The sequence below is a fragment of the Pogona vitticeps genome, chromosome 4 (genome assembly GCF_051106095.1).
Source record: "Pogona vitticeps strain Pit_001003342236 chromosome 4, PviZW2.1, whole genome shotgun sequence".
NCBI lineage: Eukaryota > Metazoa > Chordata > Lepidosauria > Squamata > Agamidae > Pogona > Pogona vitticeps.
This window is the reverse complement of record NC_135786.1, coordinates 163191933-163246649: the sequence shown is the minus strand read 5'-3', so window position 1 is coordinate 163246649 and position 54717 is coordinate 163191933. Positions and strand designations below refer to the sequence as shown.

General features: G+C 39.3%; 1 protein-coding gene and 1 long non-coding RNA gene across 2 annotated transcripts; one reads left to right on the top strand and one right to left on the bottom strand.

Moving 5' to 3' along the window:
- Nucleotides 1-14987: 14987 nt before the first annotated feature.
- On the bottom strand, nt 14988-18224 carry LOC140706868 (uncharacterized). Its single transcript, XR_013545210.1, has 3 exons — nt 18109-18224; nt 15130-15236; nt 14988-15033 (listed from the first exon to the last, which is right to left on the bottom strand). It is a non-coding gene; the product is annotated as an uncharacterized LOC140706868 (long non-coding RNA).
- A 269-nt stretch (nt 18225-18493) lies between these two features.
- Nucleotides 18494-39795, top strand: RBM24 (RNA binding motif protein 24). The gene is made up of 4 exons (XM_020812215.3): nt 18494-19063; nt 20254-20377; nt 26636-26690; nt 37123-39795. Exons 1-4 carry the CDS (start codon nt 18896-18898, stop codon nt 37463-37465), a joined length of 690 nt encoding a protein of 229 aa, XP_020667874.3. The 5' UTR covers nt 18494-18895; the 3' UTR covers nt 37466-39795.
- The last annotated feature ends 14922 nt before the right edge of the window (nt 39796-54717 follow it).

Below are 54717 nucleotides of genomic sequence, written 5' to 3'. Positions count from 1 at the left end.
CTTTTACATTGTGCTTATGGCCAGGGCTGAAAAAAAGGTTGAGAACGACTGCTTTAGGGTAAGCGGGACACTGCCAAACATCAGGCTACCCCAGCTAGGCCACTTCTCAGGCACAGATTGTGTTCTGGAACCACCTTAAGGGCAAAATGTAAGTACTTTTTATTGCATTCAAATATATTTGTCTTTCTCTGCCTGTAGATGGTTCCCAGCCCCACAAATCTCACTGGGGAACACTGAAGGTTTCCTTTCAGGCACCATCCAAAAGTTATTCTATCAGGACTGTGCCACCCACAATGCTGGTATTGACAATTAGTCATGACAATCATATGTTGTCTCCAGATCAACTATAATGCAAGGCACTGGGCATTAATCACATCACCCTAAGGATACAGGAAACAGGCCTTGAACGTTTCCTATATGCCTCTTCCTGCCTGCAGCTCTGATCAGGACAAAACAAGGGGCATCGCAAAACAAGGACTGTTAAATTTTCTCTAGCTGCACTTTGCAGTGTGTCTGTATAAAGGAGGTGGTTGCTTTTGCAGATGGGTTTGAAAAGATCTGGACAGATAGGAGTGGGGGAGTTATATACAATATTTAAAAAGAAACTCATTCTTGTACCATCTTATTCCTGTCAGAAGCAAGCCCCACTCCCTGGTGTTTGCTCTTAGGAAACCAAGAGTGATTATACCTTTCCAGAGAAATGTATTTTTGTTTTCCTTGCATTTCCTCCCACATTTTCTCTCCCTCCCATTTTGGCTCTGGCTCACAATCTTCTTTGGTTTCTTTCTAAGGTTCATTGCATGCATTACACAAGAGTTTGCAAGCCTATAATGCTTGCTTTTCCTGTTCACATTTTCCCCTGGCTGTTCTTCAGCAAGCTAGAGAACACCTCTTTTAATGGTCTATATCATGGACCGCAAAAATTGGTCCACTAGAGAAGACTTGTATTCTTTCTGAGTTAACACATGTGTGGATGCAGTTATGGAAGTAGAGGGGGGGCGATTATATTAATTTGAGTTAATAAACCAACTGCCAAATCTGAAACCCAGGCACAGAGGGAAGTAGCAGCAAGTAGGAATGTTTCTAATTTTGTGACAAGATTGTTGAGTGATTGTATGCAGTGGGTTGGATGAGTCTGTGTATGAATGTGTGTGTTTGTGCATGTCTCAATAGGGTCTCTGTGGACATGTGTGAATGCTTATTTGTTTATATGAATAACCACATTTGTCCTGTCACACCTGGCTCCACCACCATTTGCTGTATGGCAAATGAGGGTTTTGCCCATTCCAAACCAACTATAGCTTGTGCACCTTTAAATTATAATTGCAATGTAATAGAGATATGGAGAATAATCAGCCGCTAGAGTGGTCGTATTGACCAGATAGGCGGGGTATAAATAGAATAAATAAATAAAATAAATAAATAATTCCTAAAATTTCCTGTTGTTAGCAATTTCCCAGTCCCCTTGTACCTGAGATAGTTCTTGAGGCACGGTGGAGGGCTTGCCTGGAAAAATCTCACTGTGAGGAGAAAAGATGGACACATTTGTTGATTCTTCACTGAAAGTGTGAGGCTGCAAAATCCACACACATCCTTGCACTGAAACATGGCTAGTATTCTAGAAATGCCCAGAGTAGGTTCGATGATGGGCAGTATACTAATATTATAGGTAAATAAAGGAGTAAGTAAACCACAAAACCATGAAACAGAAGCAAGAAGTATTTGTTATATTCTACCTTAAGAAACAAATAACTTTTGGGAGAATAGCTAACTTCAGCTAAGAAGTCTTCTTTGGTAAAAGAACTTGAAACTAAAATGAATAAGGTGCTCCTTCTATGTGAATCTCTACTGCAGCAACTCAGCAAATTCCTTTTAATCTGCTTGCAGTTCAATGCAGCTAATATAAGCCAAAGTTATATTAGCCACACAAAGCACATTTTAAAAAAGCACCTAACAATATCTAATCCAGAAAAGAAAGAGGGCACTTTGACATTTTCCAACAGCTGCCGTAACAACTTGTCCACTGCCAGACAACTGCAGAGCGCTGGAGCCAGCACTGCACATTTCCAAGTCTAGTGACTGAGTATGAATCAAAGCATATGCCTTGGCTGTTCCTTCTCCCTCTCTCTCTCTCTCTGCACCAGCATGTCAGTCCAGACTACCACATGTCTCTTTCTGGCTCTCTCCAAGTACAGGAATCTTTCAGACTGCTATTCGGACTATTCTGTTAAAGGGGGAATGCCTCCACACATCTGACAGCTTTGTGATAGGAAAAGGCAGGCAGCTTTGCCCATGATAGCATCATACTGAAGGAAGAAGCAGAAGTGAATTTCTTGCTCTGAACGTAATCCCATTTGCTGAGCAAGCTGTTGTTCAGTCTAAAGTGTGGAGAAGTTACCTTTTTGAGTAAAACCCCCAGAATCACCAGAATGGATAAATTTTCAAGCTCTGTTTCAACCTGTCCTGGATAGGGTTAGGATTCCCCTAAAAGGATCACATTTGCTGTCTTGGCTGCAAAGGAACACAACTCAGTTCCAAGTGGCATCAGTGGCTCAGAGTGCCCTCAGATGACTGAAGCTGGTGTGACAGAACAGATACAACCCCTGGAAAGAGATAGCCCAGCCACAGTTATTCATGACCTATTAAACCAGGTTAGACACTGTAAAATGTTCTTTATGGGATTGTTTTTGAAGATTTCTCATAAATAATAAAAAAAATTAAATGCAGGTACTATATGGTTGATGAACTGGAAACACCTCTTACAGATTCCTGAACAATTGGAAACAATGTTTTCTCGAAGGCTTTCACGGCCAGGATCTGATGGTTGTTGTGGGTTTTTTGGGCTCTTTGGCCATGTTCTGAAGGTTGTTCTTCCTGAAATTTCACCAGTCTCTGTGGCCGGCATCTTTAGAGGACTGGAGTCGGAACTCTGTCCATGCTCTGTTGCTGTTTGTTGCATAGTTGAGCATTTATAGCTGTGGGAACAGCTTTTCAGGAGATAGGGTGATCAGCGTGTTTTTGTTGTGGATGTATTGTTGTGATAAGTGGGAGAGATTATCTGTCACTGTGGTTGATGGGTGTCTTTAGCTGGTCTTTTTTGTGCAATGATCCCTGGTCCTTGTGGCTGGTTAGAGTTCGTTGACCTTCTGCAGGCTGTATTTTCCAGTGCTGGGGGCCAGGCCTTGTTAAGTTTCAGACTTTCTTCTTTTTTGTTGAAGCTATGCTGATGTTTATGGATTTCAATGGCTTCCCTGTGCAGTCTAACATAATGATTGCTGGTGTTGTCCAGTATTTCAGTATTTTGAAATAGAATTTCATGTCCAGCTTGTTTTCGGACATGTTCACCTACTGCTGATTTTTCTGGTTGTTTGTCTGCAGTGTCTCTCATGTTCTTTGATTCTGGTGTGAATGCTGCGTTTTGTGGTTCCAATATATATCTGTCCACAACTGCAAGGTATACTCCTGCAGTGGTGAGGGGGTCCCTTTTGTCCTTTGCTGACTGTAACATTTGTTGTATTTTTGTGGTGGGTCTGAATACTGTTTGTAGGTTGTGTTTTCCCATGTGGAAAAGGGGTCACGGACTGCATGGGAAAATTTTTGAGAATACATCAACATAGCTTCAACAACAACAAAAAAGAAAGTCTGAAACTGAACAAGGCCTGGCTTCCAGCACTGGAAAATACAGCCCTTCTACATTTGGCCAAAAGAATGCTGGCCATAATCACAAACAAATTATTATAATGACACAGTAGGTCAGTATCAGGACTTGCCCTATTGTTACAAAGTGCTAAGACCTCAGAAGACACATATAGGGGAGTGACAGCAATGAAAGTCTTCTGATTATTCCTCTTGGACCTTCCCTAAATTTCCCCCTCTGCTGGAGGACAGAGTTCTGTAGGCCACACAACTGCTTCTAGATCCTCTAAATAAGACTGTACCTCTGGAGTGGTGAAAGATCATATTATTTTGTTGGTGTTGAAATTAAATTAAATACCAGCTCCTGTATGTTGAATATTTTACTACCAAAAACTCCAGTTTTGTATGTGTGCATTTTTGCTGTTGTATTACCTGTTTGCATAGATTAATAGCTTATAAAAGGGCTCCATCTCTTTCTTTACCTCAGGCAGGGGCTCCATCTCTTTCTTTACCTCAGGCAGCAAAATGTCATGAGATGCTTTTGGTTACTCTTCTAAAATCCCTATATTATAGAGCAGAACCTGGGGCTAGGAAAGAATAGCATTGTTTACACACTATCCCAATGATACATAGAGCAGGAAACGGGACTGGCAATGCTGCACCACGTAAGATTTGGGAGTGTCTACACACATACAAACAGTACACATGGAAATTCTGTCTAAGCATTCAGAGATCCTGCCAGTTCAGCATTTTCCCCAACTGTGCTGACAGAGCCAATGCATACTTTGTTCAAATAGTGCTAACAGCTTGCCTGACATCACCCACTGGGTTCATAGCCGAACTGAAGCTGAAGTAGGCACTTCCTGGCATGTTTGCGTTGCTATTTCAATTGAAAAAGAGACACTTTAAGCCTTATGTGTAAGAGCCCTACTAGCTAAAATGCCCAGCCTTGTCCTATAGCTAAGAATTCTTGTGTTCCTTATTTCCTCTACAGTATATCCAATCTTAATTTGTTCCTTTTAAATATATAATCTTGAACTGTTATTTTAATAAAACATGGAAGTGTTGCAAGTCCCTAATAAAAAGAAAGAAAGTGGAAAGATAACAATAGTTTTAAGTCTAAATGGTGTGCTTGAGACCTTAGCAGACTCTAGTTTGTTTCTAAAATCTAGTGTTCAGAAAGATGCCATTAATAAATAAACACCATCTAGTATACAGTTGCTTTTGTTCAGTTGATTCCTGTTATTTATTAATGGGTGTATCTTATTTCCAGATTCAGTTTCACAAGTGAAATGGTAGAATAAAAGGGTATAAAGCAACAGGAAAAGAAGACTTTTCTTACAATCCTGATAAGTCTTTTCTTGGAAGTTAGGTCCCATCGCAGTCAGTAGAACTTACCTCCTTGTGAAAGTGTTCACAGCAAAAACCTTTAGTCCGAAGCATAACCTATCTGTGAGTAGGACCCATTGAATTTGGTGGAACTTACTTCCTAGCAAACATGTCCCAGATCAGGCTGCATGTTCAGAAAAACACATAATTCGATGCCTAGATTAGTTTACCATGCTTCTTTTTATATAAAAATGTCAGGTTCGCACCTGTTAAGAACTCCATGTGTGCCCAAGCTACGAATAGCATTCAAATCAAATTTACCTTTGTATATCGGTATTAAAAGTTGTCCACTTATTAACAGGTGCTCATTAGCTTATGTTTACAACCTTGATAGCCTATCCTCTGGGATGACTTTCAAGTCCGCATATAAACATTGTATTTATTTTTGTCATGTAAAATGGCAAGCAGAACATCTGTGCATTATCATATTACACTTCCTATCTCAATCTTGGCTGTGTTTGACAGAGAGAATCTGTTTTCCTTATACCCAAAGGAATCTTAGAATAAAACCAATCTTGTTGATACTGTGGCTTACTCATGGAACAGGCAACATTACTTTCTCAAGCACTTCACTTATACCGTACTCAAGACTCAGGAAAGGTCACCGAAAAGTGAGACAGGCACATTACACAATCAGCAAAGTGTGATAAGGAGTGTCTCTAAACATCAGAAGTGGTACCCTTCTTGAAAATGTAGTGACATGAAACAGAAAACCAAATGCAACTGCTACATTATAGGACTCCAAACGTCCTTCAAAGATTTCCAGAGAGGTAGCCTTGTTAGTCTGTCATTTGTTGTAGTACCAACAGCCAAGTCTTTTGCCAGTTGCCACTTTCTGTAAACTGCAGCCTACTTCTTCAGATGCAACCAAAGCATCTGAAGAAGAGGGCAACAAACCATGAACATATATGCTAAATTAATCTTGTTAAGCCTTCGTTCGTTTTAGTGCAAATGTCTTTCCAGTTTTTCTGCGAGGTCAGCTTAAACAATACAGTATATGTTTTCTATGGGCAACAACCCTTAAACTAAAACAACTAATTATGTCCATGGTCAATTAAAATATTTACTCAATTACTCTAATCAACAAACGCCATTTGGACCTGGTTTACTGAAGGACTGAGGAATGTAATGTGTGAAATGTAGAAAACAAACTACTATATTTACTACCAAAAACTCCAGTTTTGTATGTGTGCATTTTTGCTGTTGTATTACCTATTTTCATAGATTAATAGTTTATAAATCAATTCTAGATATGTCAGCTCAGAACAAAGTTTAATTAGGTTCAGTGGGATTTAATCCTAAGGAAGTGGGTATAAAATTAGAGCCTTCATGAAGAAAATAACTCGGTTTTCCTCAGGAACCCAAGCAGGTTTTAGAGCTGGTTCTCAATAGTATTAATCTTGGCATGTTGTTGTGGGTATATGTTGTCAAGTTGCTTCTGACATATTGTGAACCAAACTCTCAATAAGAGTTTCCACTTATTGCCATTCCACAGTGGAATCTTTCTCTGACACTCTGTCCACTACACCACATTAGCTCTTGCTGTTGTCACAGGGATGGTATGAACCATTCATATGACAACACATACACTGAGCTGAAACCTAATTTTGTCTGGGAGGTGACACTACTCCATCAAATCTTCAATATTCTAAGTAATCAGATATGTCAGTAGGTAAGAATGAGCAGCCAAGCCAAGAGCCAATTCATGGCACCTCATTATTTTGCAGTACACAGGAAAATTCCCAGAAATAAGAATGCAAGTATGTTGTGAAACCTCATATTCTCCCATACTTTCAAGGGCAAAAAGAATAAAAATAAATAGTGTGTAATTCAATATTTAGACAGACTGACAGGTTTATTTGTTGTGCAATGTGGAAATCATTTGGTTCAAAATGTGTGACTGGAAGATCAGGAACTCATATTGTATTTGCACTGACTTTTCTCTTGACTTCTTATGTGTATTACCTTGCTTAATTATTTCAGCAAATGTAAAGAAGTCTTCATTCACTACTTAGGTGCATAGCTCAAACTCTAGACCACAGTCCATTTTCCCCTCTGTGGCCTTCTTGTATCTCCCTGTGAAAAGGGTCACTTACAGACCTACTGTGGGTTTATATCTCAAGTCCCTGGGATGTGTCAGGCTGCTGCTCACTGTGCCAGAATGGTACATAGTGGGTTCTCCTGCTACATTTTGTATGCAAATTGGGTAGGAGAATATTGTTCGAAGTTCAAAAGTTGGTATGGCTGACTTTGTGGAGTCCAGTTCATGTTCATCATTCTTGATTCTAAGTAAAAATGGCTTGAAATCTGCTAAGTAAGACTCACCCAGATGCATTCTATTGTTATATCTTAAAGTTAGGTTAGCTCAGAGCTCAGAAATGTTGCTTTTTAAACTACAATGCCTAGAATCTCCCAGCCAGAAGCCATGCTGGCTAGGGGACTGGGGAGTTGTAGTTTTTTGTTTTTTTTTTAAACCTTTTAAGTTCTGAGTAAACTGATAAGAGATTGTCATAGGGACTAGCTATTAGGTCACTTTCCTTTGAATGAGGAAGAAATTATCAGGGGCACCTTCTAGAGCTACTGTCTTCCTTCAGCTAGGGAGGATGTCATTCAAGGTGTTTGTGAGGAAGGAATAGTCTGGGATGGAGGCAAAGAATCAAGCACTTCAATAATTTTAACCTGCTGGTCCTCTCTGCATCCCCAACATCTGATGAAGAAGCAGAAAAAAATAGTGTTGTGAGTTTCCACTTACGCTCAACCTGTATGTCTGGAAATATATGCAGGCATCTATTTACAGAATGTAAATAAGCTTCATTCTTGGTCTGTGTCATTATGTTGTCAAATTTTGGTGGGTAAGTTTTGCTGTTTACTCTGCTGCTGATTACAGTGGACCCTCGACTTACAGACGGCTCGACTTACAGACTTTTCGAGTTACAGACTTCTCTGGCTCCAAAATTTAGATTCGACTTGCAGCCAGAGAATCGACTTACAGACCAGAAAAAAACCAAAATGGAATAAAAATAGAATAAAAACCACTGGTTATGGGATTTCAGTGCATTGTACGTCAATGGAGATTCGACTTACAGACTTTTCAACTTGCAGCCACCATTCCAATACAGATTAATTCCTTAAGTAGAGGGTCCACTGTATAAGTTTATAGAGGTATAACATCACACCTCTATCATGCTGGTATAAGAAGTCACTTGACACAATAGGACCACAGGCTTAGACTATCAGATTTCTTTAATCAGGTAAAGTTATCAAGAATAATAGTGAATATATATCTTCATCCTTGGAGAATCATCTCAACTGAGCTCCACGGTAAATTCTTTACTGAAAATCAGATTTTATTTCTAATAGGTAGTCTTCCTTGTCAAGAACACCCCCCCCCCAATAAACATCTGAGTTTGTCTGTATGTAGATCCATAAACTTTGACACAACTACGGGAGGCAGTGGAAGATAGGAGGGCCTGGCGTGCTCTAGTCCATGGGGTCACGAAGAGTCGGATACGACTAAACGAGTAGACGACGACGAGATCCATAAACGCTCCAGCCCATATGCATCACACACAATGATTAAGAGTAGCTTTTTGCATTTGTAGACTATCTCATTTCTTTAATAGATAAACACTCTTTTATTATATAAAGCATGGGGAGGCATTTACTGTATATTAATGTAGACTTTGAATCACAAGTAGCCCCAATAGCATTTTTGCATCTGTAGGATTCCTGGAGTCTGATGACTCTCATTGATAAATGATGGGCAGAGGCCTTCAGGAGAAGTAGGCAAATTTGTAACAACACAGGGCACAATCCCCAAACCTTCCAAAACCAAGCAATGCAGACTTATGACTGCTTTCTGTTTTGATTTTTTAAAAGTATTTTTGCCTGTTTCCACATATGTTCTTTTTCTGATTAAAAGGCTGCTTTAGTGGCTAGATTCCTGCTTCTGGTTTTACCAGTTATGATACTTACCAACATGCTTCTCTGTTCTTTACAGGGTTTTTTAACTATCTAATTAATATGGCAGTTTTATTTTTCAGCTTTTGTAATTTGCTCAAGACTTTTGCACACTTAATAATATTTCTGGACTGGGTTAAAAACCATTTGACCAGGCTGTTATAACACCATTTTGAAAGTTGTTCAATATTTACAGGAATGTAATCACGAAAGAAATCAATGTAAATACCACAAGGATTTCTCACCTAAAATAGGCATGATTTATTCTTCGGATCCCTTGCTCGTACCTACTTATCCCACTGGATCAAATTGAGATGTCCAATGCACCATCTAGTCAGGTTTTATTGGATCATTTCAGTTATAGACATTGAGGTTATAGACATGGTACTTGCACACTGTAAAGCTACTACTGTACCTCGTTTAGATCCTTGCCCATCTTGGCTATTAAAATCTGCCAAGAATACAGCAACCAAATTGGCCAATCATATCATCAGTTCTTCTCTTCGAGGCCTTGTGCCCTCTTGTTTAAAATAAACAATAAAGCCAATTCTTAAGAAAAGTAATTTGACAATGGATGACTTTAACAACTACAGACCTATCTCAAATACTGTATTCCTTTCTGTAGCCTTTGGTATCTTTCTGAGACAGCTTTAGTGGTTCTTTTCCTTTCTTGATTATCTGTTCCCAGATTATACAGCTTGGGGATGCCATCTCCATTCCTTGGGACTTCTCCTATGAGGTTCCACAGGGATTGATCATTTCCCCAATGCTTTTTAACATCTAAATGAACTGCTGGGAAAAGTGATACAGAGATCTGGAATTCACTGTCACTAGTATGCTAATGACACATAGTGCTATCTCTTCTTCATCTGCAGGTGAGGCTGTATAGGTTTCTTGTGCGCTGCCTAACTTTAATAATGGACTGAATTAGGGCCAATAAACTGATACTGAATCCAAACTAGATGGAGACCCTATTGTTAGGAGGATTCTTGTAATGGTTAGAGGAAAATTTACCTGACCTTGATGGGCTTAAATTCCCCCTGGCCAAGAGTGCCTACTATAAATTTTGGTTAATTGGTATATTATTTTTGAATATACTTTTGTTATTGTGAGTTTTTTAGAGTTTTAAATTTAATCTTGTAATTTAAATTTAATCAGAGTAGTGCTTGCACTAATAGGGCAGTATGTAAACCAAATATAAATAAATTAGTATCTAAGACTTTCTAGCACAGTCAGATACGTAATGAGCTAAATTCATTACGATGCATTATATACATTTCACTGATGAGATTATGTACAGTAAAATAACTAGCTAACAAAACATTTTCTAATATTGCAAGATCATAGCTTCATAAATAAATCCCCTTTACAAATTTAGAGCTTATGAATCAAAAGTATGTTTTACTAAGCAAACAGAAAAAAAGACTTCATCGTATGTTTGTTTTTTGTTCTTGCATGTAACAACAAAACAAAACCACCTCTGCTTAGGCTACTGCATCTTACACAGATGCACCCAGGAATAAGTCTGATGGAATACTCATGAGTCTTATTACAGGTTTGTACTGTTAAGTCATATTGCCCTGTTCCAACTGTCCTTCTAGGTCATTATCATATACTAATATAAACCATTGGTAGGAATAAATAGAGTGGAATATAATCAGAGGGTCCTTTGTTGTCTTCAGCAGCCTACTGAATGACTGCATGACATCCACTGCTTTCTGACATGACAAGCATCTGGTGTGCATAAATAAATAAAAGAGCTGACAATACAGTTCAAGTTAATACCATTGAATTCACTAGCGACTGGTAAGCTGGCAAGCTGTTTGCTCATAGCTCCACTGAGAGGAAGACCATAATAAAATATATCAGTAAACTATTCAGTGAAAGTGATCATATTTGGATCTGACTCAGTGAAGCCATATGACTGTACAGTATTCCCAAAAGGAACACTAGATGTTAGACAATCTAATGCATACCCTGGATGGATACTGATAATTTATTTAAATTGCAAGGGGGGGCTGCCTTCACACTAGAACATTTGAATTAAAGTCCTCACCATCACTGTCAGAACTGACTTGGATTACTTGTATGTCCCAGATATTTTTCTGAATGACATTTCAAGAGGTCATTGTTAGAAAATGCAAAATCCTGACCTGTCACAATTCTATTTTTAATTCTACTCATGGCCATCAGTAGCTGATACTCTCCCCTAATGATTATATATCAGTAGCTGTACAACATCTAATAAGGAAAGGGTGCAGTTACTGCTTTATACTACATTTTTTAAAACATAATTATTCTCTCTTGGAATACAGAAACCTACATCTTAATGTCATATGTTATTAATCCCCTTTTAAATAGTCCCAAGAATAATACAAATTAATTGACGCCAGGGACACGTGTGGTTTCTTCAGAGAGAACTTTTTAAATTGCTTGGCTTCATTTACCACACACAATTGAAATAGTTAATGTTCGTCCACCAGAGATAGAAAGCTGAAATGTGGTAAACATATAGTCTAAAACATCCTGGTTTCTACAAAATAATCTGAAAATAGTACCACTTTAAGTAGCTGGCACTCTAGCACAGAATAAGCTGTGTTACAGATAAGCCACAAACTGTGGGAATCCGAGGGTTGAAAAAAGTCCTCAGACTTGAGAAGGCAGGATTTTCACTGACAACCAACAGTGCACTCCTACACTGCTTGCTCAGAGGTGAGCCTCACTCAGCTTGACCAGGTTTTAGTACCAGGAATTCATGTCCAGAATTGCAATTTAAGCAATGTACACTTGAAAGTGAGAAGACCTAGTGTAGTGTAGTAGATGCAGTGATAGATTAGGATTGAGGGGACCGGGATTTGAATGTTTGTTTACCATTCCTTTAAAATCTTTTTTACCAGGAAAGCCCTATTAGGGCTTGATGGCACATAAAAGTTATATTGAATAGTGGGACAAGTTGTACGTATAAAGAGTATCTTGAATTGGGTACCAGGCTGCAGAATCTGAGGTTTCGAATTCTAATCCCCATTGGGCCTCTCAAAAGAACAGCCAGCCTGTGTAGTCTTGGGCAAGCTGCACTGTCCTACAGTGCCCACAGAAGGGAATAGTCATAACCCTAGAAGGGAGCTCTGTCAGTCAGAACTGACTTGAATGGCATATAGTTATCTTTATTATCCCTTTGTCAGAATCTTTTTAAAAATTTGAGATTTGAAAAAGCAGCTTTTAAAATGGCATTAAGGAAAAGAGCCATGTTTTCTGAATACATTTTATATTTACAAGTATAATACAAGACAACAATATGTTTCTTCTTCATTAGGATTCAAAGTTAGCTTCTTTTAGGCCAGTTACGGTCTTTGGCACCCATTTCCTTAATTTGTACCTTCTCATTAAAGACCTTTTTCTTGTAGAGATATGTGAAATGGTCAGGCAATGTTCTACCTAACTGTTCACTATGAAGCATTTGCTTCTTCTTTCCGGTCAATGAGTGACAACGTTAGGATAAATAAAAAGTATAATGACCCTATCTTTTAATTGTATGAAATAAAATTACATTAAACATTTAATAAAATTAAATCATTTAAATTTTTTTAGGCTTTCTACATTTATGTTCTAACTATTCTGCAACAATTCCAGAGCCCACAGGGCCTTCTCACCAGAAAGATTTTAAACAGAAAACAACTAGATCAGTCTTACAAAAGTCAAGATAAAATGTTTGCAACAGTTATTGACTAAGGGAAGAAAACAACACAAAACATTTTTAATGGTACGAAGCAAGTGGCAAAACCTCATTGTTAGTCCCAGTTAGTGTATGCCCAATAAATGTATGGGACATCTCAAATCAATATTTAGTAAGTCCATTGATTCAGTGGGTCTACTCAATTGGCAGTAACAATGTGATTTAGCCCAAATGTGTAAAATTATAAATAAAGTAACTAGAATGTGAGAAACTTGATTATAGTAAATGTCTTAACTATCACAATATGTTTGGTTTACATGTTTTAGTTTTCTTAGACAGGTACAAATATAGTCCTTCTCTATTTCTTAGAAGTTGTTCTTGCATACAATTCTTACTGACATGACATATTAACAAAATAAAGCCTACAGAAGTATCAAAATAAGGTAAGTTCCACTCAATTTTATGATTAGTTATTATTGTCCATTGTTCTAGTACTGTTTATTGAAGACTAATACATGTATATAGTAAATAAGCAGTGATAGAATTCAGACTTATGACAACACTTTTCAGAGTTTTCTGGAAAAATAATACTCTGAAGTGGTTTATCATTCCCTTTTTCTTAGGGCATACTGGGACTGAACAACCTGCCCAAGGTCACACAGAGTAACTACTCTGGGATACAGAGTGAGGAGCTGAACTAACTCATTGACCTATCTAGCTAGGAGAACAATTGATAACAAGGTAAACAAGGTTATAAAAACACAGTGTAAGAGTTTGACTTCTGGCTCCACATTCAGTTCAAAGAAATCAGTAGATTTTTGTTGCTTCAAAACAGGTGAAAGATTTATTGGTGCATTAAACAATAAACAAGTGTCTGTAACGTGAGTCTTTTCTCCTTCTCCCAACAGTCCGGAAGGGGCTTCCAATAGTCAAACAGGAACGGGTTACCATAACTATTATCCCATGGTCCTGGTAAGTTGGTGGGGACCCAGTCTCTCACGGTCTGCCCCGTTGAACCTTCCAGCAAGGGCATGATCTCGTCATCCTGATCGCCATTCTACAGGGCTCGTCTCTTGAGGCCTCAATCCTCCCAGGGTCCTTTACATCTTAATAAAGTTATATCTGTAACTCTTCTTCCTTATCTCTCCTATTCTCCATTCCAGCCTTTCTCTCCTTTCCACTCTCTCCTTCTCTTCTCTCAATCTCCTCCTCCACTCTCTAGCATCAGCTTCTCCCAATAAGAGGGTCTGGGGGGGTCTCTCTTCTCCTTCTGTAATCTGCCTCCTCCTAGGCACTCTCACTCTCTCCCATAATCCCGTCCAGGATTAGAACACGGCCAAAGAGCCCGAAAAACCCACAACAACCAAAAGTCCAATAAAATACTACAGAACAGAATACTGCAAGACTACTGCTAGCGTAAAAGCTTTTGAAAAAGCATTAAAATATCAACTTTAATAAAGGTAGGCACTCATAGACGTCAGCTTTTTTTTTCCAGCTGGGCCAATGAATGCCCAGAGTTCCTGGATCCACCTAACTCTGCCTGCCGTAATACAGTACATATTTGTTTTGACCACAGTACTTCTTCAGCAGTACTGGTAGACAAGGAAGGTTGGCATTTGTTTCTAATTGATTATGGTAAGAAGAGTAGCACACAAAGTTATATAAAAGTCATAATTAACTGATTTTCAACACCTAATGCCTTGTACTAGTAGTCATGCAGTACATAATGTTAAACTGTTGACTTCACTTTTATGTGAAGTGATTATAAGTATAAACACGATCTTCTCTTCGTATTACATAAACAGAGGCAACGTTGTAGACAAGTGCACCATCAGTTCAATCCTCTTGTAACAAGTCTCATATATGATCAGACTTGTTTCCCATGCTCTTTCTAAAAATGGTTGTGGCTTGACTATCATAATTCTAGTCATGTGCTCCATAATGCACTGAAGATATGACTCCATTAAAACAGATATAATTGTACAGTTGTCTATTTTTTAATTAAAAAATAAAAATTCTGTGCAAGAAAGCAAAAGCCTCAGAATATATGTCCAAACCATATTTTTGAGAAAAGTAGAATGAGCAACTTCATATTCTATTCTCATAACCTGAGCAAAATACTAACACTGTTTGACGTGCTCCATTGCTGAAACAGAATTTTCCTTTTGCAAAGCAGTACAGGTATTACTAACAAACCTGCTTCTAACACAGCTACTGTACTCTCATAGTAGTATGGACTCTACTAAAGCTCCCCTCTACCCAAGTTAGTATCCAAGAAAAGTTAGTTATCCAAGTTTGCCAGACTAGCCTTCATGATATCCTTTTCATCAAACTTCCATTCTTCAGCTCCAACCATTCTCTCCTTTCACTTCCAACTAAAAATAATAAAACACAGTAAGTTTCCCTCACTCTGCCAACCAAAATTAGAACAGTATTTTCAATAAGTATTAGTGTCCTTGTTCTGAACTCACAAAGAACACTTCAGATAACAGTTAGTGTTTTTCCTGGCACAGAGAGGCAGAGATGAAGGGGTAATTCGACTAACATTTGGCTTCTCACACAGAGAATCACAGGAACACTGCGAAGAGAAAACATAGTTAAAAACTACAGAAACAACATTTCTATATATCGGGCAAAATCCACAGGAACGAAACAAAAAATGTCTTCCCAAACTACATTTCCATAAATGATGTTAGTTTAGAAATAAAGTACAGTACTGCATGGAGTGGGGTGGGGTAATCCTGCCATATCTACTGAGTAAATCCTAAGAACTGGAGCTAACAAGCATTAGCATGGTCTATAGCAGCTAGCGTTTTTAATCTGAATCTAGACATCTCATTTGTGTAGCCTTTAGTTAACACTTTTGCCTCAGTTGACTCTCTAGTAAAATGGCAATAACAGGATTCTTGGAAGGAGACACATTAAGACAACCTATGAGCCCTAAAATGTAATCTGCCACTAATTTAAAGGCTTTATAGTTTGCTTGCATTTTGGGAGTTCTGCACCTGTAGAAAAAGGTATTTTTCAGTTGCGTTTGGGGATCAGTTTTTGAACATAACCAGATGCTTTGGTTTGATCTCACCGATCACACATGCTGGAACCGAGCCAAAATGGAGTGACCCTACCCACACCAAATAAATAGTAGCTCCTGAAAGAGATTCAAAAAAGTGTGAGTAGGCATCATCTGGGGCAGGCTAGTTCACAATGGCACATATGCCATGTGGTCACTGGGAAAAGGAGAGAAACAGCCTGCCCCAACTTAAATTGCAGGACAAATACCGGTACTTATCTGATTAAATCGCGAGTTCTCTTCCATTTTTAACAGATCCTAAGGAGGCAGTAGAAGCCTTAAAACACTACTTAATAGATGTAAAGGACTAAATGCATGAAACTTAGTCTAAATATGAGAGAGGTACTAATAGATAAGGTCTGAAAATGGGGAGTTGTTCTCAATGAGACTGTATTTCCTCTGAAGTATTGTGTTAACAGCCTGGGGAAGCTCCTTGACCTAGTAGTATTGCAGAGGCACAGACACAGACTCAGTTAAGTGTCGTCTCCCCTGCCACAGCATCAACCGGGACACGAATTGCATCAGTTTTAGCCAGGTCAGATCTGGATGCATCTTTAATATGGAAGTGCCATCAAAAAGTGTTGAGTTTCAGTGGCTCTAATAAGTTGTTGTTTCAGGCAGATAAACAGCGCTTATCTATAATTTTTCTGTGCTTATTTAAAGGTGCGTGTTCTTCCTGACAAATCTTCAAACAATGTGGGACCAATCCTTGCTAGAGCACTCCTTACAGGAGATTGTTTGCAGCAAGTAGCAAAAACCCTATTGCATGTCTCCTAATCTGGGTGATACGATAGGGAGGACTGGGCAGGCCTATAGTTGTCTACTGATTTTCTGATAGCTTTCTTGTCCTCCTTTTCTTCAGATTTTCCTCTTATTTCTGGGCTGTGGCAACAGAAGATGAAGAGAAGTAATGGAACTGCTCTATTCCACTTTGGCAGATCTCACTTGAACAAGTATGTATAGTTCCAGATATCCCAGTTTAAGGAGGTTATTGCAAATTATAATGTGTCCATGAAGATCAACTAAGATGATCAAGGATCATCTTTATCAAAATCATCATAATCAAGCTCTATGAAGAATGGGTGAGGGAATTCTGTATGTTCAGCCCACAGAATTGAAGAGTAGCCGGCAAAATAAGAGCCATCTTCAAATATCTGAAGAGCTATCATTAGAAGATGGAGCAGGTTTGTTCTCTGCTGCTCCTCAGAACAGGACTCAAATCGATGGATTCAAATTACAGTAGTACCTCGGTTTACAAACACGTAATTTAATGTAAAAATTGGTTAATTAAATGGTTATCCTAATTTTTGGTTTACGAACGGAAATCCATAGAAAATAATGCCTCGATTTACTTTCGTTTTCCGCAATACGAAGTTTCCTCAGGATGCATTGTGCCTGGAGGTTTATAGTGCCGCCCCCATTCCTATGGCAATCTGTGTTTCAGTTTATGATTTTTTTGCATTACATAACGTTCCGGAGAATGCATTAAATTAGTAAAATGAGGTACTACTTGTACATGAGGGAAGATTCCAATTAAACATCAAGAAGAAATTTCTGAAAACATCTGTCCAACAGCAGAACAGACTACTGAAGAAAGGTGGTGGATTGTCTTTCATGGGAGGTTTTGAAACAAGAGGTTGGAGAATCATCACTGAATGACTGTACTGACCAAAGGCTGGCCCAGATAACTCTTGCGATCCTTTTCAAATCTATAAATCTCTGCTCCTTTGCCATCACTGGGGGCAACGTGGTGAACGGATAACAGTCCAGAATCATCCCCCAGAGATAGTGGACAGAAGCTAACTCTGTCTGCTTGCCCTTTCCCTCTTCTGGGACTCCTTCTTGTTCATCCATCCGTCTTGTTTTGGGGCGGCTGGACGAATAAAGTGTTGCAGCCCAGAAAGGCTCGCCAGGGAGCCACCGGAAGCTGCTTGGCTGGCTGTCTTGGAAGTGGCGCAGCAGGGAAGAGAGTACAGTAGAGATCCCTTTTGCCTCAGAAGTTACCACCAGCGATTGAAGGAAGAGTCGCACAAGCACAGAATAAGACAGCGACTCCTTGTACAAAGAACCACCTCTGCCTGCCCGCCTGGGCCCAACTTTCCCTCACTGTACTAACTACTACACGAAAGATGCTCTTTTATTTTCACCAAAGCCTTGTCTCCCTCAAAACAAACAAAGCCCCAAACTTGCGAAGGTCGCCGCGGCCCAAGCGCGCCTGCTTTCTCTCTTAGCAGAAAGGCTACTCAGCCGCCGCCCCCCCTGTCCGACTGAGGCGAAGACGGCCGCCCTAGCGGGGGGAGTGATGAGAGGCGAGTCGGCGGAGCAAAACCGTTTCCGTAGAGCGGCGTCAAAGCGCGGCCCAGAGCGAAGCCCGGCTCACCTGAGCCCAGGGGACGCCTTCGGGGTTGTGGCCGCTCGCCTCCTTCCTCTCGCCACCGAGGAGCAACCAGAGAGGCGAGGGCTGCCCGCGGCGTACACGTGGGGAAGGGTTGCTCGGCTGGCTTGGTCAGGGCCCCGTAGCGCCTCTGCGCCCGCCGCGCCCCCTCCCACTCCGCCCCAACCCAGCCCAGACAGCTTGCCGCTCCTCGGAGCCCCAGCTCGCTTCTCCCGCGGTGGGCGCTGGCGGAGCAGCAGCTGTTCCTCCCTAACGGCGCGGTGTCAGCGCCAGGGCCGAGCGAGCGAGCGGCGGCCGCGGCCAATAGCCCGCCGGGCCCCACCCGGCTTCCCGCCCTCTCTGCTGGAGGGAAGGCGGAGCTGTCGAGGCTGGAGGAGGAGGAGGAGGAGGTCGGGCGGGTGGCTTTTAGACGAAAGCCGGAGACGGGCGAAGGCACTTGCGTTGCCTCAGGCTGGGCCCGGGGGGTTTTCCTGCCGTTACCGCCGCGCCCTCCCTTTTCCCCTGGAGTTAACAACTCATCTACCTCAGGGCAGCCTAAGAGGTTTCCTCTCCGCCTGAAATAAGCAACGCAAGAGCCGGTCGAGGGAAGCGGGGCTTCCCACCTTTCTCTCGCTCTTTATTTGGGAAGAGGCACGCTTGGCGAGGGCAGAAGTTGGCAACCCGCGCTTAACTCGCCGTTGGTGAAGGGAAGGCGTCGTCGTCGTCAGTGCGTTTTTCGTCCGGGGCTCGCCGGGAGGAACACAGCAGGGGAGAAGAAGCATCGTGTGGGAAGATGCACACGACCCAGAAGGATACCACGTACACCAAGATCTTCGTCGGGGGTCTGCCGTACCACACCACCGACTCCAGCCTGCGCAAGTACTTCGAGGTCTTCGGCGAGATCGAGGAAGCCGTGGTCATCACCGACAGGCAGACGGGCAAATCGCGAGGATATGGCTTTGTAAGTCCCGACGAACCGGGAGGTGCCGGTGCGCCACGTCGGGAGACCCGGGTCGCTCCCGCCAAAGCCCTGGACGTCGGCAGTAGGCGAGGAGCGACAGGCAACGGGGTCGGGAAAGGGCCTCCCGTCGCTCTGCCCCAGAAAGAAGGGGGAGGTTGAGTGGGGACGACCAGGCTGCGGGGTCGGGCATGGGATGGTTAATGGCAAAACTTCCTGGAACTGAAGTAAAACGAAATGGGGGTGTTTTCGCTTCCCTCTCAGAGGAACCGTTTGTTTTGAGGGGCTCCTTTCTTCCTTGGAAAGTTACGTGTGTGTGTGTGTGTGTGTGTGTAGAGGAGTTGTGCTGTGTCCCTGAGGAAGAGATTTGCCTCCTAGTTTTGTGTATGAAAAGTTGCCTGTGAAGTCTGGAGTTGGCTGAAGCCAGCTGGTTCCATACTGATATGGCATGTTAGTATTTTTATCTCCTGCCGCACATGCTGTGTCATTGGTGTTCAGTGCTTGCAAAACTTCCAGGACCACGGTTTTGGGGGCAAAGCGAGAATGCTTCATACATAGTCAGAGGATGACTATGATTATTTTGGTTAACCTGACAAAGAAGCAGAAGCAAACATTCTGGCTCAGTCAGAGCTTGCCCTAAGGCTAGGCAGCCTGAGGCAACTACCTCTGGCCGGAGATTTGTGATGCTGTGAAAGCAAAGCAAATTGTCAGTTGTTTAAGTTGTTACTGTATGTCAGCTACCAGGAATGGGAAGAGGCATTTGTGGGATTTTCTGCTTCATGTGCTAAAATAACTGGGGTAGCAGTAGGTACTGTGGGAGCAGAAGCTTCTGTGGAGTGGGGGAGGGAGGCTGGCCTCTTGGCTAGTAGTACAGTGGTGCCTCGCATAACGAGCGCACGATTTAACAACGAATTCGCATAGCGATCCGTTTTTTGGAATCGCTAATGCGATCGCATACAGAAGGTTCCAATGGGCAAAATTCGCTTTGCGACGATCAGTAAGCGTTTCGTTTACCGATCTTCGCATTGTGATGTCGGGGTATTTTCATTTGAGTGAAATGATCCTGAGATGGTATATCAAAAGGTGTTCGGTTTCTGATTGCATTGTTTTATTGTATGTGGAAGCACAACAATGAGTTCTTTGAATTGTATTAAACATGCCACTTCTGATATCTTGCACTGTTCATTGTCAAGGTGACGATGGCTGACCGGGCTGCTGCTGAAAGGGCCTGCAAAGATCCTAATCCAATAATTGATGGCAGAAAGGCCAACGTGAATCTAGCTTATTTAGGAGCAAAACCAAGGATAATGCAGCCAGGTAAGAACAGTTCTTCTCTTTCTTGCCTAATTTTTCATCACTGGACCAGAGAAGTGGAGGCTTTAAACATTATCCAGTGTCAGCAAGGCTGTTTGGAGGATGAGTAGCTGGAGGAACGTGACCCCACATTTTGGAAAAACATAGTTCTGATACAGCTCTTTGTCACCCTGGTCTATTATTTTTCTGCCAACAAATACATGCTCAAAGCAGGTTGTGCCAATGCAATACAAAACTTTATATAGTACCTTTTTAATGTATAAATATGTCTTAATATATTTTACACCACCCAGAGATCTTTGATTATTAAATGGTCTGAAAATATGATACTGAAGAAAGAGGCACTAGATCAAAGATATGCATCTTAAATGTCAGACTGACATTAGTGCTCTTTGAGTCTAAGTTCCAAAGAAGCAGTGGAAGAAATGGAAGGTGATTGTCTTAAGGTTTTATGTTGGGAACTAAAGTTTGATTCACCACTGCCGGAAGATAAGTTGTGTCCATGTATTATTCTTTCTCAAACATATACCTTTCTAAGAAATGGAAGAAGGAGCAAAGATCTTTACATACTCTGTCCCCAAAAAGTTTGTTGGCAGAAGTGCTCTCAGAAGTAGAAGCAGTGAATTAAAGAAAGTGTTGTCACAACATGTAATTTATGTGTACTTTGAAAAAATCACAATATTTTTCATCAAAAGTTTCTAGTCTGATTCTGTGCAACTTTACTAGCACTTGTCCCATTAAATTCAGTGAAAATTGCTCTCATATAAATACAACTACAGTGTTAGTATATCCAAATGGTAAATACACAATGTAGATATACTGTGTAAGTGCTTTTGTGTGTGTATCTTATGTAGCATGTCAATTAAATGAGATATTGTGCTCCTTTAATTACTTCTATAAATTAAATAATGGCGCTAAAACTTAATGAAAATAAATACCTCATATTTCATGAATGTTTAGTTTTGAAATTGCCTTCTTCCAAGAAGGCATGGTGGATGGAGGTTCACATGCAAAATATACTCTTGTAATATTGAATTCATCACTTCTAGTATAACATGTTGACTGCATCAACAGTCAGCGCTCTCATTCACTGCTACTGATAACACATTGCTGCCAACTGTTTTGAAACGGGGACAGGTGTAAGCTGAAGTGATAACTAGAATGGCTTCCAATTTGTTTGGTTTTTGAGACTAAAGGCCAATGTTTGCATTTATATGAATTTTTTTTCTGATTAGCATGCATAGCATCATATATTAATTGCACAAGGACAGTGGTGCCAGCATAAGACATTTCTGTCTATTCAAGCACACTACAGTTGGCAGATCTTTGAGTATGGCTTGAACTGGGAACTAGTAAAACCTTTTTAGTTTGATCTGAAAATAAGTATTGCATAAAGTTCTATTTTATTTTCTCAAAATCTCCTATTTTTCCAGGGGAGAGAGTCTTTCTCCCATAATTTTGTTTCCTTAAAATTTTATACTACCGGTCTTTTTAAATACTGCTCTTGTTAAACATCCATCACTGATCACCTCTGGCTATTCTGGGCTTAAGCTACTAAAAGCTTGTTGTTATGGGCCGACAAGTTGCCTTTGACGTACAACAGCCGTATGAATGAGTGATCTCCAAAATGTTCTGTCTTCAGCAGCCCTAATCAGCTGATAGCGACTAAAAGCTAAGTGCAGCAATTTTGGAAGGGCCAGAATCACCCATCCCTAATTTAAAGGAAACACGAGGAGTAACATAAGGTTTAAAGAAGAACATAGTTGATTTTCCTATAAGAGCCCTAAATAGTATTCCCCAACATCTAAAACCAGAAGCTTTTGGACTAACACTCTTTCTACTAATCCAAGATGGATTTGGAGTAGTAATGGTTACTGGTGAGAGAAAAGCATTCCATATATGTTCAAGCATTCCATATGAGTTCTGGCCACTTTTACACCGTGTTAGCTCAGGAATCCCAAAGCAAAAGTTTTGTGTTGCTGGTATTGTCCTTGAGGTGGTTTATCTCAGATCTGCTGGTACAATTGCTGTGCTGGCTGAGTGCAGCTGGTAGAAGAGAGGTTTGAAGATGCAATTCTAGCTAGCCATGATGACTCAAGTCTGACTGAAGTGACACAAAGTTTTGTGAGGTTGTGCTGAATCCAAAAACCTCACAACCTAGGGAGGTTTTGAAATTAAAGAAGACTACTCTGACCTAAAGGGACGTGGTGGCGCTGTGAGCTAAACCGCAGAAGCCTGTGCTGCAGGGTCAGAAGACCAAGCAGTCGTAAGATTGAATCCACGCGACGGAGTGAGCGCCCGTCGCTTGTCCCAGCTCCCGCCAACCTAGCGGTTCGAAAGCATGCAAATGCAAGTAGATAAATAGGGACCACCTCGGTGGGAAGGTAACAGCGTTCCGTGTCTAAGTCACACTGGCCATGTGACCACGGAAGATTGTCTTCAGACAAAACGCTGGCTCTGTGGCTTGGAAACGGGGATGAGCACCGCCCCCTAGAGTCGAACATGACTGGACAAAAATTGTCAAGGGGAACCTTTACCTTTACTCTGACCTAACTTTGTGCCAGCGGAGCACCTGCAAGTCTGACTCTAGAGCATCTTGGACCTACCATAATTATTCCTCCCTTTCTCTGCCCCTTTTGTGGTTCTTTTGCCAGTTTATTTATTTTTATTTATGTATTTATTTGATTTTTACCCCGCCCCTCTAGACCATGTCTACTCGGGGCGGCTTACAAAATAAAACAAAACAGTATAAAAATATATAAAATCATAAAATTACAAATTTCAATTTAAAACAATTAATTTAAAGAGAGGATTACCAAGATGGAAGAGCCAAAAAAAAAAAGAGAGAGAGAGAGAGTTGATCTCAGCACTCCAGTTGGGCTGGCAGACCCAGTTGTGCCACAGATCAAACATCAGCTGGCACGAGGGCTGTCAGCCATTTCAAACCTACTAGAGCTGGCATATGCTTGCATTTCGGTTGCACTGCTGATTGGCATATAAGATCTGCAAACTGCTGCATTGTATGTTGCATACATGTATTTCAGATCTCCTGTCTGAAACATAAGGAGAAAGTAAAAAAGAGAAACCAGTGTTTAAAATGAAATAAAAAAATGTATTATTCAGAAGTTTTGTTTCTGTGACTGTAATAAACTTCCAAACTAGAACAGACCCATGCCATACTGCTGAAGAGCAGTGAGGGCCCTTATGTATGTTCATCAATATGATGGCAGCTACAAGCTGCAGAAATGCATCTTGTAAATGCCAGCAGTAAACACAGAAATTATGGGGCTCAAATTTTGTAGACTGTCTTCCATATGAACCTTCCTATTACAGCATTTGGAGTGCCTTAAAAACATTTCACTCATTTTGAGAGAAAATGTTTTTGAAGTTGGTATCTGTATCCCCCCCCCCCCAATTTCCAATTGTTCTGTAAAAATTGATTATTTGCTCTAAAGGAGGAACTGTTCTCCCCTGCCTCCACCCCATTTTTTCTGTTCTTTTTCCTGTCATTCACATCTCTAGAAGGGCTTTGTTTATCCTTACTTGTCTTAGATGGTATTATGTGTGGAATGGTATACAAAATATTTTGAAATTACATAACAAGGAGATTGCAAATATGAATGTGATGTTATGGATAGTATCTTATCTTAGGTACTAAGATGTTTAATTGTATATTGTTTATTTTGCCTGTGCATTTTAATTCCTATCTTGGAAGTAGTCTAATCATGTGTGGCACTATATTCATGAGCAAAAATTGGCTTCTAGGCAGTCTGGACAGCATGCCAAATTTAGTTATAGTTTGGGTTGATTTATAAATTGATATAGCATGATTTTCAACTGGTTGCATAAACCAGAACTGGAAATCATGATTTCAGAGTCTGTTTACAAATGACATTGTACTAAATGTGATTGCATGTTGTTTCTGAATGGATTGTTACTGTTGCCATTGCTGTGCCTCTACTAGCCATTCACCTGGCAAGATGAATGAAATTGAGTATTGAAAAGGTGTTTAACTATTATGCTTATACAAATTGGAACAGGTTTTCCCCCCAATTTATATATTTCGTTTGGTCTTTCTTGTATTTATATGTGTTTTTAATGTTTGGAAAGCACCCAGAGAATGTGTGCATTATGGCGTGGCGTACAAACTGAAATAATTAAAGTTTGGGTATAATACCCTGTTTTCCTGAAAATAAGCCTTAGTATGATTTTTCAGGATGCTCGTAATATAAGTCCTAACCCCAAAATAAGCCCCAGTTAAGTGAAACCCTGCTCTCCACTATTGTGCAGGAAACAAGAAGATGACATGAGTGTATTTGAATAAATGTACCGTATTTTTCCTTGTATATGACTCCCCCAAAGTATAAGACAATCCCCTAATTTTGACCCTTGCTGGAAGTGGAGGTGCAGTTAATGGACACCTGCAACTCCACCTCCGTCTCCTGCTGCTGCGGCCTCTGCCACCTGGTCACCTCCTCCATTGCGATTGCCGGGGCTCATGTCCTTGCTGCCTTGTCCCTTGCCCTAAGGAGACAATAGCTGGAGGAAGCGATGTGGCAGCAGTAACAAGTGCCTGAGCGCATGTGAGTGCTCCTTTTCCTCCGCCTCCTCCTCCTGCTGCCTCCACTGCTCAATCAGCTCCTCCATTGCAATTGCCAGGGGTCACCTCCTGCTCACGGCCTCACCGCCTTGTCCCCTGCCCGAAGGGAGTGCTGGAGGAAGGAATGCAGTGGCAGCAAGAGGTGCCCGAGCACGTACGAGTGCTCCTTTGTCTCCACCTCCTGCTGCTGTTGCCTCCGCCACCGGAGGGGACAAGGCAGCCACGTGAGCTGGAGGTGAGCCTGGCAGTCGCACTGGAGGGGGCAATGGGCGGTGGTGGCAGTGGCAGCAAGAGGTGCCCGAGCGCGTACAAGTGCTCCTTTGCCCCTGCTTCCTTCCGTGTATAAAACGACCCTCAATTTCCCCCCTAATTATTTTAGGGAAAGGTGTCATTTTATACATGGAAAAAATACAGTAGATTGTTGTACATGAAAAAAATACACCATCCCCTGAAAATAAACCCTAATGCGGTTTTGAAGCAAAAATTAATATAAGACCCTGTCTTATTTTCGGGGAAACACAGTACTAAACCACAGATTAGTGCTCTATGAAGGAACAGAAACAAGCTACAGGCTTGTGAACTCCCCTCTTCTTTCATCTAGTCCCTAGGTTCCCAACCTTTGTTACTTGGATGTTTTTGAACTGCAACTCCCAGAAACCCCAGCCAGCACAGTTGGTGGTGAAGGCTTCTGGGAGTTGCAGTCCACAACTCCTGAGTAAGCCAAGGTTGAGAACCAGTGATCTAGTCCAACCACAAGAAGATAGAAAATATCTATTCTCTACTTTCTGAATAAACCAGATTACACTGTTACCCCCAAGCTGCTATAAACTTTGGTTTAAACTGTAGTTAGTTGGAATTAGATCTTGAAAATCTTTGGTCAATATGGCCAGTGCCCAGATTGGCTAGGAGATTCGAGGAGCTGTTGCCTAAAGTGATTTTTCTCAATTCTGACTGGAATAAGTCAGAATGAAATTATCTGATGCAGAAAAGGTATACCTGATATTTGAACAAGATTACAGTAGTTGATTGGGCATGCACCACATGCTCTCTTGATCCTTCCTTCTGTTGTTATCAGGCAAGAACTACCCCACTCATGGTTTAACAATGAGGTGGGGAGTTGCCTCTCCATCATCACAAACTAAGTAGCTTAGCACTAACCAGGTAGACTACTTGTAACCAAGAGTTTTCACAACCCAGTCTGAACTCTAAATAAGAACAAAAACGTGATAATTAAGAGTGGCTACTGCCAGTACAGTTTAAACCTTCACCGTTGTTAAAGGAAATCATGAAAAACAGAAAGTGGGGTGGGGAAAGTCACAGAAACCTCAGGGCTACAGTGATTTCTGAGAAGTAGTAGCTCTTTATTCTGTGGTGCAATATTAATGAAAGAAAATATAATTTTAATATATACAGCTAAAATCTTATAAAAATATTCAAGCTGTATTAGATTGTATTACTTTATTTGCATGCCTGAAAATCAACATTGGTTCTTTTATTTACATCTTTATACATTTTAGGTAATTAACCAATGTCCATCAATTTATAGGGAGTATGTTTCTGGAACTTAAGAAGTCTTATTGCTTAGACAGGTATAGGACTGCACTACAAAAAAAAGTACAGCAGACAGAACACTGATATAATGTAATGTTCTTTCTAATTAGGTTTTGCCTTTGGTGTTCAGCAGCTCCATCCAGCATTAATACAGAGGCCTTTTGGGTAAGTCTATTTTAAACTGGTATTTGAGGTGGGAAAAAGATAATATGTACATATCAATGACCTTCACTGTAACCGCTGAGAATAGAATACTGTATTTTTTGCACCATAAGACTCACTTTTTTCCCACAAAACAGGGGGGTGGAAAGTCTGTGCATCTTATGGAGGGAAGAAAACAGATTATATTTTCCTGTTTTCTTCTCCTAAAAAATCGGTGCGTCTTATGGAAAGGTGCGTCTTATAGAGCGAAAAATACGGTATATTTTTCATATTTTTAGATTTAAAATGCCATTGCTTCATTATTAATTATCTTACTAAAGTACTATAACTGAGTCAAGTGGTGTAAGATGCATATTATTGTCCTTACACACAAGCAGATCTGTGTTGTAAAATCATGTGGTAAAACAAAAAGGCGTGCGCTTAATAAACAAGCCCCTGTGTCCCATTCACTCTTTTTCTTCAGCTTGACTCAATGTTATTTATCTCTTTCTAATCTGACAGGGATCGTTTACAGTTAAGATAACTGATGAGAAGGATATGATGATAAGAGGTGGAATAGTTCTGTTTGGAATTAAACTCTGTAACCAGTAGAGTCAAAACACACAAACAAGCTAAAATGGTGATTAACGATGCATGTATGTTTTTTCTATATAGTCAATAGATATCCGTGTGCTTTTTTATTTATTACAGTAATGAAGTGGTGTTGATAGCTAAACTGTGTGCTTTTATTTAATTGAAAGAGCTGTAGTGAAAGTTTTTGGTGGTCTTTTCATTTCGGCTTTATTGAGAAGTGTTGATTTTGCCATGTGGAGCGAAGGGCCTTTTTTCTTTCTTTCTCTCTCTTTTGCTTTCAAGCTGTAGCCTGTGACTTCTTTGGGTTTTTTAACCATATTTTGTAGTGAGTGCTAAATTTTGTGTGACTTCTTTTTGATTTCTTTTTTTAAAAAAAAGAAAAATCAATATTGCTTGCATGTTACAGTTTTGGTTTTCTTCCATAGGAAGGATGTGGAGCTCTCTGTATTAATACCATGCGTCCACTTGCATTTTCCCATTAGAGATCACTATCCCGCTTTTTCAGATCTGCTAAGTAGCAGTCCTTTAAATATATGCTATGCCTAAAGCTGTCCTGCTTTTTATTTGATAACTTAAGCATAAAAATATCAGGTAGAGTTTGCTTACTTGTATTTCCTATTCACTCTCTCTTCTCTAATTCTTGCTGAGTACGATTCATGGCAACATCTATTAATAAAACACTTAACAAGGAAGCAAGGAAGGGATACTTCATAACATTCAGGCTTATTTAAAAATGGTTTTGAAATATTATCATCATCATCACAATATACCAGCAGCTCATGAAACTAAAGTCTCAAATAGGCAGTGTGCTGGGTTCAGTGTTGTCCCTCTGTGGACAAAAGGGTTCCTTCTGTGGAGGGTTCTGGAATCCAGCAAGGCCCCAGTTGGGCAGGAGAAGAGAGTGAGGCAGCAGTTTGTCACGATTCCTTCTTCACCTGAAAGTTGCCAACATCATCTCACATGCTGTTCTGCAGTGACAGAGGACTCTGCCCTCAGAGCAGATTTGGGGATGAGGATGGCAGTCTGCTGAAAGGAGGGAGAAACAGTAAAAATAGCTTCTGTGCTTTCTGAATCATCTGGTTCATGGCATTCCACTCCACTGAACTTTGTATCCAAACCTCTGCAAGCAGTTGCATGTGACTTTCTCTTGCCCCCCCCCCCCCAAATCAAAAGCAGGCCAAAAAGACCCTGTTGGTTTATAGAGGGGATTGGCATCGGAAAGACTCCTTTTTACCCTTTGGTTGTTTTTCTTATCAAATTTCTACTCAGTTTCCCCCCCCCCCCCAAGCAACTTTGTGCAGGGAAAAGAACACTGAAGTTGCCACTCTGGCCACCAGGAAAAGTCCAAAAACAATACTGTGCTGCTGTGTTGGCTAGGCCAGTTGAAAAGCTGCTAGTCATCGAAACACAGAGGAACAAATTGGAAGGAGTGAAAATCACTGAAAAGAAGAACTAGCCATTTCCCTTCTTTCCACAGTTCCTCTGCTTTACATTTGCAGCCTATTTTTTGTCTCTTTGAAATAAAAATTGTCAGCAGTAACACAAAATTGCATATGTAACCGTGAGTTTCAGTCACCCATAAATATTAACTTTTGCTTCCAGAGCTATAATATACTATATTTTATTTATGTATTTATACAAAAAAAAACCCCACCAAAAATACAGTGAGGGAATAGGGATGCAACCTGTGTTGGATGGTTACCAGTTCATTTCTGGGCCCAATTCAAAATGTTTGTTATTACCAATACAATCCTTTATGTTTTGGGTCCACTCTGTATAATCTTAGAACTTCAGAGCTAGAAGGATCCTATGGATCTCTGAGTTCAGTCCTTGTTAGAGGGGCACTGTGTGGAATTGAACTTCCAAACCTTTGGCTCCACAGCCAGATGCCTAAATCACTGAGCTGTCCAGCAGTTCTTTCCCCATATGAGCCTTCCCAGTCTTTAAGATCTTTAGAGGAGACTCTCCTCTCATTCCTGTTGCTCTGCTGGCATATTTGATGGCGATACGAGAGAGGGCCTTCTCTGTCACTGTTCCCAAGTTTTGGAATGCTCTCCGTCAGGAGTTGAAGTGGTCCCCCTCCCCTTTATCCTTCTGCTGACAGTTGAAGACTTACCTCTTCAGGCAGGCTTTTAATAACCATAACTGAGTTCCTGGATGCTGGTTTTTAGCTAAGTAAGATTGTTTTTAAAGTTTTAAATGCTTTTAATAATTTAATGTATTTTAATTACTACTGTAGTATAATTGTTTTTTAATGTGTAATTTATTGCATTTCTAATTTTACTTGTTTTAACAATGTGAGCTGTGGCAAGTCCCCTCATTGGGAGAAAGGTGACCCATACATAAGATAAATAACTAGAGCCTTACTATTTGGGTTGATTTGATTCTTCTCATTTCTACTAATCTATAAATAGCTTAAAAACTATAAAAACTAAAAACATTTTGCAGAGTTAAACAAATTATTTTTTAATATTTTGAATCAAATATTTATACACTATGATTAATATAAAATGACCAAATTTATCTAAATAAAGAGAGGGAGTAAAGTATTATTCCTTATTAGCCTTTAAAGTGCCAGAAAACTCTTTTGTTCTCTTTTAATGGTGGAAAAAGAGAAGACACTCAAGGGTGAATTAAATGTGATGTTGATTGTATTATTACAATTTATGTTTTTGGAATTGAAATTGCAGCCTGGAGGCAGGATATGATTGGAAATGTAACATGCAGAGAAGAAGCTTAATTATCCCTTCTAAATTGCAGTCTGATTGACAGTGCCATCTCCTGAAGTTGCTATTTGGCTCGAGTGAGAAGTTTCTGTTGGCATCAGAGGAAAGCTCCCTCCTAAGACAAATACCAGGGAGTAGTATTTTCCCTGTAATTTCACCAATATCATAATATTTTAATGATGCCAGAGTCAGAATCCTTGAAGTCCCTGTAGCATGAGCAACTTTGATTGACGGAGTAGCTCCATATATGTAACAGTTTGTGCTTATCTGATATTCTGCAGTGAAGTAAATGAATGCCTGTGTGGAGGAGTAGAGAGTTTCTGCATGCACATTCAAGTTCCCATGACAATGAGGAATTGCATGATTGAAGTGAAGTATTCAAGCACCACAGCTTTCAAGTTCATGGAGCACTGCAGTTAAAGTAACACAGTCCAGTGGAATACATAGCCCATATTCAAGTTGGCATCTCTTGCATGATAGTACCAGGGTTCTAGGCATAGTTGAATAGAAGGATTTGAAATCATTAACACACTTTAAATTAAGTCCTTTGCCTCCAATTCTGAGCCAAACGCTAATTTGTCTTGAATTCTAAGACTGCATGTTAATTGGTTTATGGACGTTTCTATTTGACTTCCCATCCTTTATCCTAGACAAGCTTTTATCACACTGTGGGTCAGGAGCCACCAACGAAACTCTGCTCATTCTCAGATAGGATGTAGTGTGGTACAGTCCACCCAGTGTATCAAGCAGGAGAGAGCTATAGGAAACGTAAGGGGACTTGCTAGAGCACAAGTTAGGTCAGAAAGGAAATGATGAGAAGAAATGGCAAATGAGTACTAATACCTTGAGAGGAACTGAGGGCAAAGTCCGAAGAAGAAAACAGTCTAGAATAAAAAGTCCTCCAGTCAAATACCTCTGATCAACCAAATTTGCCTAAAATGAGATGGTTGTTTCTTTATACTTCAAGTGTCTGTACATTATGTGAGGAGAGCTGGATGCTGGAACCTGCTGCTTCAAGGGGGTTATTGTGACAAGAATTAGCAATTTAAAGAGAGGAATTAGAGATCAGTATAAAATTATATCACCAGTTCTCAGCTGATCGTGCCAAACTTTACCTTCCTCTGCCACCATTTTGAGTCTGGCTGTGGCTTTCCAAATGCAGTATCATTTAGTGAGTGGTAGTTCTCAGTCATTCTTAGCTCCTCCACAAAGGGGCTGTGAGAGGACAAACAAAACTCCAACCCAGTCAGTATTTACTGAGAGGAAGCCTGATTGAACTCATTGGGGATTATGACAGCGTGTACGGATAGGATTGTGCTGAATGTGAACCAAAGTACAAACATTTGTCTGTATCTTGTATTGACATGTAGTGAATATGGTTGAGTCTTACATAGTAAGATAGACACTTAAGTAACTTCCAAATATTTCTATTATCATCTGTAATTTGAAAATCTAGAAAAATCTTAAAGCCTCTATTTTCCCCAAAAACATTCTTCAGCTTTTCTTAGAATTAATTGTTTGTGTTAATGCATGTAAGGGAGGTATAAATATTAGCTACTGGCAGTAATGAATAGCAGGGATACTAACTGGACCCTTCAGTCATTATTTCAAAATATTTCAACTGCTGGTGATAGAGAAAAGTAGAGTACAATGGGTCTAGAGACTTCACATCCTCTGGCAAAAAACATACTGTATACTGAAAACAAAATCCTGAGCATAGTTTAAAAAAAAGAATACCTTTTGCTAAAGAGAGTGATTTAAATCTTGTTTCTTGATAATTTTCCATTTGTGGTATATAGGAATTTCTTATTGACAGTGATGTAGAGATAAATTTGGAAGTGCAGGGGCTCATCATTGCAGTCCTCATAGCTTGCCCGTTCCATGATGCAGAGGATCCAAAATACAGCCATCTGGGTTAGTCCATATCAGCAAATAATAAACAGGTCTTCTGTAAAGTGAATGGCTCTGAATTGCTTATCTGAGGTCCAAACACTCTCAAATACAGTACTGTGTATTGGAAAAGTGATAGTTTTCAACAATCTATATTTCTTGTGAAAATATAGTTCTTTTCCAGCTCCTATGAGGACTGCAGCTAAGCTCAGAAGGAACATGAAAAGCCTGAGTGGGATGACAGATGATACTATAGTTCTCGCTGCTCTGAAAGTCCTGGGGATTCAGTCTTATAAACCCTGACGCCATTACACCAATGATTATTGTTAGGAAAGTGAGTGCCAACTATGCTTTGCCTCCAAAGCCATGCTCTTCTAAGGGCCCAAGATTATTTAAAAATATATTATTTCAACTACAGTGAGAGGGTCTTCCTTATACAGTATAACATTTCCTCACTAGCCAGATAGATATTACAGCCTTCTGAATTTTCCTTTTGTTTCCACTTTCTTCTCCCCATTTGATTATATTTAGTTCAACAACAATTTCTTGAACAATCCCTTCAAAATCTTAATATAAACAGAATTTTCTGTTTGTATAATTCTGGGTGGTTTAACAACAACTTTAAAATAAAAGATGGTAAACTGGTGTGACTAGATTTGAAAAGTTTGTTTATACCTACCTTTACACAGTTTTGTTTTGTTTTTTAAGCCACCATAATCAGTTGATGGGGCTAGTCTCTAATGCTGCAATGCTTTTTCACAAGTTCTTAAGAGAAAATAGTGGTCCTCTGGATCACTGTATCTGTTGCAAAATTCATCAACATTTGCACCTTCTATTGCTTCTCTCTTGGGTCCTTATGTGCTTACAAAGTAAACTATTGGCTCCTCACCTGTTCTGTCTTTCTAGTAAATTGACGTTACACACAGAGCTGATGTATTTATCTTGTATATTTTTATTATGGTTTTTTGGAATATCTATGTCTGGATGTATAACAGCAAATATTTGTGTTTTTTGCAGAAACACCGAAATTTTTTAAAAAATCTTCCCCTCAATCAAAGCCCACAGTGATTAGAAATATCAGTTCAGGACATAACTGAGAGTTCTGTGGCATTTTCTAAAGCATTTTCTGTACATATTTGGTGGTACTATCGTGGTCTGGAAAACTATATATTAATTAACCTAATTTTAAACTACCTAAAAATGGTAATGTGTAGTAAAGATAATATTGTCTTTATTAACACCACTAGTGATGAGATCAAGATGAGTGACTTTCAGTCTGTACCCTTTTTTTCCTAATTACCATTCATTCTCAATAAACCTTGACTTTATGTAACAGGCGCAAGGAATTGTGTACTTTTTCTTCCTAGGAACTGCTGTAAGGAGAGTGGAAGCTTTTGCTTCTGTATTTGATTAGCCCCAGTATAGTATGCTCTCCAGATGTTAGACTGTGGTTAATTTTAATTTGGTTTAAAAAACTGAGTTCCATAATTAATGTTTTGACGCTTGTTTTTAAGCAAGCTATTGCTAAGATTAACCACAGTTAATTTGGTTTGGGTTGCACAACAAACCATAGTAAATCAAAACTTGAAGCAAAAGCTTCCAAACTCTTCCTTGCTACTGTATTAGAGAAGAAGGAAAGCAAGCAAGAGGTAGCAAATTCATATGTCAACAACCCATACCTAAAGTGATGCCTGAACCAATATCAAAGGTACTTTTGGTTCTACAGTACTTTTGTGTATGACCATCTTAACTTCCCAGAAATTATCTTCATATATTTTCTATTTTCTGATTCATATTCTATTGGCTATGCTCCTTTGTGATCAATGGAAACAACACTGGGCATAATACAAATGGTTAGCAGCAACGGCGCTCCCACAAAGCTTCCTTCACCATTTGGAGATAATTATTATTGTAATTATGATGGGATATGGCATAGTGTAGAAATGCAAACAGTACATTTGAAATAAGAAGTTAACATTTAGGGTCCATTCCGAGCAATATTTCAAAATTCAAGACTGTTAAAATTTAGCTTTTGTTGCCTAGAAATGCTAGGCTCTCTTTCTGTTTACAGTGTTTTCTGTGCTGTACGGCATACACATTGCAGCTTTTCAATTCTGTGATGGCTCACAACATTAAAAAAAAGTTGCATAGATTAGTTAGTGTGCTTAGATTCATTAGTGTACTTCTAAGTAAATTTGCATAGGATTAGACTATATCTATGATCTAAAACATACTTAGTTTTTAAAAAACTATGTTGAAATATTTGGATTAATTGAGGTTTACAGAGAAATCCTATGCATGCCAAGTAAGCATGCTTCGTATTTTATAGTCTTAAGAGCAAAATAGGTGTTTTTAAAATGCTGCATATGAATATACAAATAACATCCACCATTCATTCAACAATAAGTTCAGAAGAATACCCCTTAAACTTTTGAATAAAGATGCCTCAGCAGCATAATGGGAAACTGCTCTTTAACCTTTTGACCTTGTTGAGCATAAAAGGAGATAGCATTTCAGTATCATGGCGATCTTTGCATGCTGGCCTTTGCAACAGATGGAAGTTTACTTTGGCCATATAAAGTCATTTTACTCAGCTGGAAGCCCTTGTCAAATGACAGATGATCAAAAATAGACCCACTGCAGCTTGCCTTGTCAATCACCATGTGCGAAATGGCGTAATAGTAGGGCGCCTGTAAAGAGTTCATGCATATTGTAGACTAAGAGGTTCTAAAGAGATAAAGTTTCATAATTCCCCACCTGTTAGCCTCTTGGCTCAAAAGAAGCAAATCACAAGAGCTTACATTCATTTATGTATCCTAGTTTTTTTATGAGAAGGATACAAGCCTTAAAATCTGTGATAGTGTTTCTGTTGGCACAGGGAAGTGGAGAATGATGTGTTGTTGGTTTTTCTTCTGTCCTGCCAACTCCCAATGATAAGCTGACCTTCACATGCTTGGTAAAGACATCCCCCCCCCCCCACTCTCATTAGATTTGACAGAAACCAACCTCGGGAATTATCTGTTTTTAAAATGAATGCCATAATCAGTTGAGCTAAGAACTCTTTGTGTAGCTTGAAAGCATTGTAACAAAAGCCGCAGCACTATTACTGATGCAGACTTTATAACAGAGATAGGTCTCTAGAGGTAACATGACTCATTACCAATCTTTTTAAAATATATATATCTGTAAAGGCATTGGTTACTAAATAAGCTTACTATTTAGTAATTGCTGTGTCCCTACTTCTTTTTCCATGTATTCTCTTAACACTTGCAGTTCTCCCATTCTGGACAGTGGGAGACTGATGATGTAAATATTTTTCTTAGTTAGTTCCTTAATGTTCACATGCTTGACTTGCAGTCATTGAAGGGGGAGTGATTAGTTGCTAAACAAACACATATACGTGTTTAATGTCCTGGAGAAAAATATTTTTCAGAATTGACATTGAATTGAAAATATTTTCTTGCTCACCAAGTTAAATGAATTGAAAGTCATTTTTATTTAAATACATTTTTCTTTATCTTAGCTGTATTTATGAAGGGTGGGCAGGTGGAGTGAAGTGGAAAGGGAAACTTGAAATTGCATGAAAATTTGAAAGCTTTTGTTCTACATCCGGAATTTTGTTTGTGTGTGCGTGTGTGTGTGCATGTGTGTGTGTGCGTGTGCGTGTGCGTGTGCGTGCGTGGATTTTCATTAGAGCTGCATTTCATTTTTGCAAGCACTTTTCTTTTCTGTATATATCTTCAGTTCAGTTGCAGGCCCAAACTTTGACAATAGTACTGTTAAAGTCAGTAGAAATAATACATTTTGAGTTATGTATGGTACAGTATGAGGAATGAATCTCTGTGGACATTCTGTGACAGGCAGGAAACTGAGAGCTGATATACGCTGTACTGTAGTTTAAGAGTATGAATTAAGTGATCCTCATTTCAAACCCATAATATACTTAATTCATTGCCATTAGGCAAATTCTGATTTCTGAGCATGAATCCTTCATCTGCAATAATAATAGTTTTATGAAGAGTTATTCATAAGCACCAGTAAGACAGTGGATTTGACACATATACATTACAGGCATCTACAAATGATAGATTTTGTGATGTGACAGCATTGCTACAAATACCAAATATCTGCCTGCTTCTGCTACTGAGCATCTAAAGAAAGTACCATTACGTGATGTGGAGGCTATTGACATCTGTATTTTAATGTAGTAGGGTTGTTCCTCAATTTTTTTTTCTGCTTTTGTTAAACACTAGATCTATCTGAACATAATCCTGCCCTTGCTCTCCCTACCCCTTCCAAAGCTATGTCTTATATAGCAATAAACACGCTGGCACAAAAGCAGGACACCAGTGGCCAGATATGTCACAACAGGTTTGAGTTTTGTGGCCTTATAACCTCTTCAGAAGTGTGATGCACATCTACCTAGGGATCACTGTTTTGTATTTTAATGGCATCTATGCAACTTCCCCTCAATGGCCTTTTGTGACGGAGTGAATTGCACTATAGTTCGTTTGAAAAGTGTGATTCTTGCTGTGTTTACCACACTTGTGAACTTCTATTTAAACTCCTTTGTCGCCTGTGTTTTCTTATTTTTTTTAATAAGGGTGACTGAGGTTGCAGAGGAATTAATGTGTGCTGAGTCTGCATAGCAATTCAAGTAGGGTTGCCACGATACTAAACTTTTATTACCTTAGATCATTGCATTTCTTTCATGTGGTCAAACAGACACAGAAGTCCTATTGCTTTGTCAAGTGACACTTGTTATGAAGTTGCAAAAGCTGCAATAGTGTTCTCTGGAGTTAAGAATCTTTTAAATCCTCAATACATGAACAAGTATTAGGGAAAAATCACTCACTTTTATGTGACCTGAAATTTTATATCCATTAGTCTTAAAGTTAGGAAACCTATTTATTCATTCTTTTAATATTTATACTACACATCTCTACACTCCCCTAAGCATTTTAATGACTGGTAGTGTGCTCTTACAGTGTGTACAATGAGAGCTATGAAATCAGCACTAACACTGACACTATAATTTCCAATTTTTGTTTTTTTGATAATGTCTTTCCCTTTCGGCTTCTAAGATAATCAGTCTGGCCATTGAAATGAGATATTGTGGCAACCCTATGCACATAACAACAACTAAATTTGAGTTTGTTTTGTTTTTGTTTTTTTGTTTTTTTAGTTCTGAATGTGGAAGTTGGTTTCACTTTTGAGCTCTAACATTGTCTTCTGTTTTTCAACAGGATTCCTGCTCATTATGTCTATCCACAGGCTTTTGTACAGCCAGGAGTAGTTATTCCACATGTCCAGCCTACAGCAGCTGCTGCCTCCACCACACCCTACCTTGACTACACTGGAGCTGCATATGCTCAGTATTCAGCTGCTGCTGCCGCTGCTGCTGCTGCAGCCTATGACCAGTATCCCTATGCAGCATCCCCAGCTGCTGCAGGATATGTCACTGCTGGGGGTTATGGCTATGCAGTCCAGCAACCACTCACTGCAGCCGCGCCTGGGACAGCTGCAGCAGCTGCTGCTGCTTTTGGCCAGTACCAACCACAACAGCTCCAAACAGATCGTATGCAATAGCAGATGGACCTATGAAGAAAGTCTTATTCTTTCTAGAATTTTACCTTCCAGCCTTCCAATAGAAATAGTTTTTAAAAGGCAATTAACCTTAACTAATCTAGCTTTAAGGAAAGCTGCAATACAATATAGTATTATAAGAAAAACAAATGCCACTGTTTTCATACAGTATGCATCCACGGATGCTATGTTGGGGTGGGTATTTTTAAGAGTTTCTAGTATCAATCCATGTATTCTCCTGTTGTGAAAGGAGGAAAGAAGTAACAAAAGAAGCTTATATCTCAAACACACAACAGACACACATAAAACAGGATGCATTTTACAATATCAGGGAAAAGAGTCCAGGTGAGCAATATGTAGCCTGTATCAAGTTGAAGATTACTGTTATTTAAATATTGAAAGCACTGACTATCATTTAACTACATTTCTTGATGGCTTGTAGAACTTTGTTTAAACTAGTAAGAACATGTTTTCTGACAATGTCATAAAGGGCATCAAACAAGCTAAGGAACGTGGCCTTTTGGGGTGGGGGGGAAGGGTGGGCAGGCACCAAAGTTATTTTCTCATCTGTCCTCTGTATGAATGGGACTATGGAGCAAGTGGTGTGGAATTAACGGGTGCAACAGCTGTACAGACAATCAATAACACAGTCCGTTCTGGAAAGAACACATCACTTGTGCTCGTTTGATGAGCTTGTCACATTCTAATCCCTCTCCCCATCCTGTTTCACTTTTAGGAAACTTTGACTGCTGGTGTCAGCTATTCTGATTCTGAAATAGGATCAGCTTTTTACTACAACAGCCTTCTCTTTTTATTTATTGTATCTATTCATGGCTTGCGAATAAAGGCAGGAAGAAATTTGCTGAATTTAAACCTTTAAGAACTGTGCTAAGGGAATTTTTTAATCAAATGATTTGTATACAATTTAATACCTATTTAAAATATTTATTTGCAAAATAGGTTTTTTTCATGAGATTTGCGAAACAAGTCTTTTTCAGGATTGTTGAGATTGCAGTTCTTCAAGGGTTAATGATATGTGGGTTATATTGTGCCTTAATTGTAATGCTATTTAAAGATATATTTATTTTGAAAGTTGTTCTATGCTGCGCTTTAAAGAAAACAACTTCAGATGTGAAACTGTAAAATTATGTATTCATCTCATGGTATAAGTTATTTAGAAGATGTAGTAGTAGTATGTGAAATATTAACCTAACCAACTAAAGATGCTGACATGGGTTTATTTAAATTCAGTATACCTTTCTGCAAGGGTACTTTTAAAAATAGGTTTTAAACTTGTTTTGATCTTTAAAATGCTAGTTTCATTATTTTCCCTCTATCGCCTTGACCAAAACCTATTTTCTTGAAAGAAACCTATATTCCTTTTTAGTGAAATTTGCTTCTTTAGAAATGGAATTAGGAGAAGATTGGGCCATAACAGTCAACAACTTGCTAAGTGGTAAGGCCTGATTAATGCATTCTTGTTTTGTAATAGGAACCTCTTCTGTGTGGTCTGGTCGGGCACTGGACAAAAATGTTTGCAGAGAGGAACCATATGAATAAGATACATGATGTGGGAAATGACCATGTGATTTGTCCAATCCAAGTATTCCTATTTACAGAGAAAATACTGGTGTTGCAGTAGCCTGAAATGCACAGAAACAGCTCCTGTGCTATAATACTAATACATAATTAGGCCCAAATCCTACTGCTCCTGATTGGATTTAGTCCCAGCAAGTCCTAATCCTAAATACAACCGCATGATTGGGCACATGCCCAGAAATACAACCAGCACCTGATTAACTAGTGTCATTTTTGCCACTGCAGTTTAAGCAATTTCATTTATACAAGCACAAATTACTGATAGGATTCCGACCAATATTTGGAAATAAAATCCAATAAAATTATTGAAATAATGTGTTTAGGGAGAGTTGTCAGTATTTTCTCCTACAAAAGAAATCAAATGTTTTTCACTTTCATCTCTGTATAAATCAACTATTATTCCTTTGCTAGGAATTGCTGCTTCATATTGTCCTGTGAAACTACAATAACTTGCAATTTTTATTCTTGACCTGCAAAAGAATTTAATATTTTACACTGTATTGGAATCTTTTTATACTTGAACAATTTCATACAAGGGAAGACAGGATAGCATTTTTATGGACTTTATCCAATATCACTGGATTAATTTTGAATACTAGCCAGTGTTATATAAGGTTGATAACATGACTCTCATGTGCATGTTATTTATTATGTATAATGCCTTATAATGTTTCAAACCTTCTAATCTATACACTTGTGTTAAAAATAATAAAAATTTTGTTGAATCCAATGTATTTACAGTTGTGCTGAAACAGTTGCTTACCGTATAAAGATGTTTTCCTCTGTTTTCTGAAGTCACTCTGTTGCAACTTTTCCCACCTAATACCCTCCAAACAGGTGGGACTACATCTCCCATCATTCCCAACCAGCACAGCCAATGAGCATAATGAAGGTTCTAGTCCAGCATATCTGGAGGACATTAGGCTGGAGAAGTTTGCTCTACAATGAGAAGAAAAAGATGTAAAGCAAGACATATGAAACATTACCTGCTCCATAATGGACTTGTAGAGGGTATGTGGATTGCTCTGAAAATAAAATTGATTCATGGCAGCTGGAATAGGATATTAAAAAATAAAATCCATTTTTCACCACCTTGGATACTCAAACAAGAGATGGACATCTCCTTCGTATCTGGCTTTTCTAGAGACATCTAGGTGGATACTCTTGAAAACAGCATAGTGCACAGAGAATCTTTTGGGATTAGATAGTGAGATAGATGGAAGTTTGTCTGATTTAATAAGCCAGTATTCTTCCCTCATCTGTGTTTATATTTGATTGCCATGTGCCCACTGAAGATTTTATTTATTTATTTATTTATTTATTTATTTATTTATTCATTTGTTCATTTGTTTATTTGTTTATTTGTTTGTTTGATTTATATCCCGCCCATCTGGTATATTCTACCACTCTAAGATGAGCATGTTGCCATGTAACAGGCTTGTCACACATCAATTTCTCATGTTCAGTAACTAATGAAAAGTTATGTATCCTAAACAGGATCAGGCAGGTGATCTGTGAGGACATCTAGCTTTTTGGAGGAAAATAGTTTGAAGGTAACTACATGGGCATTTAGCCTGCTGTTTAGTCTGCTGTGGTGATGGGCTGGTTTACTTCTAAAGCTGGCAATCAGACAAGGTCTTTTTCTAGAGCAAGCCAGCATACGTCCAAAGCATTTCTATCCACATATTTCTGAGTCTCTGTCAGGGGCTTGCGGGGGCGGGGGGGGGGGTTATGGGCATGATTGCTCCATTTTGGTTCATTGTGTAAGCCTTCCGCTGCTTTCCTCTTTAAATTTTCCAAATTGTAAAGTAGCTTAAGAAGAGAGCCACTTCATGATATCCAGAAATTAAACACTTCCTCTGCTCCATGAAGTGGCAGAGGGAGTTTTAAAAAATTACAGTGTATTAGGGCATCACTGAGATGCTGCACAACCTACTAAAAAGAAAAAAGACAATTAAAAATTAAAAACTTTCTCCCAAAATTACAGTGTAATTATTATTATTTTTTTACTTCCTCTGTTCCTCCATTATATGAAGTGGTTCTCTTCTTAAGCCACTACAAAGGAGCCAGACCAAATATGGTCATTTGAGCTGCATATGCCTTTTGGATGTGAGGATTACACTAGATGACATACCTCAACTCAGCCTCTAGAAACTTTATTTAGTCCACTCCAGCTTGCTCCAGTGAGCCTGTGCAGCCCTTTGTCTCTGCAGTAAGGTGGGCTATTAGGAAACTTCTTGAATGTAATGATGATCAGTTTATTGAATGCCCTCTTGAATGTGATGCGTAGGACTAAGGCTGGTTTGTCTGGTTGTTAGTCTGGTTTCTGTTGTAGCTAATTTTGGGATTTTCCTTTACGTTTTAAAGTTATAATAGGAACATTTCTCAGTGGTGCAATTTCAAAGACACAGATGCTTCCAAATTACTTCATTGACTCCTACATGTTTAAAGTGAAATAATGATATAAGCATCAATATAGTATCATTGTGAGATGAATATATCATGTAGGAAAAGCTAAGTTCTGTTTCTTAAAAGGAAATGTATTCAAGAACATGCTTATGAAATCATGTAGTAAAAGTCAAATACATTTTCACTTAAGATTCCAGTTCATACCCTTATTGTTTTGTAGTACTATATATTTATTGTATTTTCGAAGAAATGAGAGATAGATAAAATTAAAATATTATCCAAAGAAGTTAAAAATGCAACACACATTAGAGTTAGAATCCAAACTGAATGTTGTCATTAAGACATACCTTTATAGAATTAATTATGATTTTAAAAAATATAGTGGTCAGGTCCTTTCAGAAGGACCTCTGTTGACCTGAAAAACTCTGTGTGGAAAAATTATTGTTCATATGCAATATGATAAAAGAACAAGCCATCTTACCAGTAAATATTGTGTAGTCATCTTGTTTGCCACTGAAAAAGTGTGTGCAGATTATTTTTCCTTTTATGATCAACAATTATAAGAGCATCATAGACGTGCTGCCGTCCAGCTAAAAGTAAATAGGATTTCAGATTGGGCTTCACAAAGCTGGAAGTAAATCAAACTGATCTCAGTGGAATTTCTTTGTGGACCTGTGTGTGATCATACTGTGTTCGTTTGTGAGGCGGGTTATTAAGAGCCATATATTATTAGCCTCTCGTTAGAAGGTGAAATCTATTGTTTCAGAGATGTTATGCAGGCAGATCTCTGTGAGCAGTCATACTTGCAAGCAAAGACCAGGCTGAAGTGCAGAAAACCAGCCAGAAATCCAAACCACTAATTTGCAAACTTTGGGAAACATTAAAAGCTTCTACTGTGATATTCGCACATCTTTCAGCACTTGAATTTTTTCTTTTACTGATATGCTACCTGTAACATATGCATTGAACCTAATATTCAGCTATCAGAATTTCAAATAAGGATGGCCTACAGTTTACCATTAATCAGTAACATACAAAAGTCCCCTGTGTCCATGGATGATATGTTCCAAGACTACTGTGGATGCCCCAAAAATTGGATAGTAGCAAGCCCTACATATATTACATAGCCCTGTTTCCATAGAGAAGGGCAGCAGCAACGGGTGAAATGTGACAGTCACAATGGGATTGATGGGTGGCTCGCCTCCTCCAGCCACTGCCACCTTATACTTGGGAATAGAGCAGGTTGACAAAGTAGGAACTCATTAGAAAGTAGGGGGCAAGCAGAGGCACTGCAAGCAGTAGAAGCAGCAGGAACAAGAGGACACACAGTGGTGGCAAATACTGAATTAGTTCTCTTAACTAGGAGCTGAATATGTGGCATTGTAATGAACAGAATGAATAATTCAGGGCAAACTGCACATAACTCAAACCACGGAAACCAAATACTCTGATACAGGGGTTCCATTGTAATGAAACTTATAAATTCAAGTGCCAACTCAAGATAGTTTATGATTAAGTACTGATATGTTGAAATGTTTCAAATTGATAACAGAAAATTGTCTTTCACATCCAGTGTTTGATTTTTCCAAACAGTATCCCAGTCTCTTAATGAACAGAACTCTTGATGAATAGGACCAAATCCAATGTAAAGTCACTACAGTGTGCATGAGTGGGTCAATTCTTTAAGTCAGTTCTGACTTATGGTGACCTTTTGCAGAGTTTTCTAGGTAGAAAGTAGTCAGAAATGAGGGCAACATGGGACTGTGCAGCTTGCCCAAGGCCACATAGGCTGGCTTTTCTGGGATACACAGCGGAGAATTAAACTCCCAGCCTCTGGCTCTGCAATCAGATGCAACTCAATGAAATTAATGGGACATGATAGCCACATGTAGCATAACATTTGGCCTCCACATACTGTATTGAATCGTAGCTCCCAGCATTCTTCACAAGCTGTGCTGCCCAAGTCAGATCCAACAACATCTAAGGGTTTATAGTTGCCCACCCCAATACAGATTCATCTCTATGATCTCATGCTATCTTTAAGAGTCCATTTGAGCACAGGAGATGCACATCACATTATACATTTTAGAAACCAGGAAGAACACACGTGGCATGATGACTTATTTGTAGGATTTGCTGAAAGGTGTCCAACTTGGAAAAATAAATTGAATACATTTCACCTGGTATCTTATATCCTTAAAATTGGTTCTCAGGTAAGTGTCCAAGCATTCAGATATAGGTCTCTAATAGTCAAGAGGTAAGTAAATTTAAAGTGACCTACTCCCATGTAAGTGCAGATAGGATTGCAACTTCAGCCTGTATATCAGCACTATTGCTTACTGCCAAGCCTTCATGAATCTGTATTTGCAGCTCCATCAGGATGACACCAGTGCCTATATCTTTCACAGTGGACATTAAGGTTAATATCCTGTTGCTGTTTTTGAGTTTCAGGAGGAATACAGTTTTGGGAACCATGTCTTGATGCATGGGGTTTAGAAAAGTCTTATTCCATGACAATCAAAACAATCATGCAGTGTGGTCTTAGGTGGGTGAGAAAATACTTGTCCTAAGACAGAAGCAGAGAACTGACCTTCAAGGTCCTCATTCCAGCAGCAGATGGAGCCAGGGACAAAAATGGGTAGAGTAGTTGTCAGAAAATGACATTTGACTCTGTGGCCATGGAAAAATTATCCTGTTCAGCAATTAAGCTGTTTTTTTTACAAAGCTTCATTCTTTGAAAATGAGACATTAAACTAAATGCCACATGGAATGGGATTAATCAATGTGTACAATAGGTGTGATAATTGGTGGGTGAGCAAAAGTTCACACATGAGAACAGATAAGCATGTGTTGTGTCCATGTGTTTGGGTTTATAAGTGTGGGATGTACTCGCCCAGTGTAGTCTTAACCTCATCCAATTTTGTGGGGGACAGAGATCTCTGGCGTAAAATCCCAATGATAGTTCTCCAAAAGGGAATGTAACCCTTCAACCAAAAAGAGCCCCCAACCCCCTCAGGAAAGCATGATGCAGTTGCTCTTCACACCCTCCTAGTGGTACCCAATTAGCAACCTTTGCACAGATGGAAAGAAACAATCAAGAAGCAAATGTATGCCTTTAATTCCATTCTAACACACTGGATTAGTTTCACAGTGTTTCCTCAAAGCTCAAGTTATACAGTTATCTGATAATAACAACTGTGTGTCGTCAATCAATTCTTGACCCTCAGGTTTTTTTAGATACACAGTACTCAGACGTGGTTTACCATTGCCTTGTTCTAGGGGCATCTTGGTACTGTGCAGCTAGCCCAAGGCCACACAATCTGGCTCTTCTCCTGGGGTGGACAGTAGGGAATTGAACTCTCAACCTCTGGCTCTGCAGCCAGATATCTAACTTGCCAACTAACCACCCAGACCTAAATTCAATGTGACAGCCATACCAACATCAGTGTTTTTGACCTTCCTTCTTGTGGCTTCTCTCCAGTAACTCAAGCCTGCTTCTACAAGTTTCCCAGATCACTGGAGCAATTTTTAGGACTTTTAGGGCATATGGGAGGCTGCTCTCTTTTTCCTTACTTTCACTTAAAAATGCTGCCTCCGTTAATGCAATGAGAGCATTGATTGCAGTATTGGCTTGACCTTCAACAGTTGCTTAATATTGGAAAAAAAAGTGTGTCTAGCCTTGTTACTAAAACAAAAAGTTGACTTTGTTTTTGCCCTGAGGACAGCTTGCAGCTCTCCATATAACTCTCAGTTTCTATCAATAATCCATGACAACATGTAGAACTCTATTAATAAGAAATGCTGTTATGTGGAAAAGCTGAAGCCAGTGGCATCCTAATTCCAAGGAAACTGAATACTTACTGTGACACAGCATCTTGATTTTCCACATTAGATCATCTCATATATTTTGATACAGAGAGGTTGTAATGTGACCAGCTCCTACTAGCCAAAATCTGGAAGGTCATCTAAATCAGTGGTTCTTAACGTGGGCGATAATGCCCCCCAGGGGGCGATTTCATTTTTCAGGGGGGCGGTAGAATGAAAAGGGGCGGCGTGGGGGCGCTGGAGCAGAAGGGAGGCGTTAGGGGGGCACTGGAGCAAGCCAAACCTATGAAGATGGCTGCAGCCTTTTTACAGTGTGCATGAATATATATTTTCCTCCAATTTTAATTTAGTTTCAGACTTTTTGTCTTGAAATTTTTAGTTCCTGCATTTGTTTTTATGCCCTTTTTATATTTCTTTTTGCGTCTTAAAATTCACTTGCAACTAAATCATTAAATGTTACTTTTTGGGGGGCATTTCATTTTCTTGGAATTTAATTTTGTTTTCAGGGGTCATTGGATTTAAGTGTCATAAATAAATTAAATAAATAAATAAATAAATAAATAAATAAATAAATAAATAAATAAATAAATAAATAAATAAATATCATCACCATGGGGGGGGGGCGATGATAACTTCCTCAATGGCTCAAGGGGGCGTTTATTTCAAAAAGGTTAAGAACCACTGATCTAAATGGAAGACAGTGATACATTCCCAAGGATGCAAAATTTTTTTTACATATTAGCTCTTAAAATATTTTTATCATGTTGAAACAAAAGGCAATAAATTGGGTAGAAAGATGCTGCTAATGTGTAGTGATGCAGTAAACCTGAAAAAAAAGCCAAGTACAACTCCAATTATATATCCAGAAATATAGAATCAAAATTATGTATTACTGCTCAAGAAAAAAAAAGACAAGTAAAAAAACCCCACAATAATTGTCAAAAAATATGAAATGGGTTTCAAATGAAGAGGTTAAAAGGATTATAATAATATAGACCTTCATTGTGCTGAACAGGTAAGACATGCATTAAATTTATATTGCATTTGGATAAATTTGCAGGAAGGCATCAGAGCAATTAGAAGAACATAATGGAAAAAGTTACCATACTTTCAGTTATTATAGCTATAATACAGCAATTCTCTTTTCATAGTACATATATTTTAAAGCAATTTACAGTTAAAAGATACTTTCAGCTTGTAACATCAAAGTTATTTAGGTATAATGAGTAGCATTCAGTTCCTTTTAAAGTAACACTTTAAAGTAACACTTTAAAAGGACTTTTAGAGGCATCTTGACAGGATTTTCCAGGTTTTGTCCCACCCTTATCAATCCTAAGGGCATAGGAAGTATTTGGTTTTGCCTTTTATATTTTTGACAATATTTTTAAGGAGTTAGAATTAGTCATTAGAGAGAACCAAAAGTAATTTCCTATATTTTTCCTGGTTTGTTGCTAATGCAACACATAAATAACACTTTTAACAATGAATTGTACTTATGTGATCCAAGCAGACAAGAAGGGTAATGGTTGCTGAATAAATAACAATTTCCTTTTAAAATGTAACATTCTAAGCTCAGTCTTAGACTTGTGTTTTGTTTTTCAGCTTTTTTGTTGTTGTTGTGATGTGTGTGCATGCATGTGTATTTGTGTGTGTTTTGGCCTGAAGGAGGTTCAGTCAGCTAGAGGGGAGTGTGTAGGTCACAGTTGGGAGGTTGCACAACTTTAAGGAATGCACAAGAGATAGCCATATGGTCACATCTCCTCGACATCAGTTTTTAGCATGTATGCGTAGGTGTTCAAATCACAGGTTATCAAATTTGCTTTAGAATAGGGAGGATCTAAGGCCGAAGAACTCAGAGTTAAATGATACATTAACGGAAATGAGGATTTCCTGCTGTCAAAAACATAAGATTTGTGTTTTCCTCCTAATGACCAATATTTTGTAAAAGCAAGCTATTTAAAAACAACAATATTTTAGAATAACTGAACATCTTTGAGAAGCTGTTCTTGTATTGATGTGCTAACTATATTGTACAGTTTGGGTCCGGGACTAACAAAAGCTATACATGTTGGACCTGTGATAAGTGGAATTTGGTTCTACGGGAACATAAATTGAGACGGATTAACTGAGGTATTTTCAGTTTCTGAGCTAGAAATTAGAATTTCAGATATCAATTTATACAGAGATTCTGGGTTGTGTTTGCCATTTTATCTACACTTGCAAATTAGTAGCTACATTCTAAGATAATGAGACAAACATGAACAGATTTCTTATTCCCTTTGAAAAGACTGTGATTTCAGATAAGCAGCAAATGCTTTTATCTCAACTATACCAGATATTTAAAGGGGAGGAAATTATACCACAAAACTGATGCCAATGTGAATATATTAAAATAATTATACTAAATCCACAAGACTCATACCAGAGGTACCCTCAAGAAAATGTGTATATAGATGATGATGATGATGATGATGATGTTTGTTTGTTTGTTTGTTTATTTATTTATTTATTTATTTATTTATTTATTTATTTATTTATTTATTTATTGTATTTATATCCCGCCTATCTAGTCATTTCGACCACTCTAGGTGTTATTAGTACACTGCTTTCGATATCACAAACAACAACAAAATCCAGTACATTTACTCCCACTTAATGGAAATGTTACTCATTTATATAGAACTGAAAGACACTTTATAAACTGTAAAAAAAACCTCCTATTATTGGCAAAGGAAAAGGCAATACTGTAACTATATTGCCTTCTGTGGGACTAAGAGCAACGAGTATGTGAAAAATAATGCTTGTGAAAAATATTAGTAGATATAAATATTTATGAGAAGAGATAAGTATGGTAGCTCATTAGAAAGTTTCAGTTTCCAGAAAAATTGGTCTACATGTATCTAGTATTAGGATCAGGACAGGATGTAACAGAAAAAATGAGTATTCCAACAACTAATTCATTTTAGATGACTGTGATCATTGGTGTACTGTTGTTCAGATTTTACAATATTTGTTTCCTTAGTGTATTATTCCAATTGATTCAAAGAAAGGAGATTTCTGCTAAACATTAGGAGGACATTCTTAATGGTAACAGTGGTTCAATGCTGGAACAGACTTTACTTCATTACAGTTTCTTGGGATCCTTTAATTCGTGTTTCCTGCTTTGGTGGGACTTGGACTAGATTATATGCAGGTACTTTTCCAGATTTACAATTAACTGGATCTAAAATCCAGTGGGATTTCCCACGTTATTGAAAGAGCTTTTGTTCTACTGTGCACTGACCCAGCTTTCTCAGCATAACAGTGTCTAGCTCTAGAACCAATAAAATTATGTATAAACAAGGAGCCCCTTTTCCATCCTGTGTTGATGGAATTATAATATTGACTGGTTTGGGATTTAGATTTTTCAATTACCTATGGGGAAAAAAAGAAAGGCTTTTAGTACGTCAGTGTTAACTACAGTGAATCCTCATTTTAAAGGTATCATCTTGAAATGGATTGTAGAACTAGTACGAGTAATACTCATCAAGTCTTTGATAGAACTTTTTTCTATAACTTCAAATTGCTAATACAGCCATACACATAGTAGTAATAAAAGCAAATCATGAGTAAACTTTCCATTAGTTTCTTATGAAGTCATTACATGCTTTCTTAGTTTTCTTAGTTTCACATCGTTTCTCTTAGTATGCACTGTATTTTGCCATTTTTTATTGTTTATCTTCACAATGTCACTGAGAGCAAAACAGATCAATTTAAGAGTTAGGGGCTTTCTCCTTTTGTACTCTTACCCGGATCTGGTAACTGGATCTGGCTTGACCTGTTGATGATGCTCTTTTCACCTCCATGTTAGATTGCTGTAAGATGCTCTACAGGAGGGCTGCCCTTAAAAAGGCTTTAGTTGGCTCAATTTGTTTACCAGGTTTCAGGCGGGAATTCTTAGATCACATTGCAATGATCCTTTACAATTTAATTGATTAACAGTTTTGTTTGGGACTAAATTCAAGCTCTTGTTTTGACCTTTGAAGTCTTGAGTGGCCTTTGATTAAAAATAGCCTTTCCTCCTATGAGCTTGCTTGATAACTTTGTTCTGTGGCTATCCTTCAGATTCTCTCCCTGCAAAAACGGAAATAAAAGTAGTAGTGTATAATGAAAGGCATCACCCACCCATGCCTTCAGGTTTTGCTATCATTGTGTGGTGTGGCATGACAGGTAGAGTCTTAACAGAAGCACTAAACATGTTTGCTAGACTCAACTAGAAACGGACATAGTACTGTACTGAACCGGTAAGACTTAACATAAATGCAGACTTAACAGTTTTAACAGCGGGTGGTGGAGGACAAAGTAAGGAGGTGATGGGGCAGTGGAAAGGGAGTGCAGGCTTTGTGGGTAGGGGGCTAGGTTAGCCCTTCCCTCTCTTCCATAGGCAGGGAGGGAAGGCTGAGCTTTTAACAATTATAACTGAATCCCTTAACCCCATTTTAACAGATAATTTGAATATTTTTTATGTTTTTATGTTTTAATATTTTAATTGTATTTTAAATCATACATTTTTTTAATTTTTAATATTTAACTTACTGTGTTTTTAAATTGTGTGAATGTTAATGTTGTGAGCTGCTTTGGTTCCCTTGTTGGGAGAAATGCGGTGTCGTCATTGTAGTAGTAGTAGGCTGCCTGGCAGCCTAGTATTCGCACTCTATTTATTTATTTATTTATTTATTTATTTATTTATTTATTTATTTATTTATTTTATACCCCGCCTATCTGGCCCACCGGACCACTCTAGGCGGCTTCCAAATATAAACTCAAATAATGAAACATAGACAAATATATAATAATCAGACAAGAACAGCAGTAAAAATAAAAAGGAAAAGTAAGAAAAAATCAAGAGTTGGCTGGAGGGAAGGCCTGAATAAACAGCCATGTTTTTAATTGGGTTTTAAAGGTGCCCAGCATGGGGGCTGCGCGAATCTCCGGAGGGAGATTGTTCCAGAGGCGAGGAGCCACCGCCGAGAAGGCCCGGTTTCGTGTCTTCTCCTTCCGGGTCTCTCTCGACATCAGGCTCCTCAGCCTCACCTCCTGACTCGCGCGGGTGATCCGGGTAGACCTTGTTGGGAGGAGGCGTTCCGCTAAATATCGAGGTCCTAAACCGTGTAGGGCCTTATAAGTAAGCATTAAAACTTTGAAGTTGACACGGAAACAGATGCGCAGCCAATGCAATGCGGCCAGCGTTGGAGAGATGTGTTGATATTGTCTCACTCCTGTAAGGAGCCTGGCCACCGTATTCTGCACCACCTGAAGTTTCCGTGTCAGCCTCAAAGGCAGCCCCACGTAGAGCGTGTTACAGTGATCTAATCTTGAGATTACGAGCGCATGCACCAAGGTAGTGAGCGCCCCCATGTCGAGATAGGGTCGCAGCCGGGCAATCCGCCAAAGATGGAAAAAGGCAGTGTGGACTACCGATGCCACCTGAGTTTCCATGGTGAGCGTCGGGTCCAAATATATGCCAAGGCTGCGGACCCCACTCTTCGCGGCCAAGGTGGTCCCCCCCAAATGTGAGAGAGCCACCCAAGCCACCTACCACGGGGCACCCACCCTCAGAACTTCCGTCTTATCCGGATTCAGCCTCAGTCCATTCTCCTGCATCCATTGCAGTACGGCCCCCAGGCAACGCTGAAGGGAAAGGACAGCATCACCTGCAATGGGTGAAAAGGAGATGTAGAGCTGGGTGTCATCGACATATTGATGACACGAAGCCCCACATCCCCTAATGACCCCACCCAGCGGCCTCATATAGATATTAAACAGCATTGGGGAGATAATCGACCCATGTGGAACCCCACAGTTGAGACTCCACGGGGCCGAGACGCTCTCCCCAAGCTGAACTCTCTGGGGACGGTCCCCCAAGAAGGAACGGAGCCAGGCAAGTGCCGAGCCACATATTCCCAACTCAGAGAGCCTCCCCAGGAGGATACCGTGGTCAACGGTATCAAAGGCCGCCGAGATGTCGAGGAGGACCAGCAGGGAGATTTTGCCCCTGTCGGCCTCCCTCAGCAGGTCATCGTACAGGGCGACCAATGCCGTCTCAGTACCGTGGCGCGGCCTGAAGCCCGACTGAAATGGATCCAGGGCATCTGTTTCGTCCAGGTGAGCCTGGAGCTGATCGGCCACCACCCTCTCAACCACTTTGCTCATGAAAGAAACATTGGCGACGGGCCTATAATTGCCAATTTCGTCCGCCGCCAGACTAGGTTTCTTTCTTATGGGCCTAATGAGTGTCTCCTTGAGGGCGGATGGAAATCTACCCTCAAGGAAAGACTCATTTATTATTACTGCGGCCCATTCTGTTGTTATCGGCCTGGCTGCTTTGATTAGCCAGGCCGGGCAAGGGTCCAAGGAGGAGGTGGTGGCTCAGCAGCAGTCAAGCACCCTGGAGACGGAATCAGGCGTTACAGGCTGAAAAGAATCGAAAGTCACCAGGTAAGACGGAGCGCTGGACATCTCTGCTCGACTCACTGTTTTTAAAAACGGAGAGAGAGCTCCCGGCGGATGGCCTCCACTTTAGATTTAAAAAATCTAACTATGGGGGTGAATAAAAATAGGTAAAAAGTCATCCCTTTGTTTTCATTGGGATCTGAGGAACTGACGAATACAAAGGAATGAATATTTGACGAATCAGCAATTTCTGATGAATATCACAATTCATTTTTTATTTGACCTCATGTATTTGAAAAAACATTCTTTTTCTTTTCCATGTTATGATACACATGTATTATCTAGACACAAATAATATATGGTTCCCGCTTCAGAAACACTGTTTAACCCATATGCAAATAAACACAGATTTTATCAATAAATTGCCTGTGTAAAGTTCATATGATTTATTAATACCTATTGAATCAAGAGGCAGTACTTCTTTTATGTTCCATTTACAATTGTTTATTTTGTTTCATTATCTTTGTGATATTATTTTACTAGAAGAACTGGGAATGTGTGGACTTTCAGATGTCATTCGACAGTCATTATCATCAGCCCCACGTAGTCTTAAGGTTAGAGCTGATGAGAATTGTAGTCCAACAACATTTGATGGGCTTTTGCTGTTTTACTAGTTTTATTGTCATAAATCACACTGAATCCCAGGTTTAAAAAATGTGATAGAGATAATGATGGTGACAACAATGATTCTCAATGACTGTCAAGAAAGGTTTAAAACAGAACATCCCAGCTTAACATTCCCCTTTACTACTAATAAGGCAGTACTTTATTGAAATAAGTACATGTACTACCAAACATGTAGATATACTATTTGAGCTCCGTATAGCTGGCTGGATGGCAGAATGGACTAGGTATCATCTGGAGGTTTGATTCCCCACTGTTCCTCCTGGAAAGATAAGCCAGCCTGTGTAGCCTTGGGCAAGCGGCACAGTGCCCCTAGAAGAAGGGACTATTAAACCAGTTCTGTGTCTCTAGGGAATCCAAGGAAAGGGTCACTATAACTCAGAACTGATTTGATGGCAAGTCGTTGTCATCACCATCATCAACATCTTAGAAGGAAGAGCAGGAAGTAGAGTAGGAGAAGGTACAGAAAATATGGAAGATAATTAGTCTTCTTCTCTATACTGTAAATGCTTCTTGAGTTTTGTTTGAGATCTACAAGCAAATCACTAATATTTCCAGGGCTGCTTTTCCTACTGTCTGATTTTAAAAGTAAAAAGATGAACATTATTTTCAAGGCTTTATCTTCTTGTTTATTACTTTGCATGAATCCTATACCTGAAATAAAATTTCACCTAAACAGGCAATTAAAAGCTTTGCTGCCATTACAGATTAGTCAGTCTCTTTCTCTGGGAGATGGTTATTTATGGATACTGGATTATTTATGGTACCTGAATCCCAGCTCACACAGGGATGCTATTGGCATGCTGATGACACTATTGTCAGGCTTCTAAAGAAGTGCAATATCTAGATCAAATGAAGGTGGAAACAACTGAGCTCACCCAGTAAATAGATAATTGGGGTTCTGTACACACCATGGGATCTTGTGTGGGAAAGATGGCGTATCATTATAACCAGGAGCTAACCTTATTTTCTTTTTTTTTAAGAACAAAAGCTCACATGCACATCAAAATAATTCAGTATTTAGGTACAATATTTAATTACTGTACAGTATTATTACTTTATTTTTTAGATACAACATTTATTTTTGAGGAGCAGGTTTAGAGCACTGTTAATGATAGATTTATTGAGAATTATATTTATGATCACTTTAGGCATTATTCAGCCAAAGATTAAGCCTTATTCCACCTTATTCAGTGGAAGTGCTAATCAATTATATAAATTGTCTTTTTTTCCCCCATAGAACTTTGCTGAATGTAGGTGAGTCACACTTCCAGTTTTTTTTCCATCATCTCTTCTGTTCTGTGCCTGCTTGTAGATCAGAGAAATGGGTCCACCCACAGACCAGCAGTGGGTTCTCTGTACTTAAATACAGCAAACTTGGATAGCCTCAGAAATGCTGAAAAATATTTGTTTGTAAGTTAGAAAATCAAAGAAATTAACAAAGGCCCAGTGAGCATACTAATTTATCTCTAGACGGCAAATAATTTTCAGCACAACTAAGTACCTGTTTGGAAAGGTAAAAGAAGTAGGATGCAGAGACAAACTTTCTTTTATTTATTTCAGGATTTATTTATTTCCTTATCTCCATCTGTAAAACTCCTGCAGCAGGTGAGAAATACAGTAACTTACAAAAATAAAACCACTGTGATTTAAAACAATAAAACCGCATAAATGTACTGTGGCAGCAGAAATAAAATTAACTAGGTTATGTGCTAGGAAATGTGTGTCAAATAAAAGGTCTTCATCTGGCATTGAAAAGACATGAGGGTTGTTGTCAAGCAAATCTTTCCAGGAACGGGATTCCACATGCAAGGTGCCACAATTAAAAAGACTCTATCTTCAGTTACCACCAGGTAACTTGAGAATGCAAAGGAACTCCAAAAGGAATTGTAGCACTCAGGTCATCTCACATGGGAGAAAGCAAACCTTTAGATTTTGGGCCCTAAGCCATTTTGGCCTGAATTACTGCCTATATTATATTACAGTGCCCTCAAACAGAGGTGGAATTTTGTTGTCGATTCCTTCTGCTCCTGACGATCAAAGGGACGGCTCACTTTCAGGTTAAACCATCTTTAACTTTCACACTAGTTTACTGAGCTTCAAACAGACCTGCAGCTCCGCGAAGGAGTCCTAGTTTATCCACAAAATTCAGGCAGACCAGCCCTCTGTCTGGATGCCAATTTCAGTGGGCTACAGCCTGGCCTGCTGAGCCCTGGGTAGGCCAGGCCTCTGCTGCCTCTGCAGGTCCTGTAATATTGACCATCTTTCCTCTGTTCTCCCAGTGCCCTGCTGCACAGCCTGCCAAA

What these genes read in the sequence shown, in the direction of transcription:
- RBM24 (XM_020812215.3), top strand. Translation starts at nt 18,896, where the DNA reads ATGCACACGACCCAGAAGGATACCACGTACACCAAGATCTTCGTCGGG. An exon ending in ACCAAGGATAATGCAGCCAG is followed by an intron (nt 20,378 to 26,635) that starts GTAAGAACAGTT and finishes CTTTCTAATTAG; the next exon opens with GTTTTGCCTTTGGTGTTCAG. An exon ending in TTAATACAGAGGCCTTTTGG is followed by an intron (nt 26,691 to 37,122) that starts GTAAGTCTATTT and finishes GTTTTTCAACAG; the next exon opens with GATTCCTGCTCATTATGTCT.